The sequence below is a fragment of the Balaenoptera borealis genome (genome assembly GCF_965194805.1).
Source record: "Balaenoptera borealis genome assembly, chromosome: 10".
Classification (NCBI taxonomy): domain Eukaryota; kingdom Metazoa; phylum Chordata; class Mammalia; order Artiodactyla; family Balaenopteridae; genus Balaenoptera; species Balaenoptera borealis.
The window spans coordinates 30428429-30500517 of NC_138874.1; positions in this window are offsets into that span (position 1 = coordinate 30428429).

Consider the following 72089-nt stretch of genomic DNA (forward strand, 5'->3'; position numbering starts at 1 on the left):
GCCAACTGGATGGACCATATCTAGACCCACAGGTGATTGAGACATAAGGGTGGACACTCTTGTGGCTGAGAGGTTTGGTGAGGTTGGGTGAGCAAACGCAGAACCTTTAAAGTAATACTGCGTGGTACCCAACCCATGGGTCCCAAATCTCCAGGTTCAAGGGCATCTTCCTACATCGAAAACATGCATGAGAAACCCACAAGATGGTACACCGTGTGATCGGGAAAGGTGTCTAAAACGCACCTCATTTCTCATCTCCTTGTGCTCCGGTTTGCCATTCCAGCCGCTTTACTAGCAATCTCCCTCCTTGGAGAATCAGCACCTTTATCCTCCTGTTCCGTACAGGTTGCAACTGGTGCTGAGGATGAACGGGAAGAGGGGGAACCAATGAGAGACTAGCTCTAGGTGTTGGGACAGGCACAGGTCACTCTATTTTCCAATCAGGAAGAAGAATTAACCACAGGCTCAGCCTGCCGCCTGGAACCAGAATAGGGCCTGAAACAATCCTGTGCTTTTGCGGCCAGCTCGCAAGAAAGCGAGTTGAAAAATGGAGGTCAGGGGCACTGCAATCCACAAACCTGCAGAGTTATAAATGATAACTCTCGTCCACAAATATATGGAGGGAAGGCAACGAAGAGGATCTGAAAGCAAGGCAGAATTGCAGGAAACAGATTTCAGGAGGTAGATTCGAATCGCCTTTAAAGCACAGGAAAAGCGGCAAAACCTCGACAATGATGCCCTTGGCCAAAAAGGGCGTATGCGTTTTTTCCTGAATATATTCAGGAAAAAACGCATACGCCCTTTTTGGCCAACCAAGCAACCTGGAAAGGCAAATCAGCGCTACAAAGAAGTCTCGCTTCCCATCGGTCAAAAGGGCCATGCTGAATAAAGTGTCAAAACCAGAAATGCAGGACAGGCCATGGAGAAATGGGAGCCTTGCTACGCTGATGGGCGGGCTGTAAATTGCCAACAGTCACTCTGGAGAAGTGTATGGTGTGTCCTGAAACATCTAAAAAAACTCAGCTTAGAGAGCATAGGGCACTTCCACTCATGGGCGTATAAATTGGGAAAACTAAAAATCAGCAAGACACAGGCACCCCAAAATTTAGGGCTGCTCTGTTGACAAGAACCTCCACTTCGTTACACCTGAAATATCCCAGGAAAGAGGAGAATGGATAAAGAAGTTGTGGTCCTCATGTACAATGGAATATCACTCAGCCATGAAATCAACGTCATAAGGCTAGGAGCAGCATGATGAGTGGATTTAGGTACGACGATTCTAAGTGAAATAAGTCACACAGAAAAAGACACTGATCATAAGATATCACGTATAGAGGGAATGTAAAAACCGCTACCCTTGAACTGAATTACAAAACAGAACAGAGTCACACGTTTACAAAACACACTATGGCTGCTTAACGGGAAAGGTGAGGTGGGGTGATGCATAAAACAAGGGTTTCAAATTAGTTCAGATACCGTTCCATAAACCCAATATGTAATAGACAAGACCTACTCCTTGCTACGTGAACTGGACTCAACACCCCCTATTCACCGCCAAAGAATATATCTGACTAGTAAGAATCTTAAAACCTATGTATTGATATCTCTCTGTAAGTGAGTCAAGTGGGTATAAAGCGGCATAAACGCAGCAGTGAAAAGCACCTAAACCCCATTCTAAAAATCAATTACTTTTAAAAACCTGTGAAACAAAGACAGTGAAAGAGAGAGAAATTCTTACAAAATTCGTTCAGGGGCTGTGATGCCACCTGGATTGACCATATCTAGACCCACAGCTGATTGAGACATAAGGGTGGACACTCTTGGGGCTGAGAGGTTTGGTGAAGTTGGGTGAGCAAACGCAGACCCTTTAAAGTAATACGGCGAGGTACCCATCCCATGGGTCCCAAATCTCCAGGTTCAAGGGCATCGTCCTACATTGAAAACATGCATGAGAAACCCCGAAGATGGTACACCGTGTGATCGGGAAAGGTTTCTAAAACGAACCTCATTTCTCATCTCCTTGTGCTCCGGTTCGCCATTCCAGACGCTTTACTAGCAATCTCCCTCCTTGGAGAATCAGCACCTTTATCCTCCTGTTCCGTACCGGTTGCAATTTGTCCTGAGGATGAACGGGAAGAGGGGGAAGAATGAGAGACTAGCTCTAGGTGTTGGGACAGGCACAGGTCACTCTATTTTCCCATCAGGAAGAAGAATTAACCACAGGCTCAGCCTGCCGCCCGGAGCCAGCATAGGTCCTGAAGCAATCCTGCGCTTTTGCGGCCAGCTCCCAAGAAAGCGAGCTGAAAAATGGAGCTCAGGGGCACTGCAATTCACAAACCTGCAGAGTTAGAAATGATAACTCTCGTCCACAAATATATTGAGGGAAGGCAACGAAGAGGATTTGAAAGCAAGGCAGAATTGCAGGAAACAGATTTCAGGAGGTAGATTCGAATCACCTTTAAAGCACAGGAAAAGCGGCAAAACCTCGACAATGATGCCCTTGGCCAAAAAGGGCGTATGCGTTTTTTCCTGAATATATTCAGGAAAAAACGCATACGCCCTTTTTGGCCAACCAAGCAACCTGGAAAGGCAAATCAGCGCTACAAAGAAGTCTCGCTTCCCTTCGGTCAACAGGGTCGTGCTGAATAAGGTGTCAAAACCAGAAAGGCAGGACAGGCCATGGAGAAACGGGAGCCTTGCTACGCTGATGGCCGGGATGTAAATTGCCAACAGCCACTCTGGATAAGAGTACGGTGTGTCCTGAAACATCTACAAAACTCAGCTTAGAGAGCATAGGGCACTTCCACTCATGGGCGTATACATTGGGAAAACTAAAAATCAGCAAGACCCAGGCACCCCAAAGTTTAGGGCTGCTCTGTTGACAAGAACCTCCACTTCGTTACAACTTAAATATCCCGGGAAAGAGAAAAATGGAGAAAGAAGTTGTGGTCCTTATGTACAATGCAATATCACTCAGCCATGAAGTCAACGTCATAAGGCTAGTAGCAGCATGATGAGTGGATTAGGTACGACGATTCTAAGTGAAATAAGTCACACAGCAAAAGACACTTTTCATAAGATATCACTTATAGAGGGAATGTAAAAACCGCTACACTTGAACTGAATTACGAAACAGAACAGAGTCACACGTTTAGAAAACACACTATGGCTGCTTAACGGGAAAGGTGAGGTGGGGTGATGCATAAAGCAAGGGTTTCAAATTAGCTTAGATACCGTTCCATAAACCCAATATGTAATAGAAAAAACCTACTCCTTGCTCAGTGAACTGGACTCAACACCTCCTATTCACTGCCCAAGAATATATCTCACTAGTAAGAATCTTAAAACCTATGTATTGATATCTCTGTGTTACTGTGTCAAGTGGGTGTAAAGCGGCATAAACACAGCAGTGAAAAGCAGCTATACCCCATTATAAAAATCAATTACTTTTAAAAACCTGTGAAACAAAGACAGTGAAAGAGAGAAAAATTCTTACAAAATTTGTTCAGGGGCTGTGATGCCAACTGGATGGACCATATCTAGACCCACAGGTGATTGAGACATAAGGGTGGACACTCTTGTGGCTGAGAGGTTTGGTGAGGTTGGGTGAGCAAACGCAGAACCTTTAAAGTAATACTGCGTGGTACCCAACCCATGGGTCCCAAATCTCCAGGTTCAAGGGCATCTTCCTACATCGAAAACATGCATGAGAAACCCACAAGATGGTACACCGTGTGATCGGGAAAGGTGTCTAAAACGCACCTCATTTCTCATCTCCTTGTGCTCCGGTTTGCCATTCCAGCCGCTTTACTAGCAATCTCCCTCCTTGGAGAATCAGCACCTTTATCCTCCTGTTCCGTACAGGTTGCAACTGGTGCTGAGGATGAACGGGAAGAGGGGGAACCAATGAGAGACTAGCTCTAGGTGTTGGGACAGGCACAGGTCACTCTATTTTCCAATCAGGAAGAAGAATTAACCACAGGCTCAGCCTGCCGCCTGGAACCAGAATAGGGCCTGAAACAATCCTGTGCTTTTGCGGCCAGCTCGCAAGAAAGCGAGTTGAAAAATGGAGGTCAGGGGCACTGCAATTCACAAACCTGCAGAGTTATAAATGATAACTCTCGTCCACAAATATATTGAGGGAAGGCAACGAAGAGGATCTGAAAGCAAGGCAGAATTGCAGGAAACAGATTTCAGGAGGTAGATTCGAATCGCCTTTAAAGCACAGGAAAAGCGGCAAAACCTCGACAATGATGCCCTTGGCCAAAAAGGGCGTATGCGTTTTTTCCTGAATATATTCAGGAAAAAACGCATACGCCCTTTTTGGCCAACCAAGCAACCTGGAAAGGCAAATCAGCGCTACAAAGAAGTCTCGCTTCCCATCGGTCAAAAGGGCCATGCTGAATAAAGTGTCAAAACCAGAAATGCAGGACAGGCCATGGACAAATGGGAGCCTTGCTACGCTGATGGGCGGGCTGTAAATTGCCAACAGTCACTCTGGAGAAGTGTACGGTGTGTCCTGAAACATCTAAAAAAACTCAGCTTAGAGAGCATAGGGCACTTCCACTCATGGGCGTATAAATTGGGAAAACTAAAAATCAGCAAGACACAGGCACCCCAAAATTTAGGGCTGCTCTGTTGACAAGAACCTCCACTTCGTTACACCTGAAATATCCCAGGAAAGAGGAGAATGGATAAAGAAGTTGTGGTCCTCATGTACAATGGAATATCACTCAGCCATGAAATCAACGTCATAAGGCTAGGAGCAGCATGATGAGTGGATTTAGGGACGACGATTCTAAGTGAAATAAGTCACACAGAAAAAGACACTGATCATAAGATATCACGTATAGAGGGAATGTAAAAACCGCTACCCTTGAACTGAATTACAAAACAGAACAGAGTCACACGTTTAGAAAACACACTATGGCTGCTTAACGGGAAAGGTGAGGTGGGGTGATGCATAAAACAAGGGTTTCAAATTAGCTCAGATACCGTTCCATAAACCCAATATGTAATAGAGAAGACCTACTCCTTGCTCAGTGAACTGGACTCAACACACCCTATTCACCGCCCAAGAATATATCTGACTAGTAAGAATCTTAAAACCTATGTATTGATATCTCTCTGGAAGTGAGTCAAGTGGGTGTAAAGCGGCATAAACACAGCAGTGCAAAGCAGCTAAACCCCATTCTAAAAATCAATTACTTTTAAAAACCCGTGAAACAAAGACAGTGAAAGAGAGAGAAATGCTTACAAAATTCGTTCAGGGGCTGCGATGCCACCTGGATTGACCATATCTAGACCCACAGCTGATTGAGACATAAGGGTGGACACTCTTGGGGCTGAGAGGTTTGGTGAGGTTGGGTGAGCTAACGCAGACCCTTTAAAGTAATACGGCGTGGTACCCATCCCATGGGTCCCAAATCTCCAGGTTCAAGGGCATCTTCCTACACCGAAAACATGCATGAGAAAGCCAGAAGATGGTACACCGTGTGACCGGGAAAGGTTTCTAAAACGCACCTCAATTCTCATCTCCTTGTGCTCCGGTTCGCCATTCCAGCCGCTTTACTAGCAATCTACCTCCTTGGAGAATCAGCACCTTTAACCTCCTGTTCCGTACAGGTTGCAATTTGTCCTGAGGATGAACGGGAAGAGGGGGAACCAATGAGAGACTAGCTCTAGGTGTTGGGACAGGCACAGGTCACTCTATTTTCCCATCAGGAAGAAGAATCAACCACAGGCTCAGCCTGCCGCCCGGAGCCAGAATAGGGCCTGAAGCAATCCTGCGCTTTTGCGGCCAGCTCCCAAGAAAGCGAGTTGAAAAATGGAGCTCAGGGGCACTGCAATTCACAAACCTGCAGAGTTAGAAATGATAACTCTCGTCCACAAATATATGGAGGGAAGGCAACGAAGAGGATTTGAAAGCAAGGCAGAATTGCAGGAAACAGATTTCAGGAGGTAGATTCGAATCGCCTTTAAAGCACAGGAAAAGCGGCAAAACCTCGACAATGATGCCCTTGGCCAAAAAGGGCGTATGCGTTTTTTCCTGAATATATTCAGGAAAAAACGCATACGCCCTTTTTGGCCAACCAAGCAACCTGGAAAGGCAAATCAGCGCTACAAAGAAGTCTCGCTTCCCATCGGTCAAAAGGGCCATGCTGAATAAAGTGTCAAAACCAGAAATGCAGGACAGGCCATGGAGAAATGGGAGCCTTGCTACGCTGATGGGCGGGCTGTAAATTGCCAACAGTCACTCTGGAGAAGTTTATGGTGTGTCCTGAAACATCTAAAAAAACTCAGCTTAGAGAGCATAGGGCACTTCCACTCATGGGCGTATAAATTGGGAAAACTAAAAATCAGCAAGACACAGGCACCCCAAAATTTAGGGCTGCTCTGTTGACAAGAACCTCCACTTCGTTACACCTGAAATATCCCAGGAAAGAGGAGAATGGATAAAGAAGTTGTGGTCCTCATGTACAATGGAATATCACTCAGCCATGAAATCAACGTCATAAGGCTAGGAGCAGCATGATGAGTGGATTTAGGGACGACGATTCTAAGTGAAATAAGTCACACAGAAAAAGACACTGATCATAAGATATCACGTATAGAGGGAATGTAAAAACCGCTACCCTTGAACTGAATTACAAAACAGAACAGAGTCGCACGTTTAGAAAACACACTATGACTGCTTAACGGGAAAGGTGAGGTGGGGTGATGCATAAAGCAAGGGTTTCAAATTAGCTTAGATACCGTTCCATAAACCCAATATGTAATAGAAAAAACCTACTCCTTGCTCAGTGAACTGGACTCAACACCTCCTATTCACTGCCCAAGAATATATCTCACTAGTAAGAATCTTAAAACCTATGTATTGATATCTCTGTGTTACTGTGTCAAGTGGGTGTAAAGCGGCATAAACACAGCAGTGAAAAGCAGCTATACCCCATTATAAAAATCAATTACTTTTAAAAACCTGTGAAACAAAGACAGTGAAAGAGAGAAAAATTCTTACAAAATTTGTTCAGGGGCTGTGATGCCAACTGGATGGACCATATCTAGACCCACAGGTGATTGAGACATAAGGGTGGACACTCTTGTGGCTGAGAGGTTTGGTGAGGTTGGGTGAGCAAACGCAGAACCTTTAAAGTAATACTGCGTGGTACCCAACCCATGGGTCCCAAATCTCCAGGTTCAAGGGCATCTTCCTACATCGAAAACATGCATGAGAAACCCACAAGATGGTACACCGTGTGATCGGGAAAGGTGTCTAAAACGCACCTCATTTCTCACCTCCTTGTGCTCCGGTTTGCCATTCCAGCCGCTTTACTAGCAATCTCCCTCCTTGGAGAATCAGCACCTTTATCCTCCTGTTCCGTACAGGTTGCAACTGGTGCTGAGGATGAACGGGAAGAGGGGGAACCAATGAGAGACTAGCTCTAGGTGTTGGGACAGGCACAGGTCACTCTATTTTCCAATCAGGAAGAAGAATTAACCACAGGCTCAGCCTGCCGCCTGGAACCAGAATAGGGCCTGAAACAATCCTGTGCTTTTGCGGCCAGCTCGCAAGAAAGCGAGTTGAAAAATGGAGGTCAGGGGCACTGCAATCCACAAACCTGCAGAGTTATAAATGATAACTCTCGTCCACAAATATATGGAGGGAAGGCAACGAAGAGGATCTGAAAGCAAGGCAGAATTGCAGGAAACAGATTTCAGGAGGTAGATTCGAATCGCCTTTAAAGCACAGGAAAAGCGGCAAAACCTCGACAATGATGCCCTTGGCCAAAAAGGGCGTATGCGTTTTTTCCTGAATATATTCAGGAAAAAACGCATACGCCCTTTTTGGCCAACCAAGCAACCTGGAAAGGCAAATCAGCGCTACAAAGAAGTCTCGCTTCCCATCGGTCAAAAGGGCCATGCTGAATAAAGTGTCAAAACCAGAAATGCAGGACAGGCCATGGAGAAATGGGAGCCTTGCTACGCTGATGGGCGGGCTGTAAATTGCCAACAGTCACTCTGGAGAAGTGTATGGTGTGTCCTGAAACATCTAAAAAAACTCAGCTTAGAGAGCATAGGGCACTTCCACTCATGGGCGTATAAATTGGGAAAACTAAAAATCAGCAAGACACAGGCACCCCAAAATTTAGGGCTGCTCTGTTGACAAGAACCTCCACTTCGTTACACCTGAAATATCCCAGGAAAGAGGAGAATGGATAAAGAAGTTGTGGTCCTCATGTACAATGGAATATCACTCAGCCATGAAATCAACGTCATAAGGCTAGGAGCAGCATGATGAGTGGATTTAGGTACGACGATTCTAAGTGAAATAAGTCACACAGAAAAAGACACTGATCATAAGATATCACGTATAGAGGGAATGTAAAAACCGCTACCCTTGAACTGAATTACAAAACAGAACAGAGTCACACGTTTACAAAACACACTATGGCTGCTTAACGGGAAAGGTGAGGTGGGGTGATGCATAAAACAAGGGTTTCAAATTAGTTCAGATACCGTTCCATAAACCCAATATGTAATAGACAAGACCTACTCCTTGCTACGTGAACTGGACTCAACACCCCCTATTCACCGCCAAAGAATATATCTGACTAGTAAGAATCTTAAAACCTATGTATTGATATCTCTCTGTAAGTGAGTCAAGTGGGTATAAAGCGGCATAAACGCAGCAGTGAAAAGCACCTAAACCCCATTCTAAAATCAATTACTTTTAAAAACCTGTGAAACAAAGACAGTGAAAGAGAGAGAAATTCTTACAAAATTCGTTCAGGGGCTGTGATGCCACCTGGATTGACCATATCTAGACCCACAGCTGATTGAGACATAAGGGTGGACACTCTTGGGGCTGAGAGGTTTGGTGAAGTTGGGTGAGCAAACGCAGACCCTTTAAAGTAATACGGCGAGGTACCCATCCCATGGGTCCCAAATCTCCAGGTTCAAGGGCATCGTCCTACATTGAAAACATGCATGAGAAACCCTGAAGATGGTACACCGTGTGATCGGGAAAGGTTTCTAAAACGAACCTCATTTCTCATCTCCTTGTGCTCCGGTTCGCCATTCCAGCCGCTTTACTAGCAATCTCCCTCCTTGGAGAATCAGCACCTTTATCCTCCTGTTCCGTACCGGTTGCAATTTGTCCTGAGGATGAACGGGAAGAGGGGGAAGAATGAGAGACTAGCTCTAGGTGTTGGGACAGGCACAGGTCACTCTATTTTCCCATCAGGAAGAAGAATTAACCACAGGCTCAGCCTGCCGCCCGGAGCCAGCATAGGTCCTGAAGCAATCCTGCGCTTTTGCGGCCAGCTCCCAAGAAAGCGAGCTGAAAAATGGAGCTCAGGGGCACTGCAATTCACAAACCTGCAGAGTTAGAAATGATAACTCTCGTCCACAAATATATTGAGGGAAGGCAACGAAGAGGATTTGAAAGCAAGGCAGAATTGCAGGAAACAGATTTCAGGAGGTAGATTCGAATCACCTTTAAAGCACAGGAAAAGCGGCAAAACCTCGACAATGATGCCCTTGGCCAAAAAGGGCGTATGCGTTTTTTCCTGAATATATTCAGGAAAAAACGCATACGCCCTTTTTGGCCAACCAAGCAACCTGGAAAGGCAAATCAGCGCTACAAAGAAGTCTCGCTTCCCTTCGGTCAACAGGGTCGTGCTGAATAAGGTGTCAAAACCAGAAAGGCAGGACAGGCCATGGAGAAACGGGAGCCTTGCTACGCTGATGGCCGGGATGTAAATTGCCAACAGCCACTCTGGATAAGAGTACGGTGTGTCCTGAAACATCTACAAAACTCAGCTTAGAGAGCATAGGGCACTTCCACTCATGGGCGTATACATTGGGAAAACTAAAAATCAGCAAGACCCAGGCACCCCAAAGTTTAGGGCTGCTCTGTTGACAAGAACCTCCACTTCGTTACAACTTAAATATCCCGGGAAAGAGAAAAATGGATAAAGAAGTTGTGGTCCTTATGTACAATGCAATATCACTCAGCCATGAAGTCAACGTCATAAGGCTAGTAGCAGCATGATGAGTGGATTAGGTACGACGATTCTAAGTGAAATAAGTCACACAGCAAAAGACACTTTTCATAAGATATCACTTATAGAGGGAATGTAAAAACCGCTACACTTGAACTGAATTACAAAACAGAACAGAGTCACACGTTTAGAAAACACACTATGGCTGCTTAACGGGAAAGGTGAGGTGGGGTGATGCATAAAGCAAGGGTTTCAAATTAGCTTAGATACCGTTCCATAAACCCAATATGTAATAGAAAAAACCTACTCCTTGCTCAGTGAACTGGACTCAACACCTCCTATTCACTGCCCAAGAATATATCTCACTAGTAAGAATCTTAAAACCTATGTATTGATATCTCTGTGTTACTGTGTCAAGTGGGTGTAAAGCGGCATAAACACAGCAGTGAAAAGCAGCTATACCCCATTATAAAAATCAATTACTTTTAAAAACCTGTGAAACAAAGACAGTGAAAGAGAGAAAAATTCTTACAAAATTTGTTCAGGGGCTGTGATGCCAACTGGATGGACCATATCTAGACCCACAGGTGATTGAGACATAAGGGTGGACACTCTTGTGGCTGAGAGGTTTGGTGAGGTTGGGTGAGCAAACGCAGAACCTTTAAAGTAATACTGCGTGGTACCCAACCCATGGGTCCCAAATCTCCAGGTTCAAGGGCATCTTCCTACATCGAAAACATGCATGAGAAACCCACAAGATGGTACACCGTGTGATCGGGAAAGGTGTCTAAAACGCACCTCATTTCTCATCTCCTTGTGCTCCGGTTTGCCATTCCAGCCACTTTACTAGCAATCTCCCTCCTTGGAGAATCAGCACCTTTATCCTCCTGTTCCGTACAGGTTGCAACTGGTGCTGAGGATGAACGGGAAGAGGGGGAACCAATGAGAGACTAGCTCTAGGTGTTGGGACAGGCACAGGTCACTCTATTTTCCCATCAGGAAGAAGAATTAACCACAGGCTCAGCCTGCCGCCTGGAACCAGAATAGGGCCTGAAACAATCCTGGGCTTTTGCGGCCAGCTCGCAAGAAAGCGAGTTGAAAAATGGAGGTCAGGGGCACTGCAATTCACAAACCTGCAGAGTTATAAATGATAACTCTCGTCCACAAATATATTGAGGGAAGGCAACGAAGAGGATCTGAAAGCAAGGCAGAATTGCAGGAAACAGATTTCAGGAGGTAGATTCGAATCGCCTTTAAAGCACAGGAAAAGCGGCAAAACCTCGACAATGATGCCCTTGGCCAAAAAGGGCGTATGCGTTTTTTCCTGAATATATTCAGGAAAAAACGCATACGCCCTTTTTGGCCAACCAAGCAACCTGGAAAGGCAAATCAGCGCTACAAAGAAGTCTCGCTTCCCATCGGTCAAAAGGGCCATGCTGAATAAAGTGTCAAAACCAGAAATGCAGGACAGGCCATGGAGAAATGGGAGCCTTGCTACGCTGATGGGCGGGCTGTAAATTGCCAACAGTCACTCTGGAGAAGTGTACGGTGTGTCCTGAAACATCTAAAAAAACTCAGCTTAGAGAGCATAGGGCACTTCCACTCATGGGCGTATAAATTGGGAAAACTAAAAATCAGCAAGACACAGGCACCCCAAAATTTAGGGCTGCTCTGTTGACAAGAACCTCCACTTCGTTACACCTGAAATATCCCAGGAAAGAGGAGAATGGATAAAGAAGTTGTGGTCCTCATGTACAATGGAATATCACTCAGCCATGAAATCAACGTCATAAGGCTAGGAGCAGCATGATGAGTGGATTTAGGTACGACGATTCTAAGTGAAATAAGTCACACAGAAAAAGACACTGATCATAAGATATCACGTATAGAGGGAATGTAAAAACCGCTACCCTTGAACTGAATTACAAAACAGAACAGAGTCACACGTTTACAAAACACACTATGGCTGCTTAACGGGAAAGGTGAGGTGGGGTGATGCATAAAACAAGGGTTTCAAATTAGTTCAGATACCGTTCCATAAACCCAATATGTAATAGACAAGACCTACTCCTTGCTACGTGAACTGGACTCAACACCCCCTATTCACCGCCAAAGAATATATCTGACTAGTAAGAATCTTAAAACCTATGTATTGATATCTCTCTGTAAGTGAGTCAAGTGGGTATAAAGCGGCATAAACGCAGCAGTGAAAAGCACCTAAACCCCATTCTAAAAATCAATTACTTTTAAAAACCTGTGAAACAAAGACAGTGAAAGAGAGAGAAATTCTTACAAAATTCGTTCAGGGGCTGTGATGCCACCTGGATTGACCATATCTAGACCCACAGCTGATTGAGACATAAGGGTGGACACTCTTGGGGCTGAGAGGTTTGGTGAAGTTGGGTGAGCAAACGCAGACCCTTTAAAGTAATATGGCGAGGTACCCATCCCATGGGTCCCAAATCTCCAGGTTCAAGGGCATCGTCCTACATTGAAAACATGCATGAGAAACCCCGAAGATGGTACACCGTGTGATCGGGAAAGGTTTCTAAAACGAACCTCATTTCTCATCTCCTTGTGCTCCGGTTCGCCATTCCAGCCGCTTTACTAGCAATCTCCCTCCTTGGAGAATCAGCACCTTTATCCTCCTGTTCCGTACCGGTTGCAATTTGTCCTGAGGATGAACGGGAAGAGGGGGAAGAATGAGAGACTAGCTCTAGGTGTTGGGACAGGCACAGGTCACTCTATTTTCCCATCAGGAAGAAGAATTAACCACAGGCTCAGCCTGCCGCCCGGAGCCAGCATAGGTCCTGAAGCAATCCTGCGCTTTTGCGGCCAGCTCCCAAGAAAGCGAGCTGAAAAATGGAGCTCAGGGGCACTGCAATTCACAAACCTGCAGAGTTAGAAATGATAACTCTCGTCCACAAATATATTGAGGGAAGGCAACGAAGAGGATTTGAAAGCAAGGCAGAATTGCAGGAAACAGATTTCAGGAGGTAGATTCGAATCACCTTTAAAGCACAGGAAAAGCGGCAAAACCTCGACAATGATGCCCTTGGCCAAAAAGGGCGTATGCGTTTTTTCCTGAATATATTCAGGAAAAAACGCATACGCCCTTTTTGGCCAACCAAGCAACCTGGAAAGGCAAATCAGCGCTACAAAGAAGTCTCGCTTCCCTTCGGTCAACAGGGTCGTGCTGAATAAGGTGTCAAAACCAGAAAGGCAGGACAGGCCATGGAGAAACGGGAGCCTTGCTACGCTGATGGCCGGGATGTAAATTGCCAACAGCCACTCTGGATAAGAGTACGGTGTGTCCTGAAACATCTAGAAAACTCAGCTTAGAGAGCATAGGGCACTTCCACTCATGGGCGTATACATTGGGAAAACTAAAAATCAGCAAGACCCAGGCACCCCAAAGTTTAGGGCTGCTCTGTTGACAAGAACCTCCACTTCGTTACAACTTAAATATCCCGGGAAAGAGAAAAATGGATAAAGAAGTTGTGGTCCTTATGTACAATGCAATATCACTCAGCCATGAAGTCAACGTCATAAGGCTAGTAGCAGCATGATGAGTGGATTAGGTACGACGATTCTAAGTGAAATAAGTCACACAGCAAAAGACACTTTTCATAAGATATCACTTATAGAGGGAATGTAAAAACCGCTACACTTGAACTGAATTACAAAACAGAACAGAGTCACACGTTTAGAAAACACACTATGGCTGCTTAACGGGAAAGGTGAGGTGGGGTGATGCATAAAGCAAGGGTTTCAAATTAGCTTAGATACCGTTCCATAAACCCAATATGTAATAGAAAAAACCTACTCCTTGCTCAGTGAACTGGACTCAACACCTCCTATTCACTGCCCAAGAATATATCTCACTAGTAAGAATCTTAAAACCTATGTATTGATATCTCTGTGTTACTGTGTCAAGTGGGTGTAAAGCGGCATAAACACAGCAGTGAAAAGCAGCTATACCCCATTATAAAAATCAATTACTTTTAAAAACCTGTGAAACAAAGACAGTGAAAGAGAGAAAAATTCTTACAAAATTTGTTCAGGGGCTGTGATGCCAACTGGATGGACCATATCTAGACCCACAGGTGATTGAGACATAAGGGTGGACACTCTTGTGGCTGAGAGGTTTGGTGACGTTGGGTGAGCAAACGCAGAACCTTTAAAGTAATACTGCGTGGTACCCAACCCATGGGTCCCAAATCTCCAGGTTCAAGGGCATCTTCCTACATCGAAAACATGCATGAGAAACCCACAAGATGGTACACCGTGTGATAGGGAAAGGTGTCTAAAACGCACCTCATTTCTCATCTCCTTGTGCTCTGGTTTGCCATTCCAGCCGCTTTACTAGCAATCTCCCTCCTTGGAGAATCAGCACCTTTATCCTCCTGTTCCGTACAGGTTGCAACTGGTGCTGAGGATGAACGGGAAGAGGGGGAACCAATGAGAGACTAGCTCTAGGTGTTGGGACAGGCACAGGTCACTCTATTTTCCCATCAGGAAGAAGAATTAACCACAGGCTCAGCCTGCCGCCTGGAACCAGAATAGGGCCTGAAACAATCCTGGGCTTTTGCGGCCAGCTCGCAAGAAAGCGAGTTGAAAAATGGAGGTCAGGGGCACTGCAATTCACAAACCTGCAGAGTTATAAATGATAACTCTCGTCCACAAATATATTGAGGGAAGGCAACGAAGAGGATCTGAAAGCAAGGCAGAATTGCAGGAAACAGATTTCAGGAGGTAGATTCGAATCGCCTTTAAAGCACAGGAAAAGCGGCAAAACCTCGACAATGATGCCCTTGGCCAAAAAGGGCGTATGCGTTTTTTCCTGAATATATTCAGGAAAAAACGCATACGCCCTTTTTGGCCAACCAAGCAACCTGGAAAGGCAAATCAGCGCTACAAAGAAGTCTCGCTTCCCATCGGTCAAAAGGGCCATGCTGAATAAAGTGTCAAAACCAGAAATGCAGGACAGGCCATGGACAAATGGGAGCCTTGCTACGCTGATGGGCGGGCTGTAAATTGCCAACAGTCACTCTGGAGAAGTGTACGGTGTGTCCTGAAACATCTAAAAAAACTCAGCTTAGAGAGCATAGGGCACTTCCACTCATGGGCGTATAAATTGGGAAAACTAAAAATCAGCAAGACACAGGCACCCCAAAATTTAGGGCTGCTCTGTTGACAAGAACCTCCACTTCGTTACACCTGAAATATCCCAGGAAAGAGGAGAATGGATAAAGAAGTTGTGGTCCTCATGTACAATGGAATATCACTCAGCCATGAAATCAACGTCATAAGGCTAGGAGCAGCATGATGAGTGGATTTAGGGACGACGATTCTAAGTGAAATAAGTCACACAGAAAAAGACACTGATCATAAGATATCACTTACAGAGGGAATGTAAAAACCGCTACCCTTGAACTGAATTACAAAACAGAACAGAGTCACACGTTTAGAAAACACACTATGGCTGCTTAACGGGAAAGGTGAGGTGGGGTGATGCATAAAACAAGGGTTTCAAATTAGCTCAGATACCGTTCCATAAACCCAATATGTAATAGAGAAGACCTACTCCTTGCTCAGTGAACTGGACTCAACACACCCTATTCACCGCCCAAGAATATATCTGACTAGTAAGAATCTTAAAACCTATGTATTGATATCTCTCTGGAAGTGAGTCAAGTGGGTGTAAAGCGGCATAAACACAGCAGTGCAAAGCAGCTAAACCCCATTCTAAAAATCAATTACTTTTAAAAACCCGTGAAACAAAGACAGTGAAAGAGAGAGAAATGCTTACAAAATTCGTTCAGGGGCTGCGATGCCACCTGGATTGACCATATCTAGACCCACAGCTGATTGAGACATAAGGGTGGACACTCTTGGGGCTGAGAGGTTTGGTGAGGTTGGGTGAGCTAACGCAGACCCTTTAAAGTAATACGGCGTGGTACCCATCCCATGGGTCCCAAATCTCCAGGTTCAAGGGCATCTTCCTACACCGAAAACATGCATGAGAAAGCCAGAAGATGGTACACCGTGTGACCGGGAAAGGTTTCTAAAACGCACCTCAATTCTCATCTCCTTGTGCTCCGGTTCGCCATTCCAGCCGCTTTACTAGCAATCTCCCTCCTTGGAGAATCAGCACCTTTAACCTCCTGTTCCGTACAGGTTGCAATTTGTCCTGAGGATGAACGGGAAGAGGGGGAACCAATGAGAGACTAGCTCTAGGTGTTGGGACAGGCACAGGTCACTCTATTTTCCCATCAGGAAGAAGAATCAACCACAGGCTCAGCCTGCCGCCCGGAGCCAGAATAGGGCCTGAAGCAATCCTGCGCTTTTGCGGCCAGCTCCCAGGAAAGCGAGTTGAAAAATGGAGCTCAGGGGCACTGCAATTCACAAACCTGCAGAGTTAGAAATGATAACTCTCGTCCACAAATATATGGAGGGAAGGCAACGAAGAGGATTTGAAAGCAAGGCAGAATTGCAGGAAACAGATTTCAGGAGGTAGATTCGAATCGCCTTTAAAGCACAGGAAAAGCGGCAAAACCTCGACAATGATGCCCTTGGCCAAAAAGGGCGTATGCGTTTTTTCCTGAATATATTCAGGAAAAAACGCATACGCCCTTTTTGGCCAACCAAGCAACCTGGAAAGGCAAATCAGCGCTACAAAGAAGTCTCGCTTCCCATCGGTCAAAAGGGCCATGCTGAATAAAGTGTCAAAACCAGAAATGCAGGACAGGCCATGGAGAAATGGGAGCCTTGCTACGCTGATGGGCGGGCTGTAAATTGCCAACAGTCACTCTGGAGAAGTGTATGGTGTGTCCTGAAACATCTAAAAAAACTCAGCTTAGAGAGCATAGGGCACTTCCACTCATGGGCGTATAAATTGGGAAAACTAAAAATCAGCAAGACACAGGCACCCCAAAATTTAGGGCTGCTCTGTTGACAAGAACCTCCACTTCGTTACACCTGAAATATCCCAGGAAAGAGGAGAATGGATAAAGAAGTTGTGGTCCTCATGTACAATGGAATATCACTCAGCCATGAAATCAACGTCATAAGGCTAGGAGCAGCATGATGAGTGGATTTAGGGACGACGATTCTAAGTGAAATAAGTCACACAGAAAAAGACACTGATCATAAGATATCACGTATAGAGGGAATGTAAAAACCGCTACCCTTGAACTGAATTACAAAACAGAACAGAGTCGCACGTTTAGAAAACACACTATGGCTGCTTAACGGGAAAGGTGAGGTGGGGTGATGCATAAAACAAGGGTTTCAAATTAGCTCAGATACCGTTCCATAAACCCAATATGTAATAGACAAGACCTACTCCTTGCTACGTGAACTGGACTCAACACCCCCTATTCACCGCCAAAGAATATATCTGACTAGTAAGAATCTTAAAACCTATGTATTGATATCTCTCTGTAAGTGAGTCAAGTGGGTATAAAGCGGCATAAACGCAGCAGTGAAAAGCACCTAAACCCCATTCTAAAAATCAATTACTTTTAAAAACCTGTGAAACAAAGACAGTGAAAGAGAGAGAAATTCTTACAAAATTCGTTCAGGGGCTGTGATGCCACCTGGATTGACCATATCTAGACCCACAGCTGATTGAGACATAAGGGTGGACACTCTTGGGGCTGAGAGGTTTGGTGAAGTTGGGTGAGCAAACGCAGACCCTTTAAAGTAATACGGCGAGGTACCCATCCCATGGGTCCCAAATCTCCAGGTTCAAGGGCATCGTCCTACATTGAAAACATGCATGAGAAACCCCGAAAATGGTACACCGTGTGATCGGGAAAGGTTTCTAAAACGAACCTCATTTCTCATCTCCTTGTGCTCCGGTTCGCCATTCCAGCCGCTTTACTAGCAATCTCCCTCCTTGGAGAATCAGCACCTTTAACCTCCTGTTCCGTACCGGTTGCAATTTGTCCTGAGGATGAACGGGAAGAGGGGGAAGAATGAGAGACTAGCTCTAGGTGTTGGGACAGGCACAGGTCACTCTATTTTCCCATCAGGAAGAAGAATTAACCACAGGCTCAGCCTGCCGCCCGGAGCCAGCATAGGTCCTGAAGCAATCCTGCGCTTTTGCGGCCAGCTCCCAAGAAAGCGAGCTGAAAAATGGAGCTCAGGGGCACTGCAATTCACAAACCTGCAGAGTTAGAAATGATAACTCTCGTCCACAAATATATTGAGGGAAGGCAACGAAGAGGATTTGAAAGCAAGGCAGAATTGCAGGAAACAGATTTCAGGAGGTAGATTCGAATCACCTTTAAAGCACAGGAAAAGCGGCAAAACCTCGACAATGATGCCCTTGGCCAAAAAGGGCGTATGCGTTTTTTCCTGAATATATTCAGGAAAAAACGCATACGCCCTTTTTGGCCAACCAAGCAACCTGGAAAAGCAAATCAGCGCTACAAAGAAGTCTCGCTTCCCTTCGGTCAACAGGGTCGTGCTGAATAAGGTGTCAAAACCAGAAAGGCAGGACAGGCCATGGAGAAACGGGAGCCTTGCTACGCTGATGGCCGGGATGTAAATTGCCAACAGTCACTCTGGATAAGAGTACGGTGTGTCCTGAAACATCTAAAAAACTCAGCTTAGAGAGCATAGGGCACTTCCACTCATGGGCGTATACATTGGGAAAACTAAAAATCAGCAATACCCAGGCACCCCAAAGTTTAGGGCTGCTCTGTTGACAAGAACCTCCACTTCGTTACAACTTAAATATCCCGGGAAAGAGAAAAATGGAGAAAGAAGTTGTGGTCCTTATGTACAATGCAATATCACTCAGCCATGAAGTCAACGTCATAAGGCTAGTAGCAGCATGATGAGTGGATTAGGTACGACGATTCTAAGTGAAATAAGTCACACAGCAAAAGACACTTTTCATAAGATATCACTTATAGAGGGAATGTAAAAACCGCTACACTTGAACTGAATTACAAAACAGAACAGAGTCACACGTTTAGAAAACACACTATGGCTGCTTAACGGGAAAGGTGAGGTGGGGTGATGCATAAAGCAAGGGTTTCAAATTAGCTTAGATACCGTTCCATAAACCCAATATGTAATAGAAAAAACCTACTCCTTGCTCAGTGAACTGGACTCAACACCTCCTATTCACTGCCCAAGAATATATCTCACTAGTAAGAATCTTAAAACCTATGTATTGATATCTCTGTGTTACTGTGTCAAGTGGGTGTAAAGCGGCATAAACACAGCAGTGAAAAGCAGCTATACCCCATTATAAAAATCAATTACTTTTAAAAACCTGTGAAACAAAGACAGTGAAAGAGAGAAAAATTCTTACAAAATTTGTTCAGGGGCTGTGATGCCAACTGGATGGACCATATCTAGACCCACAGGTGATTGAGACATAAGGGTGGACACTCTTGTGGCTGAGAGGTTTGGTGAGGTTGGGTGAGCAAACGCAGAACCTTTAAAGTAATACTGCGTGGTACCCAACCCATGGGTCCCAAATCTCCAGGTTCAAGGGCATCTTCCTACATCGAAAACATGCATGAGAAACCCACAAGATGGTACACCGTGTGATCGGGAAAGGTGTCTAAAACGCACCTCATTTCTCATCTCCTTGTGCTCCGGTTTGCCATTCCAGCCGCTTTACTAGCAATCTCCCTCCTTGGAGAATCAGCACCTTTATCCTCCTGTTCCGTACAGGTTGCAACTGGTGCTGAGGATGAACGGGAAGAGGGGGAACCAATGAGAGACTAGCTCTAGGTGTTGGGACAGGCACAGGTCACTCTATTTTCCAATCAGGAAGAAGAATTAACCACAGGCTCAGCCTGCCGCCTGGAACCAGAATAGGGCCTGAAACAATCCTGTGCTTTTGCGGCCAGCTCGCAAGAAAGCGAGTTGAAAAATGGAGGTCAGGGGCACTGCAATCCACAAACCTGCAGAGTTATAAATGATAACTCTCGTCCACAAATATATGGAGGGAAGGCAACGAAGAGGATCTGAAAGCAAGGCAGAATTGCAGGAAACAGATTTCAGGAGGTAGATTCGAATCGCCTTTAAAGCACAGGAAAAGCGGCAAAACCTCGACAATGATGCCCTTGGCCAAAAAGGGCGTATGCGTTTTTTCCTGAATATATTCAGGAAAAAACGCATACGCCCTTTTTGGCCAACCAAGCAACCTGGAAAGGCAAATCAGCGCTACAAAGAAGTCTCGCTTCCCATCGGTCAAAAGGGCCATGCTGAATAAAGTGTCAAAACCAGAAATGCAGGACAGGCCATGGAGAAATGGGAGCCTTGCTACGCTGATGGGCGGGCTGTAAATTGCCAACAGTCACTCTGGAGAAGTGTATGGTGTGTCCTGAAACATCTAAAAAAACTCAGCTTAGAGAGCATAGGGCACTTCCACTCATGGGCGTATAAATTGGGAAAACTAAAAATCAGCAAGACACAGGCACCCCAAAATTTAGGGCTGCTCTGTTGACAAGAACCTCCACTTCGTTACACCTGAAATATCCCAGGAAAGAGGAGAATGGATAAAGAAGTTGTGGTCCTCATGTACAATGGAATATCACTCAGCCATGAAATCAACGTCATAAGGCTAGGAGCAGCATGATGAGTGGATTTAGGTACGACGATTCTAAGTGAAATAAGTCACACAGAAAAAGACACTGATCATAAGATATCACGTATAGAGGGAATGTAAAAACCGCTACCCTTGAACTGAATTACAAAACAGAACAGAGTCACACGTTTACAAAACACACTATGGCTGCTTAACGGGAAAGGTGAGGTGGGGTGATGCATAAAACAAGGGTTTCAAATTAGTTCAGATACCGTTCCATAAACCCAATATGTAATAGACAAGACCTACTCCTTGCTACGTGAACTGGACTCAACACCCCCTATTCACCGCCAAAGAATATATCTGACTAGTAAGAATCTTAAAACCTATGTATTGATATCTCTCTGTAAGTGAGTCAAGTGGGTATAAAGCGGCATAAACGCAGCAGTGAAAAGCACCTAAACCCCATTCTAAAATCAATTACTTTTAAAAACCTGTGAAACAAAGACAGTGAAAGAGAGAGAAATTCTTACAAAATTCGTTCAGGGGCTGTGATGCCACCTGGATTGACCATATCTAGACCCACAGCTGATTGAGACATAAGGGTGGACACTCTTGGGGCTGAGAGGTTTGGTGAAGTTGGGTGAGCAAACGCAGACCCTTTAAAGTAATACGGCGAGGTACCCATCCCATGGGTCCCAAATCTCCAGGTTCAAGGGCATCGTCCTACATTGAAAACATGCATGAGAAACCCTGAAGATGGTACACCGTGTGATCGGGAAAGGTTTCTAAAACGAACCTCATTTCTCATCTCCTTGTGCTCCGGTTCGCCATTCCAGCCGCTTTACTAGCAATCTCCCTCCTTGGAGAATCAGCACCTTTATCCTCCTGTTCCGTACCGGTTGCAATTTGTCCTGAGGATGAACGGGAAGAGGGGGAAGAATGAGAGACTAGCTCTAGGTGTTGGGACAGGCACAGGTCACTCTATTTTCCCATCAGGAAGAAGAATTAACCACAGGCTCAGCCTGCCGCCCGGAGCCAGCATAGGTCCTGAAGCAATCCTGCGCTTTTGCGGCCAGCTCCCAAGAAAGCGAGCTGAAAAATGGAGCTCAGGGGCACTGCAATTCACAAACCTGCAGAGTTAGAAATGATAACTCTCGTCCACAAATATATTGAGGGAAGGCAACGAAGAGGATTTGAAAGCAAGGCAGAATTGCAGGAAACAGATTTCAGGAGGTAGATTCGAATCACCTTTAAAGCACAGGAAAAGCGGCAAAACCTCGACAATGATGCCCTTGGCCAAAAAGGGCGTATGCGTTTTTTCCTGAATATATTCAGGAAAAAACGCATACGCCCTTTTTGGCCAACCAAGCAACCTGGAAAGGCAAATCAGCGCTACAAAGAAGTCTCGCTTCCCTTCGGTCAACAGGGTCGTGCTGAATAAGGTGTCAAAACCAGAAAGGCAGGACAGGCCATGGAGAAACGGGAGCCTTGCTACGCTGATGGCCGGGATGTAAATTGCCAACAGCCACTCTGGATAAGAGTACGGTGTGTCCTGAAACATCTACAAAACTCAGCTTAGAGAGCATAGGGCACTTCCACTCATGGGCGTATACATTGGGAAAACTAAAAATCAGCAAGACCCAGGCACCCCAAAGTTTAGGGCTGCTCTGTTGACAAGAACCTCCACTTCGTTACAACTTAAATATCCCGGGAAAGAGAAAAATGGATAAAGAAGTTGTGGTCCTTATGTACAATGCAATATCACTCAGCCATGAAATCAACGTCATAAGGCTAGTAGCAGCATGATGAGTGGATTAGGTACGACGATTCTAAGTGAAATAAGTCACACAGCAAAAGACACTTTTCATAAGATATCACTTATAGAGGGAATGTAAAAACCGCTACACTTGAACTGAATTACAAAACAGAACAGAGTCACACGTTTAGAAAACACACTATGGCTGCTTAACGGGAAAGGTGAGGTGGGGTGATGCATAAAGCAAGGGTTTCAAATTAGCTTAGATACCGTTCCATAAACCCAATATGTAATAGAAAAAACCTACTCCTTGCTCAGTGAACTGGACTCAACACCTCCTATTCACTGCCCAAGAATATATCTCACTAGTAAGAATCTTAAAACCTATGTATTGATATCTCTGTGTTACTGTGTCAAGTGGGTGTAAAGCGGCATAAACACAGCAGTGAAAAGCAGCTATACCCCATTATAAAAATCAATTACTTTTAAAAACCTGTGAAACAAAGACAGTGAAAGAGAGAAAAATTCTTACAAAATTTGTTCAGGGGCTGTGATGCCAACTGGATGGACCATATCTAGACCCACAGGTGATTGAGACATAAGGGTGGACACTCTTGTGGCTGAGAGGTTTGGTGAGGTTGGGTGAGCAAACGCAGAACCTTTAAAGTAATACTGCGTGGTACCCAACCCATGGGTCCCAAATCTCCAGGTTCAAGGGCATCTTCCTACATCGAAAACATGCATGAGAAACCCACAAGATGGTACACCGTGTGATCGGGAAAGGTGTCTAAAACGCACCTCATTTCTCATCTCCTTGTGCTCCGGTTTGCCATTCCAGCCACTTTACTAGCAATCTCCCTCCTTGGAGAATCAGCACCTTTATCCTCCTGTTCCGTACAGGTTGCAACTGGTGCTGAGGATGAACGGGAAGAGGGGGAACCAATGAGAGACTAGCTCTAGGTGTTGGGACAGGCACAGGTCACTCTATTTTCCCATCAGGAAGAAGAATTAACCACAGGCTCAGCCTGCCGCCTGGAACCAGAATAGGGCCTGAAACAATCCTGTGCTTTTGCGGCCAGCTCGCAAGAAAGCGAGTTGAAAAATGGAGGTCAGGGGCACTGCAATTCACAAACCTGCAGAGTTATAAATGATAACTCTCGTCCACAAATATATTGAGGGAAGGCAACGAAGAGGATCTGAAAGCAAGGCAGAATTGCAGGAAACAGATTTCAGGAGGTAGATTCGAATCGCCTTTAAAGCACAGGAAAAGCGGCAAAACCTCGACAATGATGCCCTTGGCCAAAAAGGGCGTATGCGTTTTTTCCTGAATATATTCAGGAAAAAACGCATACGCCCTTTTTGGCCAACCAAGCAACCTGGAAAGGCAAATCAGCGCTACAAAGAAGTCTCGCTTCCCATCGGTCAAAAGGGCCATGCTGAATAAAGTGTCAAAACCAGAAATGCAGGACAGGCCATGGAGAAATGGGAGCCTTGCTACGCTGATGGGCGGGCTGTAAATTGCCAACAGTCACTCTGGAGAAGTGTACGGTGTGTCCTGAAACATCTAAAAAAACTCAGCTTAGAGAGCATAGGGCACTTCCACTCATGGGCGTATAAATTGGGAAAACTAAAAATCAGCAAGACACAGGCACCCCAAAATTTAGGGCTGCTCTGTTGACAAGAACCTCCACTTCGTTACACCTGAAATATCCCAGGAAAGAGGAGAATGGATAAAGAAGTTGTGGTCCTCATGTACAATGGAATATCACTCAGCCATGAAATCAACGTCATAAGGCTAGGAGCAGCATGATGAGTGGATTTAGGTACGACGATTCTAAGTGAAATAAGTCACACAGAAAAAGACACTGATCATAAGATATCACGTATAGAGGGAATGTAAAAACCGCTACCCTTGAACTGAATTACAAAACAGAACAGAGTCACACGTTTACAAAACACACTATGGCTGCTTAACGGGAAAGGTGAGGTGGGGTGATGCATAAAACAAGGGTTTCAAATTAGTTCAGATACCGTTCCATAAACCCAATATGTAATAGACAAGACCTACTCCTTGCTACGTGAACTGGACTCAACACCCCCTATTCACCGCCAAAGAATATATCTGACTAGTAAGAATCTTAAAACCTATGTATTGATATCTCTCTGTAAGTGAGTCAAGTGGGTATAAAGCGGCATAAACGCAGCAGTGAAAAGCACCTAAACCCCATTCTAAAAATCAATTACTTTTAAAAACCTGTGAAACAAAGACAGTGAAAGAGAGAGAAATTCTTACAAAATTCGTTCAGGGGCTGTGATGCCACCTGGATTGACCATATCTAGACCCACAGCTGATTGAGACATAAGGGTGGACACTCTTGGGGCTGAGAGGTTTGGTGAAGTTGGGTGAGCAAACGCAGACCCTTTAAAGTAATACGGCGAGGTACCCATCCCATGGGTCCCAAATCTCCAGGTTCAAGGGCATCGTCCTACATTGAAAACATGCATGAGAAACCCCGAAGATGGTACACCGTGTGATCGGGAAAGGTTTCTAAAACGAACCTCATTTCTCATCTCCTTGTGCTCCGGTTCGCCATTCCAGACGCTTTACTAGCAATCTCCCTCCTTGGAGAATCAGCACCTTTATCCTCCTGTTCCGTACCGGTTGCAATTTGTCCTGAGGATGAACGGGAAGAGGGGGAAGAATGAGAGACTAGCTCTAGGTGTTGGGACAGGCACAGGTCACTCTATTTTCCCATCAGGAAGAAGAATTAACCACAGGCTCAGCCTGCCGCCCGGAGCCAGCATAGGTCCTGAAGCAATCCTGCGCTTTTGCGGCCAGCTCCCAAGAAAGCGAGCTGAAAAATGGAGCTCAGGGGCACTGCAATTCACAAACCTGCAGAGTTAGAAATGATAACTCTCGTCCACAAATATATTGAGGGAAGGCAACGAAGAGGATTTGAAAGCAAGGCAGAATTGCAGGAAACAGATTTCAGGAGGTAGATTCGAATCACCTTTAAAGCACAGGAAAAGCGGCAAAACCTCGACAATGATGCCCTTGGCCAAAAAGGGCGTATGCGTTTTTTCCTGAATATATTCAGGAAAAAACGCATACGCCCTTTTTGGCCAACCAAGCAACCTGGAAAGGCAAATCAGCGCTACAAAGAAGTCTCGCTTCCCTTCGGTCAACAGGGTCGTGCTGAATAAGGTGTCAAAACCAGAAAGGCAGGACAGGCCATGGAGAAACGGGAGCCTTGCTACGCTGATGGCCGGGATGTAAATTGCCAACAGCCACTCTGGATAAGAGTACGGTGTGTCCTGAAACATCTACAAAACTCAGCTTAGAGAGCATAGGGCACTTCCACTCATGGGCGTATACATTGGGAAAACTAAAAATCAGCAAGACCCAGGCACCCCAAAGTTTAGGGCTGCTCTGTTGACAAGAACCTCCACTTCGTTACAACTTAAATATCCCGGGAAAGAGAAAAATGGATAAAGAAGTTGTGGTCCTTATGTACAATGCAATATCACTCAGCCATGAAGTCAACGTCATAAGGCTAGTAGCAGCATGATGAGTGGATTAGGTACGACGATTCTAAGTGAAATAAGTCACACAGCAAAAGACACTTTTCATAAGATATCACTTATAGAGGGAATGTAAAAACCGCTACACTTGAACTGAATTACAAAACAGAACAGAGTCACACGTTTAGAAAACACACTATGGCTGCTTAACGGGAAAGGTGAGGTGGGGTGATGCATAAAGCAAGGGTTTCAAATTAGCTTAGATACCGTTCCATAAACCCAATATGTAATAGAAAAAACCTACTCCTTGCTCAGTGAACTGGACTCAACACCTCCTATTCACTGCCCAAGAATATATCTCACTAGTAAGAATCTTAAAACCTATGTATTGATATCTCTGTGTTACTGTGTCAAGTGGGTGTAAAGCGGCATAAACACAGCAGTGAAAAGCAGCTATACCCCATTATAAAAATCAATTACTTTTAAAAACCTGTGAAACAAAGACAGTGAAAGAGAGAAAAATTCTTACAAAATTTGTTCAGGGGCTGTGATGCCAACTGGATGGACCATATCTAGACCCACAGGTGATTGAGACATAAGGGTGGACACTCTTGTGGCTGAGAGGTTTGGTGAGGTTGGGTGAGCAAACGCAGAACCTTTAAAGTAATACTGCGTGGTACCCAACCCATGGGTCCCAAATCTCCAGGTTCAAGGGCATCTTCCTACATCGAAAACATGCATGAGAAACCCACAAGATGGTACACCGTGTGATCGGGAAAGGTGTCTAAAACGCACCTCATTTCTCATCTCCTTGTGCTCCGGTTTGCCATTCCAGCCGCTTTACTAGCAATCTCCCTCCTTGGAGAATCAGCACCTTTATCCTCCTGTTCCGTACAGGTTGCAACTGGTGCTGAGGATGAACGGGAAGAGGGGGAACCAATGAGAGACTAGCTCTAGGTGTTGGGACAGGCACAGGTCACTCTATTTTCCAATCAGGAAGAAGAATTAACCACAGGCTCAGCCTGCCGCCTGGAACCAGAATAGGGCCTGAAACAATCCTGGGCTTTTGCGGCCAGCTCGCAAGAAAGCGAGTTGAAAAATGGAGGTCAGGGGCACTGCAATCCACAAACCTGCAGAGTTATAAATGATAACTCTCGTCCACAAATATATTGAGGGAAGGCAACGAAGAGGATCTGAAAGCAAGGCAGAATTGCAGGAAACAGATTTCAGGAGGTAGATTCGAATCGCCTTTAAAGCACAGGAAAAGCGGCAAAACCTCGACAATGATGCCCTTGGCCAAAAAGGGCGTATGCGTTTTTTCCTGAATATATTCAGGAAAAAACGCATACGCCCTTTTTGGCCAACCAAGCAACCTGGAAAGGCAAATCAGCGCTACAAAGAAGTCTCGCTTCCCATCGGTCAAAAGGGCCATGCTGAATAAAGTGTCAAAACCAGAAATGCAGGACAGGCCATGGAGAAATGGGAGCCTTGCTACGCTGATGGGCGGGCTGTAAATTGCCAACAGTCACTCTGGAGAAGTGTACGGTGTGTCCTGAAACATCTAAAAAAACTCAGCTTAGAGAGCATAGGGCACTTCCACTCATGGGCGTATAAATTGGGAAAACTAAAAATCAGCAAGACACAGGCACCCCAAAATTTAGGGCTGCTCTGTTGACAAGAACCTCCACTTCGTTACACCTGAAATATCCCAGGAAAGAGGAGAATGGATAAAGAAGTTGTGGTCCTCATGTACAATGGAATATCACTCAGCCATGAAATCAACGTCATAAGGCTAGGAGCAGCATGATGAGTGGATTTAGGTACGACGATTCTAAGTGAAATAAGTCACACAGAAAAAGACACTGATCATAAGATATCACGTATAGAGGGAATGTAAAAACCGCTACCCTTGAACTGAATTACAAAACAGAACAGAGTCACACGTTTACAAAACACACTATGGCTGCTTAACGGGAAAGGTGAGGTGGGGTGATGCATAAAACAAGGGTTTCAAATTAGTTCAGATACCGTTCCATAAACCCAATATGTAATAGACAAGACCTACTCCTTGCTACGTGAACTGGACTCAACACCCCCTATTCACCGCCAAAGAATATATCTGACTAGTAAGAATCTTAAAACCTATGTATTGATATCTCTCTGTAAGTGAGTCAAGTGGGTATAAAGCGGCATAAACGCAGCAGTGAAAAGCACCTAAACCCCATTCTAAAAATCAATTACTTTTAAAAACCTGTGAAACAAAGACAGTGAAAGAGAGAGAAATTCTTACAAAATTCGTTCAGGGGCTGTGATGCCACCTGGATTGACCATATCTAGACCCACAGCTGATTGAGACATAAGGGTGGACACTCTTGGGGCTGAGAGGTTTGGTGAAGTTGGGTGAGCAAACGCAGACCCTTTAAAGTAATACGGCGAGGTACCCATCCCATGGGTCCCAAATCTCCAGGTTCAAGGGCATCGTCCTACATTGAAAACATGCATGAGAAACCCCGAAGATGGTACACCGTGTGATCGGGAAAGGTTTCTAAAACGAACCTCATTTCTCATCTCCTTGTGCTCCGGTTCGCCATTCCAGCCGCTTTACTAGCAATCTCCCTCCTTGGAGAATCAGCACCTTTATCCTCCTGTTCCGTACCGGTTGCAATTTGTCCTGAGGATGAACGGGAAGAGGGGGAAGAATGAGAGACTAGCTCTAGGTGTTGGGACAGGCACAGGTCACTCTATTTTCCCATCAGGAAGAAGAATTAACCACAGGCTCAGCCTGCCGCCCGGAGCCAGCATAGGTCCTGAAGCAATCCTGCGCTTTTGCGGCCAGCTCCCAAGAAAGCGAGCTGAAAAATGGAGCTCAGGGGCACTGCAATTCACAAACCTGCAGAGTTAGAAATGATAACTCTCGTCCACAAATATATTGAGGGAAGGCAACGAAGAGGATTTGAAAGCAAGGCAGAATTGCAGGAAACAGATTTCAGGAGGTAGATTCGAATCACCTTTAAAGCACAGGAAAAGCGGCAAAACCTCGACAATGATGCCCTTGGCCAAAAAGGGCGTATGCGTTTTTTCCTGAATATATTCAGGAAAAAACGCATACGCCCTTTTTGGCCAACCAAGCAACCTGGAAAGGCAAATCAGCGCTACAAAGAAGTCTCGCTTCCCTTCGGTCAACAGGGTCGTGCTGAATAAGGTGTCAAAACCAGAAAGGCAGGACAGGCCATGGAGAAACGGGAGCCTTGCTACGCTGATGGCCGGGATGTAAATTGCCAACAGCCACTCTGGATAAGAGTACGGTGTGTCCTGAAACATCTACAAAACTCAGCTTAGAGAGCATAGGGCACTTCCACTCATGGGCGTATACATTGGGAAAACTAAAAATCAGCAAGACCCAGGCACCCCAAAGTTTAGGGCTGCTCTGTTGACAAGAACCTCCACTTCGTTACAACTTAAATATCCCGGGAAAGAGAAAAATGGATAAAGAAGTTGTGGTCCTTATGTACAATGCAATATCACTCAGCCATGAAGTCAACGTCATAAGGCTAGTAGCAGCATGATGAGTGGATTAGGTACGACGATTCTAAGTGAAATAAGTCACACAGCAAAAGACACTTTTCATAAGATATCACTTATAGAGGGAATGTAAAAACCGCTACACTTGAACTGAATTACAAAACAGAACAGAGTCACACGTTTAGAAAACACACTATGGCTGCTTAACGGGAAAGGTGAGGTGGGGTGATGCATAAAGCAAGGGTTTCAAATTAGCTTAGATACCGTTCCATAAACCCAATATGTAATAGAAAAAACCTACTCCTTGCTCAGTGAACTGGACTCAACACCTCCTATTCACTGCCCAAGAATATATCTCACTAGTAAGAATCTTAAAACCTATGTATTGATATCTCTGTGTTACTGTGTCAAGTGGGTGTAAAGCGGCATAAACACAGCAGTGAAAAGCAGCTATACCCCATTATAAAAATCAATTACTTTTAAAAACCTGTGAAACAAAGACAGTGAAAGAGAGAAAAATTCTTACAAAATTTGTTCAGGGGCTGTGATGCCAACTGGATGGACCATATCTAGACCCACAGGTGATTGAGACATAAGGGTGGACACTCTTGTGGCTGAGAGGTTTGGTGAGGTTGGGTGAGCAAACGCAGAACCTTTAAAGTAATACTGCGTGGTACCCAACCCATGGGTCCCAAATCTCCAGGTTCAAGGGCATCTTCCTACATCGAAAACATGCATGAGAAACCCACAAGATGGTACACCGTGTGATCGGGAAAGGTGTCTAAAACGCACCTCATTTCTCATCTCCTTGTGCTCCGGTTTGCCATTCCAGCCGCTTTACTAGCAATCTCCCTCCTTGGAGAATCAGCACCTTTATCCTCCTGTTCCGTACAGGTTGCAACTGGTGCTGAGGATGAACGGGAAGAGGGGGAACCAATGAGAGACTAGCTCTAGGTGTTGGGACAGGCACAGGTCACTCTATTTTCCCATCAGGAAGAAGAATTAACCACAGGCTCAGCCTGCCGCCTGGAACCAGAATAGGGCCTGAAACAATCCTGTGCTTTTGCGGCCAGCTCGCAAGAAAGCGAGTTGAAAAATGGAGGTCAGGGGCACTGCAATTCACAAACCTGCAGAGTTATAAATGATAACTCTCGTCCACAAATATATTGAGGGAAGGCAACGAAGAGGATCTGAAAGCAAGGCAGAATTGCAGGAAACAGATTTCAGGAGGTAGATTCGAATCGCCTTTAAAGCACAGGAAAAGCGGCAAAACCTCGACAATGATGCCCTTGGCCAAAAAGGGCGTATGCGTTTTTTCCTGAATATATTCAGGAAAAAACGCATACGCCCTTTTTGGCCAACCAAGCAACCTGGAAAGGCAAATCAGCGCTACAAAGAAGTCTCGCTTCCCATCGGTCAAAAGGGCCATGCTGAATAAAGTGTCAAAACCAGAAATGCAGGACAGGCCATGGAGAAATGGGAGCCTTGCTACGCTGATGGGCGGGCTGTAAATTGCCAACAGTCACTCTGGAGAAGTGTACGGTGTGTCCTGAAACATCTAAAAAAACTCAGCTTAGAGAGCATAGGGCACTTCCACTCATGGGCGTATAAATTGGGAAAACTAAAAATCAGCAAGACACAGGCACCCCAAAATTTAGGGCTGCTCTGTTGACAAGAACCTCCACTTCGTTACACCTGAAATATCCCAGGAAAGAGGAGAATGGATAAAGAAGTTGTGGTCCTCATGTACAATGGAATATCACTCAGCCATGAAATCAACGTCATAAGGCTAGGAGCAGCATGATGAGTGGATTTAGGTACGACGATTCTAAGTGAAATAAGTCACACAGAAAAAGACACTGATCATAAGATATCACGTATAGAGGGAATGTAAAAACCGCTACCCTTGAACTGAATTACAAAACAGAACAGAGTCACACGTTTACAAAACACACTATGGCTGCTTAACGGGAAAGGTGAGGTGGGGTGATGCATAAAACAAGGGTTTCAAATTAGTTCAGATACCGTTCCATAAACCCAATATGTAATAGACAAGACCTACTCCTTGCTACGTGAACTGGACTCAACACCCCCTATTCACCGCCAAAGAATATATCTGACTAGTAAGAATCTTAAAACCTATGTATTGATATCTCTCTGTAAGTGAGTCAAGTGGGTATAAAGCGGCATAAACGCAGCAGTGAAAAGCACCTAAACCCCATTCTAAAAATCAATTACTTTTAAAAACCTGTGAAACAAAGACAGTGAAAGAGAGAGAAATTCTTACAAAATTCGTTCAGGGGCTGTGATGCCACCTGGATTGACCATATCTAGACCCACAGCTGATTGAGACATAAGGGTGGACACTCTTGGGGCTGAGAGGTTTGGTGAAGTTGGGTGAGCAAACGCAGACCCTTTAAAGTAATATGGCGAGGTACCCATCCCATGGGTCCCAAATCTCCAGGTTCAAGGGCATCGTCCTACATTGAAAACATGCATGAGAAACCCCGAAGATGGTACACCGTGTGATCGGGAAAGGTTTCTAAAACGAACCTCATTTCTCATCTCCTTGTGCTCCGGTTCGCCATTCCAGCCGCTTTACTAGCAATCTCCCTCCTTGGAGAATCAGCACCTTTATCCTCCTGTTCCGTACCGGTTGCAATTTGTCCTGAGGATGAACGGGAAGAGGGGGAAGAATGAGAGACTAGCTCTAGGTGTTGGGACAGGCACAGGTCACTCTATTTTCCCATCAGGAAGAAGAATTAACCACAGGCTCAGCCTGCCGCCCGGAGCCAGCATAGGTCCTGAAGCAATCCTGCGCTTTTGCGGCCAGCTCCCAAGAAAGCGAGCTGAAAAATGGAGCTCAGGGGCACTGCAATTCACAAACCTGCAGAGTTAGAAATGATAACTCTCGTCCACAAATATATTGAGGGAAGGCAACGAAGAGGATTTGAAAGCAAGGCAGAATTGCAGGAAACAGATTTCAGGAGGTAGATTCGAATCACCTTTAAAGCACAGGAAAAGCGGCAAAACCTCGACAATGATGCCCTTGGCCAAAAAGGGCGTATGCGTTTTTTCCTGAATATATTCAGGAAAAAACGCATACGCCCTTTTTGGCCAACCAAGCAACCTGGAAAGGCAAATCAGCGCTACAAAGAAGTCTCGCTTCCCTTCGGTCAACAGGGTCGTGCTGAATAAGGTGTCAAAACCAGAAAGGCAGGACAGGCCATGGAGAAACGGGAGCCTTGCTACGCTGATGGCCGGGATGTAAATTGCCAACAGCCACTCTGGATAAGAGTACGGTGTGTCCTGAAACATCTACAAAACTCAGCTTAGAGAGCATAGGGCACTTCCACTCATGGGCGTATACATTGGGAAAACTAAAAATCAGCAAGACCCAGGCACCCCAAAGTTTAGGGCTGCTCTGTTGACAAGAACCTCCACTTCGTTACAACTTAAATATCCCGGGAAAGAGAAAAATGGATAAAGAAGTTGTGGTCCTTATGTACAATGCAATATCACTCAGCCATGAAGTCAACGTCATAAGGCTAGTAGCAGCATGATGAGTGGATTAGGTACGACGATTCTAAGTGAAATAAGTCACACAGCAAAAGACACTTTTCATAAGATATCACTTATAGAGGGAATGTAAAAACCGCTACACTTGAACTGAATTACAAAACAGAACAGAGTCACACGTTTAGAAAACACACTATGGCTGCTTAACGGGAAAGGTGAGGTGGGGTGATGCATAAAGCAAGGGTTTCAAATTAGCTTAGATACCGTTCCATAAACCCAATATGTAATAGAAAAAACCTACTCCTTGCTCAGTGAACTGGACTCAACACCTCCTATTCACTGCCCAAGAATATATCTCACTAGTAAGAATCTTAAAACCTATGTATTGATATCTCTGTGTTACTGTGTCAAGTGGGTGTAAAGCGGCATAAACACAGCAGTGAAAAGCAGCTATACCCCATTATAAAAATCAATTACTTTTAAAAACCTGTGAAACAAAGACAGTGAAAGAGAGAAAAATTCTTACAAAATTTGTTCAGGGGCTGTGATGCCAACTGGATGGACCATATCTAGACCCACAGGTGATTGAGACATAAGGGTGGACACTCTTGTGGCTGAGAGGTTTGGTGAGGTTGGGTGAGCAAACGCAGAACCTTTAAAGTAATACTGCGTGGTACCCAACCCATGGGTCCCAAATCTCCAGGTTCAAGGGCATCTTCCTACATCGAAAACATGCATGAGAAACCCACAAGATGGTACACCGTGTGATCGGGAAAGGTGTCTAAAACGCACCTCATTTCTCATCTCCTTGTGCTCCGGTTTGCCATTCCAGCCGCTTTACTAGCAATCTCCCTCCTTGGAGAATCAGCACCTTTATCCTCCTGTTCCGTACAGGTTGCAACTGGTGCTGAGGATGAACGGGAAGAGGGGGAACCAATGAGAGACTAGCTCTAGGTGTTGGGACAGGCACAGGTCACTCTATTTTCCCATCAGGAAGAAGAATTAACCACAGGCTCAGCCTGCCGCCTGGAACCAGAATAGGGCCTGAAACAATCCTGTGCTTTTGCGGCCAGCTCGCAAGAAAGCGAGTTGAAAAATGGAGGTCAGGGGCACTGCAATTCACAAACCTGCAGAGTTATAAATGATAACTCTCGTCCACAAATATATTGAGGGAAGGCAACGAAGAGGATCTGAAAGCAAGGCAGAATTGCAGGAAACAGATTTCAGGAGGTAGATTCGAATCGCCTTTAAAGCACAGGAAAAGCGGCAAAACCTCGACAATGATGCCCTTGGCCAAAAAGGGCGTATGCGTTTTTTCCTGAATATATTCAGGAAAAAACGCATACGCCCTTTTTGGCCAACCAAGCAACCTGGAAAGGCCAATCAGCGCTACAAAGAAGTCTCGCTTCCCATCGGTCAAAAGGGCCATGCTGAATAAAGTGTCAAAACCAGAAATGCAGGACAGGCCATGGAGAAATGGGAGCCTTGCTACGCTGATGGGCGGGCTGTAAATTGCCAACAGTCACTCTGGAGAAGTGTACGGTGTGTCCTGAAACATCTAAAAAAACTCAGCTTAGAGAGCATAGGGCACTTCCACTCATGGGCGTATAAATTGGGAAAACTAAAAATCAGCAAGACACAGGCACCCCAAAATTTAGGGCTGCTCTGTTGACAAGAACCTCCACTTCGTTACACCTGAAATATCCCAGGAAAGAGGAGAATGGATAAAGAAGTTGTGGTCCTCATGTACAATGGAATATCACTCAGCCATGAAATCAACGTCATAAGGCTAGGAGCAGCATGATGAGTGGATTTAGGTACGACGATTCTAAGTGAAATAAGTCACACAGAAAAAGACACTGATCATAAGATATCACGTATAGAGGGAATGTAAAAACCGCTACCCTTGAACTGAATTACAAAACAGAACAGAGTCACACGTTTACAAAACACACTATGGCTGCTTAACGGGAAAGGTGAGGTGGGGTGATGCATAAAACAAGGGTTTCAAATTAGCTCAGATACCGTTCCATAAACCCAATATGTAATAGACAAGACCTACTCCTTGCTCAGTGAACTGGACTCAACACACCCTATTCACCGCCCAAGAATATATCTGACTAGTAAGAATCTTAAAACCTATGTATTGATATCTCTCTGTAAGTGAGTCAAGTGGGTGTAAAGCGGCATAAACACAGCAGTGCAAAGCAGCTAAACCCCATATTAAAAATCAATTACTTTTAAAAACCCGTGAAACAAAGACAGTGAAAGAGAGAGAAATGCTTACAAAATTCGTTCACGGGCTGCGATGCCACCTGGATTGACCATATCTAGACCCACAGCTGATTGAGACATAAGGGTGGACACTCTTGGGGCTGAGAGGTTTGGTGAGGTTGGGTGAGCTAACGCAGACCCTTTAAAGTAATACGGCGTGGTACCCATCCCATGGGTCCCAAATCTCCAGGTTCAAGGGCATCTTCCTACATCGAAAACATGCATGAGAAACCCAGAAGATGGTACACCGTGTGACCGGGAAAGGTTTCTAAAACGCACCTCAATTCTCATCTCCTTGTGCTCCGGTTCGCCATTCCAGCCGCTTTACTAGCAATCTCCCTCCTTGGAGAATCAGCACCTTTAACCTCCTGTTCCGTACAGGTTGCAATTTGTCCTGAGGATGAACGGGAAGAGGGGGAACCAATGAGAGACTAGCTCTAGGTGTTGGGACAGGCACAGGTCACTCTATTTTCCCATCAGGAAGAAGAATCAACCACAGGCTCAGCCTGCCGCCCGGAGCCAGAATAGGGCCTGAAGCAATCCTGCGCTTTTGCGGCCAGCTCCCAAGAAAGCGAGTTGAAAAATGGAGCTCAGGGGCACTGCAATTCACAAACCTGCAGAGTTAGAAATGATAACTCTCGTCCACAAATATATGCAGGGAAGGCAACGAAGAGGATTTGAAAGCAAGGCAGAATTGCAGGAAACAGATTTCAGGAGGTAGATTCGAATCGCCTTTAAAGCACAGGAAAAGCGGCAAAACCTCGACAATGATGCCCTTGGCCAAAAAGGGCGTATGCGTTTTTTCCTGAATATATTCAGGAAAAAACGCATACGCCCTTTTTGGCCAACCAAGCAACCTGGAAAGGCAAATCAGCGCTACAAAGAAGTCTCGCTTCCCATCGGTCAAAAGGGCCATGCTGAATAAAGTGTCAAAACCAGAAATGCAGGACAGGCCATGGAGAAATGGGAGCCTTGCTACGCTGATGGGCGGGCTGTAAATTGCCAACAGTCACTCTGGAGAAGTGTACGGTGTGTCCTGAAACATCTAAAAAAACTCAGCTTAGAGAGCATAGGGCACTTCCACTCATGGGCGTATAAATTGGGAAAACTAAAAATCAGCAAGACACAGGCACCCGAAAATTTAGGGCTGCTCTGTTGACAAGAACCTCCACTTCGTTACACCTGAAATATCCCAGGAAAGAGGAGAATGGATAAAGAAGTTGTGGTCCTCATGTACAATGGAATATCACTCAGCCATGAAATCAACGTCATAAGGCTAGGAGCAGCATGATGAGTGGATTTAGGTACGACGATTCTAAGTGAAATAAGTCACACAGAAAAAGACACTGATCATAAGATATCACTTATAGAGGGAATGTAAAAACCGCTACCTTGAACTGAATTACAAAACAGAACAGAGTCACACGTTTACAAAACACACTATGGCTGCTTAACGGGAAAGGTGAGGTGGGGTGATGCATAAAACAAGGGTTTCAAATTAGCTCAGATACCGTTCCATAAACCCAATATGTAATAGAGAAGACCTACTCCTTGCTCAGTGAACTGGACTCAACACACCCTATTCACCGCCCAAGAATATATCTGACTAGTAAGAATCTTAAAACCTATGTATTGATATCTCTCTGTAAGTGAGTCAAGTGGGTGTAAAGCGGCATAAACACAGCAGTGCAAAGCAGCTAAACCCCATTCTAAAAATCAATTACTTTTAAAAACCCGTGAAACAAAGACAGTGAAAGAGAGAGAAATGCTTACAAAATTCGTTCACGGGCTGCGATGCCACCTGGATTGACCATATCTAGACCCACAGCTGATTGAGACATAAGGGTGGACACTCTTGGGGCTGAGAGGTTTGGTGAGGTTGGGTGAGCTAACGCAGACCCTTTAAAGTAATACGGCGTGGTACCCATCCCATGGGTCCCAAATCTCCAGGTTCAAGGGCATCGTCCTACATCGAAAACATGCATGAGAAACCCAGAAGATGGTACACCGTGTGACCGGGAAAGGTTTCTAAAACGCACCTCAATTCTCATCTCCTTGTGCTCCGGTTCGCCATTCCAGCCGCTTTACTAGCAATCTCCCTCCTTGGAGAATCAGCACCTTTAACCTCCTGTTCCGTACAGGTTGCAATTTGTCCTGAGGATGAACGGGAAGAGGGGGAACCAATGAGAGACTAGCTCTAGGTGTTGGGACAGGCACAGGTCACTCTATTTTCCCATCAGGAAGAAGAATCAACCACAGGCTCAGCCTGCCGCCCGGAGCCAGAATAGGGCCTGAAGCAATCCTGCGCTTTTGCGGCCAGCTCCCAAGAAAGCGAGTTGAAAAATGGAGCTCAGGGGCACTGCAATTCACAAACCTGCAGAGTTAGAAATGATAACTCTCGTCCACAAATATGTGGAGGGAAGGCAACGAAGAGGATTTGAAAGCAAGGCAGAATTGCAGGAAACAGATTTCAGGAGGTAGATTCGAATCGCCTTTAAAGCACAGGAAAAGCGGCAAAACCTCGACAATGATGCCCTTGGCCAAAAAGGGCGTATGCGTTTTTTCCTGAATATATTCAGGAAAAAACGCATACGCCCTTTTTGGCCAACCAAGCAACCTGGAAAGGCAAATCAGCGCTACAGAGAAGTCTCGCTTCCCATCGGTCAAAAGGGCCATGCTGAATAAAGTGTCAAAACCAGAAATGCAGGACAGGCCATGGAGAAATGGGAGCCTTGCTACGCTGATGGGCGGGCTGTAAATTGCCAACAGTCACTCTGGAGAAGTGTATGGTGTGTCCTGAAACATCTAAAAAAACTCAGCTTAGAGAGCATAGGGCACTTCCACTCATGGGCGTATACATTGGGAAAACTAAAAATCAGCAAGACACAGGCACCCCAAAATTTAGGGCTGCTCTGTTGACAAGAAACTCCACTTCGTTACACCTGAAATATCCCAGGAAAGAGGAGAATGGATAAAGAAGTTGTGGTCCTCATGTACAATGGAATATCACTCAGCCATGAAATCAACGTCATAAGGCTAGGAGCAGCATGATGAGTGGATTTAGGGACGACGATTCTAAGTGAAATAAGTCACACAGAAAAAGACACTGATCGTAAGATATCACGTATAGAGGGAATGTAAAAACCGCTACCCTTGAACTGAATTACAAAACAGAACAGAGTCACACGTTTACAAAACACACTATGGCTGCTTAACGGGAAAGGTGAGGTGGGGTGATGCATAAAACAAGGGTTTCAAATTAGCTCAGATACCGTTCCATAAACCCAATATGTAATAGAGAAGACCTACTCCTTGCTCAGTGAACTGGACTCAACACACCCTATTCACCGCCCAAGAATATATCTGACTAATAAGAATCTTAAAACCTATGTATTGATATCTCTCTGTAAGTGAGTCAAGTGGGTGTAAAGCGGCATAAACACAGCAGTGCAAAGCAGCTAAACCCCATTCTAAAAATCAATTACTTTTAAAAACCCGTGAAACAAAGACAGTGAAAGAGAGAGAAATGCTTACAAAATTAGTTCAGGGGCTGCGATGCCACCTGGATTGACCATATCTAGACCCACAGCTGATTGAGACATCAGGGTGGACACTCTTGGGGCTGAGAGGTTTGGTGAGGTTGGGTGAGCTAACGCAGACCCTTTAAAGTAATACGGCGTGGTACCCATCCCATGGGTCCCAAATCTCCAGGTTCAAGGGCATCTTCCTACATCGAAAACATGCATGAGAAACCCAGAAGATGGTACACCGTGTGACCGGGAAAGGTTTCTAAAACGCACCTCAATTCTCATCTCCTTGTGCTCCGGTTCGCCATTCCAGCCGCTTTACTAGCAATCTCCCTCCTTGGAGAATCAGCACCTTTAACCTCCTGTTCCGTACAGGTTGCAATTTGTCCTGAGGATGAACGGGAAGAGGGGGAACCAATGAGAGACTAGCTCTAGGTGTTGGGACAGGCACAGGTCACGCTATTTTCCCATCAGGAAGAAGAATCAACCACAGGCTCAGCCTGCCGCCCGGAGCCAGAATAGGGTCTGAAGCAATCCTGCGCATTTGCGGCCAGCTCCCAAGAAAGCGAGTTGAAAAATGGAGCTCAGGGGCACTGCAATTCACAAACCTGCAGAGTTAGAAATGATAACTCTCGTCCACAAATATATGGAGGGAAGGCAACGAAGAGGATTTGAAAGCAAGGCAGAATTGCAGGAAACAGATTTCAGGAGGTAGATTCGAATCACCTTTAAAGCACAGGAAAAGCGGCAAAACCTCGACAATGATGCCCTTGGCCAAAAAGGGCGTATGCGTTTTTTCCTGAATATATTCAGGAAAAAACGCATACGCCCTTTTTGGCCAACCAAGCAACCTGGAAAGGCAAATCAGCGCTACAAAGAAGTCTCGCTTCCCTTCGGTCAACAGGGTCGTGCTGAATAAGGTGTCAAAACCAGAAAGGCAGGACAGGCCATGGAGAAACGGGAGCCTTGCTACGCTGATGGCCGGGATGTAAATTGCCAACAGCCACTCTGGATAAGAGTACGGTGTGTCCTGAAACATCTACAAAACTCAGCTTAGAGAGCATAGGGCACTTCCACTCATGGGCGTATACATTGGGAAAACTAAAAATCAGCAAGACCCAGGCACCCCAAAGTTTAGGGCTGCTCTGTTGACAAGAACCTCCACTTCGTTACAACTTAAATATCCCGGGAAAGAGAAAAATGGATAAAGAAGTTGTGGTCCTTATGTACAATGCAATATCACTCAGCCATGAAGTCAACGTCATAAGGCTAGTAGCAGCATGATGAGTGGATTAGGTACGACGATTCTAAGTGAAATAAGTCACACAGCAAAAGACACTTTTCATAAGATATCACTTATAGAGGGAATGTAAAAACCGCTACACTTGAACTGAATTACAAAACAGAACAGAGTCACACGTTTAGAAAACACACTATGGCTGCTTAACGGGAAAGGTGAGGTGGGGTGATGCATAAAGCAAGGGTTTCAAATTAGCTTAGATACCGTTCCATAAACCCAATATGTAATAGAAAAAACCTACTCCTTGCTCAGTGAACTGGACTCAACACCTCCTATTCACTGCCCAAGAATATATCTCACTAGTAAGAATCTTAAAACCTATGTATTGATATCTCTGTGTTACTGTGTCAAGTGGGTGTAAAGCGGCATAAACACAGCAGTGAAAAGCAGCTATACCCCATTATAAAAATCAATTACTTTTAAAAACCTGTGAAACAAAGACAGTGAAAGAGAGAAAAATTCTTACAAAATTTGTTCAGGGGCTGTGATGCCAACTGGATGGACCATATCTAGACCCACAGGTGATTGAGACATAAGGGTGGACACTCTTGTGGCTGAGAGGTTTGGTGAGGTTGGGTGAGCAAACGCAGAACCTTTAAAGTAATACTGCGTGGTACCCAACCCATGGGTCCCAAATCTCCAGGTTCAAGGGCATCTTCCTACATCGAAAACATGCATGAGAAACCCACAAGATGGTACACCGTGTGATCGGGAAAGGTGTCTAAAACGCACCTCATTTCTCATCTCCTTGTGCTCCGGTTTGCCATTCCAGCCGCTTTACTAGCAATCTCCCTCCTTGGAGAATCAGCACCTTTATCCTCCTGTTCCGTACAGGTTGCAACTGGTGCTGAGGATGAACGGGAAGAGGGGGAACCAATGAGAGACTAGCTCTAGGTGTTGGGACAGGCACAGGTCACTCTATTTTCCAATCAGGAAGAAGAATTAACCACAGGCTCAGCCTGCCGCCTGGAACCAGAATAGGGCCTGAAACAATCCTGGGCTTTTGCGGCCAGCTCGCAAGAAAGCGAGTTGAAAAATGGAGGTCAGGGGCACTGCAATCCACAAACCTGCAGAGTTATAAATGATAACTCTCGTCCACAAATATATTGAGGGAAGGCAACGAAGAGGATCTGAAAGCAAGGCAGAATTGCAGGAAACAGATTTCAGGAGGTAGATTCGAATCGCCTTTAAAGCACAGGAAAAGCGGCAAAACCTCGACAATGATGCCCTTGGCCAAAAAGGGCGTATGCGTTTTTTCCTGAATATATTCAGGAAAAAACGCATACGCCCTTTTTGGCCAACCAAGCAACCTGGAAAGGCAAATCAGCGCTACAAAGAAGTCTCGCTTCCCATCGGTCAAAAGGGCCATGCTGAATAAAGTGTCAAAACCAGAAATGCAGGACAGGCCATGGAGAAATGGGAGCCTTGCTACGCTGATGGGCGGGCTGTAAATTGCCAACAGTCACTCTGGAGAAGTGTACGGTGTGTCCTGAAACATCTAAAAAAACTCAGCTTAGAGAGCATAGGGCACTTCCACTCATGGGCGTATAAATTGGGAAAACTAAAAATCAGCAAGACACAGGCACCCCAAAATTTAGGGCTGCTCTGTTGACAAGAACCTCCACTTCGTTACACCTGAAATATCCCAGGAAAGAGGAGAATGGATAAAGAAGTTGTGGTCCTCATGTACAATGGAATATCACTCAGCCATGAAATCAACGTCATAAGGCTAGGAGCAGCATGATGAGTGGATTTAGGTACGACGATTCTAAGTGAAATAAGTCACACAGAAAAAGACACTGATCATAAGATATCACGTATAGAGGGAATGTAAAAACCGCTACCCTTGAACTGAATTACAAAACAGAACAGAGTCACACGTTTACAAAACACACTATGGCTGCTTAACGGGAAAGGTGAGGTGGGGTGATGCATAAAACAAGGGTTTCAAATTAGTTCAGATACCGTTCCATAAACCCAATATGTAATAGACAAGACCTACTCCTTGCTACGTGAACTGGACTCAACACCCCCTATTCACCGCCAAAGAATATATCTGACTAGTAAGAATCTTAAAACCTATGTATTGATATCTCTCTGTAAGTGAGTCAAGTGGGTATAAAGCGGCATAAACGCAGCAGTGAAAAGCACCTAAACCCCATTCTAAAAATCAATTACTTTTAAAAACCTGTGAAACAAAGACAGTGAAAGAGAGAGAAATTCTTACAAAATTCGTTCAGGGGCTGTGATGCCACCTGGATTGACCATATCTAGACCCACAGCTGATTGAGACATAAGGGTGGACACTCTTGGGGCTGAGAGGTTTGGTGAAGTTGGGTGAGCAAACGCAGACCCTTTAAAGTAATACGGCGAGGTACCCATCCCATGGGTCCCAAATCTCCAGGTTCAAGGGCATCGTCCTACATTGAAAACATGCATGAGAAACCCCGAAGATGGTACACCGTGTGATCGGGAAAGGTTTCTAAAACGAACCTCATTTCTCATCTCCTTGTGCTCCGGTTCGCCATTCCAGCCGCTTTACTAGCAATCTCCCTCCTTGGAGAATCAGCACCTTTATCCTCCTGTTCCGTACCGGTTGCAATTTGTCCTGAGGATGAACGGGAAGAGGGGGAAGAATGAGAGACTAGCTCTAGGTGTTGGGACAGGCACAGGTCACTCTATTTTCCCATCAGGAAGAAGAATTAACCACAGGCTCAGCCTGCCGCCCGGAGCCAGCATAGGTCCTGAAGCAATCCTGCGCTTTTGCGGCCAGCTCCCAAGAAAGCGAGCTGAAAAATGGAGCTCAGGGGCACTGCAATTCACAAACCTGCAGAGTTAGAAATGATAACTCTCGTCCACAAATATATTGAGGGAAGGCAACGAAGAGGATTTGAAAGCAAGGCAGAATTGCAGGAAACAGATTTCAGGAGGTAGATTCGAATCACCTTTAAAGCACAGGAAAAGCGGCAAAACCTCGACAATGATGCCCTTGGCCAAAAAGGGCGTATGCGTTTTTTCCTGAATATATTCAGGAAAAAACGCATACGCCCTTTTTGGCCAACCAAGCAACCTGGAAAGGCAAATCAGCGCTACAAAGAAGTCTCGCTTCCCTTCGGTCAACAGGGTCGTGCTGAATAAGGTGTCAAAACCAGAAAGGCAGGACAGGCCATGGAGAAACGGGAGCCTTGCTACGCTGATGGCCGGGATGTAAATTGCCAACAGCCACTCTGGATAAGAGTACGGTGTGTCCTGAAACATCTACAAAACTCAGCTTAGAGAGCATAGGGCACTTCCACTCATGGGCGTATACATTGGGAAAACTAAAAATCAGCAAGACCCAGGCACCCCAAAGTTTAGGGCTGCTCTGTTGACAAGAACCTCCACTTCGTTACAACTTAAATATCCCGGGAAAGAGAAAAATGGATAAAGAAGTTGTGGTCCTTATGTACAATGCAATATCACTCAGCCATGAAGTCAACGTCATAAGGCTAGTAGCAGCATGATGAGTGGATTAGGTACGACGATTCTAAGTGAAATAAGTCACACAGCAAAAGACACTTTTCATAAGATATCACTTATAGAGGGAATGTAAAAACCGCTACACTTGAACTGAATTACAAAACAGAACAGAGTCACACGTTTAGAAAACACACTATGGCTGCTTAACGGGAAAGGTGAGGTGGGGTGATGCATAAAGCAAGGGTTTCAAATTAGCTTAGATACCGTTCCATAAACCCAATATGTAATAGAAAAAACCTACTCCTTGCTCAGTGAACTGGACTCAACACCTCCTATTCACTGCCCAAGAATATATCTCACTAGTAAGAATCTTAAAACCTATGTATTGATATCTCTGTGTTACTGTGTCAAGTGGGTGTAAAGCGGCATAAACACAGCAGTGAAAAGCAGCTATACCCCATTATAAAAATCAATTACTTTTAAAAACCTGTGAAACAAAGACAGTGAAAGAGAGAAAAATTCTTACAAAATTTGTTCAGGGGCTGTGATGCCAACTGGATGGACCATATCTAGACCCACAGGTGATTGAGACATAAGGGTGGACACTCTTGTGGCTGAGAGGTTTGGTGAGGTTGGGTGAGCAAACGCAGAACCTTTAAAGTAATACTGCGTGGTACCCAACCCATGGGTCCCAAATCTCCAGGTTCAAGGGCATCTTCCTACATCGAAAACATGCATGAGAAACCCACAAGATGGTACACCGTGTGATCGGGAAAGGTGTCTAAAACGCACCTCATTTCTCATCTCCTTGTGCTCCGGTTTGCCATTCCAGCCGCTTTACTAGCAATCTCCCTCCTTGGAGAATCAGCACCTTTATCCTCCTGTTCCGTACAGGTTGCAACTGGTGCTGAGGATGAACGGGAAGAGGGGGAACCAATGAGAGACTAGCTCTAGGTGTTGGGACAGGCACAGGTCACTCTATTTTCCCATCAGGAAGAAGAATTAACCACAGGCTCAGCCTGCCGCCTGGAACCAGAATAGGGCCTGAAACAATCCTGTGCTTTTGCGGCCAGCTCGCAAGAAAGCGAGTTGAAAAATGGAGGTCAGGGGCACTGCAATTCACAAACCTGCAGAGTTATAAATGATAACTCTCGTCCACAAATATATTGAGGGAAGGCAACGAAGAGGATCTGAAAGCAAGGCAGAATTGCAGGAAACAGATTTCAGGAGGTAGATTCGAATCGCCTTTAAAGCACAGGAAAAGCGGCAAAACCTCGACAATGATGCCCTTGGCCAAAAAGGGCGTATGCGTTTTTTCCTGAATATATTCAGGAAAAAACGCATACGCCCTTTTTGGCCAACCAAGCAACCTGGAAAGGCAAATCAGCGCTACAAAGAAGTCTCGCTTCCCATCGGTCAAAAGGGCCATGCTGAATAAAGTGTCAAAACCAGAAATGCAGGACAGGCCATGGAGAAATGGGAGCCTTGCTACGCTGATGGGCGGGCTGTAAATTGCCAACAGTCACTCTGGAGAAGTGTACGGTGTGTCCTGAAACATCTAAAAAAACTCAGCTTAGAGAGCATAGGGCACTTCCACTCATGGGCGTATAAATTGGGAAAACTAAAAATCAGCAAGACACAGGCACCCCAAAATTTAGGGCTGCTCTGTTGACAAGAACCTCCACTTCGTTACACCTGAAATATCCCAGGAAAGAGGAGAATGGATAAAGAAGTTGTGGTCCTCATGTACAATGGAATATCACTCAGCCATGAAATCAACGTCATAAGGCTAGGAGCAGCATGATGAGTGGATTTAGGTACGACGATTCTAAGTGAAATAAGTCACACAGAAAAAGACACTGATCATAAGATATCACGTATAGAGGGAATGTAAAAACCGCTACCCTTGAACTGAATTACAAAACAGAACAGAGTCACACGTTTACAAAACACACTATGGCTGCTTAACGGGAAAGGTGAGGTGGGGTGATGCATAAAACAAGGGTTTCAAATTAGTTCAGATACCGTTCCATAAACCCAATATGTAATAGACAAGACCTACTCCTTGCTACGTGAACTGGACTCAACACCCCCTATTCACCGCCAAAGAATATATCTGACTAGTAAGAATCTTAAAACCTATGTATTGATATCTCTCTGTAAGTGAGTCAAGTGGGTATAAAGCGGCATAAACGCAGCAGTGAAAAGCACCTAAACCCCATTCTAAAAATCAATTACTTTTAAAAACCTGTGAAACAAAGACAGTGAAAGAGAGAGAAATTCTTACAAAATTCGTTCAGGGGCTGTGATGCCACCTGGATTGACCATATCTAGACCCACAGCTGATTGAGACATAAGGGTGGACACTCTTGGGGCTGAGAGGTTTGGTGAAGTTGGGTGAGCAAACGCAGACCCTTTAAAGTAATATGGCGAGGTACCCATCCCATGGGTCCCAAATCTCCAGGTTCAAGGGCATCGTCCTACATTGAAAACATGCATGAGAAACCCCGAAGATGGTACACCGTGTGATCGGGAAAGGTTTCTAAAACGAACCTCATTTCTCATCTCCTTGTGCTCCGGTTCGCCATTCCAGCCGCTTTACTAGCAATCTCCCTCCTTGGAGAATCAGCACCTTTATCCTCCTGTTCCGTACCGGTTGCAATTTGTCCTGAGGATGAACGGGAAGAGGGGGAAGAATGAGAGACTAGCTCTAGGTGTTGGGACAGGCACAGGTCACTCTATTTTCCCATCAGGAAGAAGAATTAACCACAGGCTCAGCCTGCCGCCCGGAGCCAGCATAGGTCCTGAAGCAATCCTGCGCTTTTGCGGCCAGCTCCCAAGAAAGCGAGCTGAAAAATGGAGCTCAGGGGCACTGCAATTCACAAACCTGCAGAGTTAGAAATGATAACTCTCGTCCACAAATATATTGAGGGAAGGCAACGAAGAGGATTTGAAAGCAAGGCAGAATTGCAGGAAACAGATTTCAGGAGGTAGATTCGAATCACCTTTAAAGCACAGGAAAAGCGGCAAAACCTCGACAATGATGCCCTTGGCCAAAAAGGGCGTATGCGTTTTTTCCTGAATATATTCAGGAAAAAACGCATACGCCCTTTTTGGCCAACCAAGCAACCTGGAAAGGCAAATCAGCGCTACAAAGAAGTCTCGCTTCCCTTCGGTCAACAGGGTCGTGCTGAATAAGGTGTCAAAACCAGAAAGGCAGGACAGGCCATGGAGAAACGGGAGCCTTGCTACGCTGATGGCCGGGATGTAAATTGCCAACAGCCACTCTGGATAAGAGTACGGTGTGTCCTGAAACATCTACAAAACTCAGCTTAGAGAGCATAGGGCACTTCCACTCATGGGCGTATACATTGGGAAAACTAAAAATCAGCAAGACCCAGGCACCCCAAAGTTTAGGGCTGCTCTGTTGACAAGAACCTCCACTTCGTTACAACTTAAATATCCCGGGAAAGAGAAAAATGGATAAAGAAGTTGTGGTCCTTATGTACAATGCAATATCACTCAGCCATGAAGTCAACGTCATAAGGCTAGTAGCAGCATGATGAGTGGATTAGGTACGACGATTCTAAGTGAAATAAGTCACACAGCAAAAGACACTTTTCATAAGATATCACTTATAGAGGGAATGTAAAAACCGCTACACTTGAACTGAATTACAAAACAGAACAGAGTCACACGTTTAGAAAACACACTATGGCTGCTTAACGGGAAAGGTGAGGTGGGGTGATGCATAAAGCAAGGGTTTCAAATTAGCTTAGATACCGTTCCATAAACCCAATATGTAATAGAAAAAACCTACTCCTTGCTCAGTGAACTGGACTCAACACCTCCTATTCACTGCCCAAGAATATATCTCACTAGTAAGAATCTTAAAACCTATGTATTGATATCTCTGTGTTACTGTGTCAAGTGGGTGTAAAGCGGCATAAACACAGCAGTGAAAAGCAGCTATACCCCATTATAAAAATCAATTACTTTTAAAAACCTGTGAAACAAAGACAGTGAAAGAGAGAAAAATTCTTACAAAATTTGTTCAGGGGCTGTGATGCCAACTGGATGGACCATATCTAGACCCACAGGTGATTGAGACATAAGGGTGGACACTCTTGTGGCTGAGAGGTTTGGTGAGGTTGGGTGAGCAAACGCAGAACCTTTAAAGTAATACTGCGTGGTACCCAACCCATGGGTCCCAAATCTCCAGGTTCAAGGGCATCTTCCTACATCGAAAACATGCATGAGAAACCCACAAGATGGTACACCGTGTGATCGGGAAAGGTGTCTAAAACGCACCTCATTTCTCATCTCCTTGTGCTCCGGTTTGCCATTCCAGCCGCTTTACTAGCAATCTCCCTCCTTGGAGAATCAGCACCTTTATCCTCCTGTTCCGTACAGGTTGCAACTGGTGCTGAGGATGAACGGGAAGAGGGGGAACCAATGAGAGACTAGCTCTAGGTGTTGGGACAGGCACAGGTCACTCTATTTTCCCATCAGGAAGAAGAATTAACCACAGGCTCAGCCTGCCGCCTGGAACCAGAATAGGGCCTGAAACAATCCTGTGCTTTTGCGGCCAGCTCGCAAGAAAGCGAGTTGAAAAATGGAGGTCAGGGGCACTGCAATTCACAAACCTGCAGAGTTATAAATGATAACTCTCGTCCACAAATATATTGAGGGAAGGCAACGAAGAGGATCTGAAAGCAAGGCAGAATTGCAGGAAACAGATTTCAGGAGGTAGATTCGAATCGCCTTTAAAGCACAGGAAAAGCGGCAAAACCTCGACAATGATGCCCTTGGCCAAAAAGGGCGTATGCGTTTTTTCCTGAATATATTCAGGAAAAAACGCATACGCCCTTTTTGGCCAACCAAGCAACCTGGAAAGGCCAATCAGCGCTACAAAGAAGTCTCGCTTCCCATCGGTCAAAAGGGCCATGCTGAATAAAGTGTCAAAACCAGAAATGCAGGACAGGCCATGGAGAAATGGGAGCCTTGCTACGCTGATGGGCGGGCTGTAAATTGCCAACAGTCACTCTGGAGAAGTGTACGGTGTGTCCTGAAACATCTAAAAAAACTCAGCTTAGAGAGCATAGGGCACTTCCACTCATGGGCGTATAAATTGGGAAAACTAAAAATCAGCAAGACACAGGCACCCCAAAATTTAGGGCTGCTCTGTTGACAAGAACCTCCACTTCGTTACACCTGAAATATCCCAGGAAAGAGGAGAATGGATAAAGAAGTTGTGGTCCTCATGTACAATGGAATATCACTCAGCCATGAAATCAACGTCATAAGGCTAGGAGCAGCATGATGAGTGGATTTAGGTACGACGATTCTAAGTGAAATAAGTCACACAGAAAAAGACACTGATCATAAGATATCACGTATAGAGGGAATGTAAAAACCGCTACCCTTGAACTGAATTACAAAACAGAACAGAGTCACACGTTTACAAAACACACTATGGCTGCTTAACGGGAAAGGTGAGGTGGGGTGATGCATAAAACAAGGGTTTCAAATTAGCTCAGATACCGTTCCATAAACCCAATATGTAATAGACAAGACCTACTCCTTGCTCAGTGAACTGGACTCAACACACCCTATTCACCGCCCAAGAATATATCTGACTAGTAAGAATCTTAAAACCTATGTATTGATATCTCTCTGTAAGTGAGTCAAGTGGGTGTAAAGCGGCATAAACACAGCAGTGCAAAGCAGCTAAACCCCATATTAAAAATCAATTACTTTTAAAAACCCGTGAAACAAAGACAGTGAAAGAGAGAGAAATGCTTACAAAATTCGTTCACGGGCTGCGATGCCACCTGGATTGACCATATCTAGACCCACAGCTGATTGAGACATAAGGGTGGACACTCTTGGGGCTGAGAGGTTTGGTGAGGTTGGGTGAGCTAACGCAGACCCTTTAAAGTAATACGGCGTGGTACCCATCCCATGGGTCCCAAATCTCCAGGTTCAAGGGCATCTTCCTACATCGAAAACATGCATGAGAAACCCAGAAGATGGTACACCGTGTGACCGGGAAAGGTTTCTAAAACGCACCTCAATTCTCATCTCCTTGTGCTCCGGTTCGCCATTCCAGCCGCTTTACTAGCAATCTCCCTCCTTGGAGAATCAGCACCTTTAACCTCCTGTTCCGTACAGGTTGCAATTTGTCCTGAGGATGAACGGGAAGAGGGGGAACCAATGAGAGACTAGCTCTAGGTGTTGGGACAGGCACAGGTCACTCTATTTTCCCATCAGGAAGAAGAATCAACCACAGGCTCAGCCTGCCGCCCGGAGCCAGAATAGGGCCTGAAGCAATCCTGCGCTTTTGCGGCCAGCTCCCAAGAAAGCGAGTTGAAAAATGGAGCTCAGGGGCACTGCAATTCACAAACCTGCAGAGTTAGAAATGATAACTCTCGTCCACAAATATATGCAGGGAAGGCAACGAAGAGGATTTGAAAGCAAGGCAGAATTGCAGGAAACAGATTTCAGGAGGTAGATTCGAATCGCCTTTAAAGCACAGGAAAAGCGGCAAAACCTCGACAATGATGCCCTTGGCCAAAAAGGGCGTATGCGTTTTTTCCTGAATATATTCAGGAAAAAACGCATACGCCCTTTTTGGCCAACCAAGCAACCTGGAAAGGCAAATCAGCGCTACAAAGAAGTCTCGCTTCCCATCGGTCAAAAGGGCCATGCTGAATAAAGTGTCAAAACCAGAAATGCAGGACAGGCCATGGAGAAATGGGAGCCTTGCTACGCTGATGGGCGGGCTGTAAATTGCCAACAGTCACTCTGGAGAAGTGTACGGTGTGTCCTGAAACATCTAAAAAAACTCAGCTTAGAGAGCATAGGGCACTTCCACTCATGGGCGTATAAATTGGGAAAACTAAAAATCAGCAAGACACAGGCACCCGAAAATTTAGGGCTGCTCTGTTGACAAGAACCTCCACTTCGTTACACCTGAAATATCCCAGGAAAGAGGAGAATGGATAAAGAAGTTGTGGTCCTCATGTACAATGGAATATCACTCAGCCATGAAATCAACGTCATAAGGCTAGGAGCAGCATGATGAGTGGATTTAGGTACGACGATTCTAAGTGAAATAAGTCACACAGAAAAAGACACTGATCATAAGATATCACTTATAGAGGGAATGTAAAAACCGCTACCTTGAACTGAATTACAAAACAGAACAGAGTCACACGTTTACAAAACACACTATGGCTGCTTAACGGGAAAGGTGAGGTGGGGTGATGCATAAAACAAGGGTTTCAAATTAGCTCAGATACCGTTCCATAAACCCAATATGTAATAGAGAAGACCTACTCCTTGCTCAGTGAACTGGACTCAACACACCCTATTCACCGCCCAAGAATATATCTGACTAGTAAGAATCTTAAAACCTATGTATTGATATCTCTCTGTAAGTGAGTCAAGTGGGTGTAAAGCGGCATAAACACAGCAGTGCAAAGCAGCTAAACCCCATTCTAAAAATCAATTACTTTTAAAAACCCGTGAAACAAAGACAGTGAAAGAGAGAGAAATGCTTACAAAATTCGTTCACGGGCTGCGATGCCACCTGGATTGACCATATCTAGACCCACAGCTGATTGAGACATAAGGGTGGACACTCTTGGGGCTGAGAGGTTTGGTGAGGTTGGGTGAGCTAACGCAGACCCTTTAAAGTAATACGGCGTGGTACCCATCCCATGGGTCCCAAATCTCCAGGTTCAAGGGCATCGTCCTACATCGAAAACATGCATGAGAAACCCAGAAGATGGTACACCGTGTGACCGGGAAAGGTTTCTAAAACGCACCTCAATTCTCATCTCCTTGTGCTCCGGTTCGCCATTCCAGCCGCTTTACTAGCAATCTCCCTCCTTGGAGAATCAGCACCTTTAACCTCCTGTTCCGTACAGGTTGCAATTTGTCCTGAGGATGAACGGGAAGAGGGGGAACCAATGAGAGACTAGCTCTAGGTGTTGGGACAGGCACAGGTCACTCTATTTTCCCATCAGGAAGAAGAATCAACCACAGGCTCAGCCTGCCGCCCGGAGCCAGAATAGGGCCTGAAGCAATCCTGCGCTTTTGCGGCCAGCTCCCAAGAAAGCGAGTTGAAAAATGGAGCTCAGGGGCACTGCAATTCACAAACCTGCAGAGTTAGAAATGATAACTCTCGTCCACAAATATGTGGAGGGAAGGCAACGAAGAGGATTTGAAAGCAAGGCAGAATTGCAGGAAACAGATTTCAGGAGGTAGATTCGAATCGCCTTTAAAGCACAGGAAAAGCGGCAAAACCTCGACAATGATGCCCTTGGCCAAAAAGGGCGTATGCGTTTTTTCCTGAATATATTCAGGAAAAAACGCATACGCCCTTTTTGGCCAACCAAGCAACCTGGAAAGGCAAATCAGCGCTACAGAGAAGTCTCGCTTCCCATCGGTCAAAAGGGCCATGCTGAATAAAGTGTCAAAACCAGAAATGCAGGACAGGCCATGGAGAAATGGGAGCCTTGCTACGCTGATGGGCGGGCTGTAAATTGCCAACAGTCACTCTGGAGAAGTGTATGGTGTGTCCTGAAACATCTAAAAAAACTCAGCTTAGAGAGCATAGGGCACTTCCACTCATGGGCGTATACATTGGGAAAACTAAAAATCAGCAAGACACAGGCACCCCAAAATTTAGGGCTGCTCTGTTGACAAGAAACTCCACTTCGTTACACCTGAAATATCCCAGGAAAGAGGAGAATGGATAAAGAAGTTGTGGTCCTCATGTACAATGGAATATCACTCAGCCATGAAATCAACGTCATAAGGCTAGGAGCAGCATGATGAGTGGATTTAGGGACGACGATTCTAAGTGAAATAAGTCACACAGAAAAAGACACTGATCGTAAGATATCACGTATAGAGGGAATGTAAAAACCGCTACCCTTGAACTGAATTACAAAACAGAACAGAGTCACACGTTTACAAAACACACTATGGCTGCTTAACGGGAAAGGTGAGGTGGGGTGATGCATAAAACAAGGGTTTCAAATTAGCTCAGATACCGTTCCATAAACCCAATATGTAATAGAGAAGACCTACTCCTTGCTCAGTGAACTGGACTCAACACACCCTATTCACCGCCCAAGAATATATCTGACTAATAAGAATCTTAAAACCTATGTATTGATATCTCTCTGTAAGTGAGTCAAGTGGGTGTAAAGCGGCATAAACACAGCAGTGCAAAGCAGCTAAACCCCATTCTAAAAATCAATTACTTTTAAAAACCCGTGAAACAAAGACAGTGAAAGAGAGAGAAATGCTTACAAAATTAGTTCAGGGGCTGCGATGCCACCTGGATTGACCATATCTAGACCCACAGCTGATTGAGACATCAGGGTGGACACTCTTGGGGCTGAGAGGTTTGGTGAGGTTGGGTGAGCTAACGCAGACCCTTTAAAGTAATACGGCGTGGTACCCATCCCATGGGTCCCAAATCTCCAGGTTCAAGGGCATCTTCCTACATCGAAAACATGCATGAGAAACCCAGAAGATGGTACACCGTGTGACCGGGAAAGGTTTCTAAAACGCACCTCAATTCTCATCTCCTTGTGCTCCGGTTCGCCATTCCAGCCGCTTTACTAGCAATCTCCCTCCTTGGAGAATCAGCACCTTTAACCTCCTGTTCCGTACAGGTTGCAATTTGTCCTGAGGATGAACGGGAAGAGGGGGAACCAATGAGAGACTAGCTCTAGGTGTTGGGACAGGCACAGGTCACGCTATTTTCCCATCAGGAAGAAGAATCAACCACAGGCTCAGCCTGCCGCCCGGAGCCAGAATAGGGTCTGAAGCAATCCTGCGCATTTGCGGCCAGCTCCCAAGAAAGCGAGTTGAAAAATGGAGCTCAGGGGCACTGCAATTCACAAACCTGCAGAGTTAGAAATGATAACTCTCGTCCACAAATATATGGAGGGAAGGCAACGAAGAGGATTTGAAAGCAAGGCAGAATTGCAGGAAACAGATTTCAGGAGGTAGATTCGAATCGCCTTTAAAGCACAGGAAAAGCGGCAAAACCTCGACAATGATGCCCTTGGCCAAAAAGGGCGTATGCGTTTTTTCCTGAATATATTCAGGAAAAAACGCATACGCCCTTTTTGGCCAACCAAGCAACCTGGAAAGGCAAATCAGCGCTACAAAGAAGTCTCGCTTCCCATCGGTCAAAAGGGCCATGCTGAATAAAGTGTCAAAACCAGAAATGCAGGACAGGCCATGGAGAAATGGGAGCCTTGCTACGCTGATGGGCGGGCTGTAAATTGCCAACAGTCACTCTGGAGAAGTGTATGGTGTGTCCTGAAACATCTAAAAAAACTCAGCTTAGAGAGCATAGGGCACTTCCACTCATGGGCGTATAAATTGGGAAAACTAAAAATCAGCAAGACACAGGCACCCCAAAATTTAGGGCTGCTCTGTTGACAAGAACCTCCACTTCGTTACACCTGAAATATCCCAGGAAAGAGGAGAATGGATAAAGAAGTTGTGGTCCTCATGTACAATGGAATATCACTCAGCCATGAAATCAACGTCATAAGGCTAGGAGCAGCATGATGAGTGGATTTAGGTACGACGATTCTAAGTGAAATAAGTCACACAGAAAAAGACACTGATCATAAGATATCACGTATAGAGGGAATGTAAAAACCGCTACCCTTGAACTGAATTACAAAACAGAACAGAGTCACACGTTTACAAAACACACTATGGCTGCTTAACGGGAAAGGTGAGGTGGGGTGATGCATAAAACAAGGGTTTCAAATTAGTTCAGATACCGTTCCATAAACCCAATATGTAATAGACAAGACCTACTCCTTGCTACGTGAACTGGACTCAACACCCCCTATTCACCGCCAAAGAATATATCTGACTAGTAAGAATCTTAAAACCTATGTATTGATATCTCTCTGTAAGTGAGTCAAGTGGGTATAAAGCGGCATAAACGCAGCAGTGAAAAGCACCTAAACCCCATTCTAAAAATCAATTACTTTTAAAAACCTGTGAAACAAAGACAGTGAAAGAGAGAGAAATTCTTACAAAATTCGTTCAGGGGCTGTGATGCCACCTGGATTGACCATATCTAGACCCACAGCTGATTGAGACATAAGGGTGGACACTCTTGGGGCTGAGAGGTTTGGTGAAGTTGGGTGAGCAAACGCAGACCCTTTAAAGTAATACGGCGAGGTACCCATCCCATGGGTCCCAAATCTCCAGGTTCAAGGGCATCGTCCTACATTGAAAACATGCATGAGAAACCCCGAAGATGGTACACCGTGTGATCGGGAAAGGTTTCTAAAACGAACCTCATTTCTCATCTCCTTGTGCTCCGGTTCGCCATTCCAGCCGCTTTACTAGCAATCTCCCTCCTTGGAGAATCAGCACCTTTATCCTCCTGTTCCGTACCGGTTGCAATTTGTCCTGAGGATGAACGGGAAGAGGGGGAAGAATGAGAGACTAGCTCTAGGTGTTGGGACAGGCACAGGTCACTCTATTTTCCCATCAGGAAGAAGAATTAACCACAGGCTCAGCCTGCCGCCCGGAGCCAGCATAGGTCCTGAAGCAATCCTGCGCTTTTGCGGCCAGCTCCCAAGAAAGCGAGCTGAAAAATGGAGCTCAGGGGCACTGCAATTCACAAACCTGCAGAGTTAGAAATGATAACTCTCGTCCACAAATATATTGAGGGAAGGCAACGAAGAGGATTTGAAAGCAAGGCAGAATTGCAGGAAACAGATTTCAGGAGGTAGATTCGAATCACCTTTAAAGCACAGGAAAAGCGGCAAAACCTCGACAATGATGCCCTTGGCCAAAAAGGGCGTATGCGTTTTTTCCTGAATATATTCAGGAAAAAACGCATACGCCCTTTTTGGCCAACCAAGCAACCTGGAAAGGCAAATCAGCGCTACAAAGAAGTCTCGCTTCCCTTCGGTCAACAGGGTCGTGCTGAATAAGGTGTCAAAACCAGAAAGGCAGGACAGGCCATGGAGAAACGGGAGCCTTGCTATGCTGATGGCCGGGATGTAAATTGCCAACAGCCACTCTGGATAAGAGTACGGTGTGTCCTGAAACATCTACAAAACTCAGCTTAGAGAGCATAGGGCACTTCCACTCATGGGCGTATACATTGGGAAAACTAAAAATCAGCAAGACCCAGGCACCCCAAAGTTTAGGGCTGCTCTGTTGACAAGAACCTCCACTTCATTACAACTTAAATATCCCGGGAAAGAGAAAAATGGATAAAGAAGTTGTGGTCCTTATGTACAATGCAATATCACTCAGCCACGAAGTCAACGTCATAAGGCTAGTAGCAGCATGATGAGTGGATTAGGTACGACGATTCTAAGTGAAATAAGTCACACAGCAAAAGACACTTTTCATAAGATATCACTTATAGAGGGAATGTAAAAACCGCTACACTTGAACTGAATTACAAAACAGAACAGAGTCACACGTTTAGAAAACACACTATGGCTGCTTAACGGGAAAGGTGAGGTGGGGTGATGTATAAAGCAAGGGTTTCAAATTAGCTTAGATACCGTTCCATAAACCCAATATGTAATAGAAAAAACCTACTCCTTGCTCAGTGAACTGGACTCAACACCTCCTATTCACTGCCCAAGAATATATCTCACTAGTAAGAATCTTAAAACCTATGTATTGATATCTCTGTGTTACTGTGTCAAGTGGGTGTAAAGCAGCATAAACACAGCAGTGAAAAGCAGCTATACCCCATTATAAAAATCAATTACTTTTAAAAACCTGTGAAACAAAGACAGTGAAAGAGAGAAAAATTCTTACAAAATTTGTTCAGGGGCTGTGATGCCAACTGGATGGACCATATCTAGACCCACAGGTGATTGAGACATAAGGGTGGACACTCTTGTGGCTGAGAGGTTTGGTGAGGTTGGGTGAGCAAACGCAGAACCTTTAAAGTAATACTGCGTGGTACCCAACCCATGGGTCCCAAATCTCCAGGTTCAAGGGCATCTTCCTACATCGAAAACATGCATGAGAAACCCACAAGATGGTACACCGTGTGATCGGGAAAGGTGTCTAAAACGCACCTCATTTCTCATCTCCTTGTGCTCCGGTTTGCCATTCCAGCCGCTTTACTAGCAATCTCCCTCCTTGGAGAATCAGCACCTTTATCCTCCTGTTCCGTACAGGTTGCAACTGGTGCTGAGGATGAACGGGAAGAGGGGGAACCAATGAGAGACTAGCTCTAGGTGTTGGGACAGGCACAGGTCACTCTATTTTCCAATCAGGAAGAAGAATTAACCACAGGCTCAGCCTGCCGCCTGGAACCAGAATAGGGCCTGAAACAATCCGGTGCTTTTGCGGCCAGCTCGCAAGAAAGCGAGTTGAAAAATGGAGGTCAGGGGCACTGCAATTCACAAACCTGCAGAGTTATAAATGATAACTCTCGTCCACAAATATATTGAGGGAAGGCAACGAAGAGGATCTGAAAGCAAGGCAGAATTGCAGGAAACAGATTTCAGGAGGTAGATTCGAATCGCCTTTAAAGCACAGGAAAAGCGGCAAAACCTCGACAATGATGCCCTTGGCCAAAAAGGGCGTATGCGTTTTTTCCTGAATATATTCAGGAAAAAACGCATACGCCCTTTTTGGCCAACCAAGCAACCTGGAAAGGCCAATCAGCGCTACAAAGAAGTCTCGCTTCCCATCGGTCAAAAGGGCCATGCTGAATAAAGTGTCAAAACCAGAAATGCAGGACAGGCCATGGAGAAATGGGAGCCTTGCTACGCTGATGGGCGGGCTGTAAATTGCCAACAGTCACTCTGGAGAAGTGTACGGTGTGTCCTGAAACATCTAAAAAAACTCAGCTTAGAGAGCATAGGGCACTTCCACTCATGGGCGTATAAATTGGGAAAACTAAAAATCAGCAAGACACAGGCACCCCAAAATTTAGGGCTGCTCTGTTGACAAGAAACTCCACTTCGTTACACCTGAAATATCCCAGGAAAGAGGAGAATGGATAAAGAAGTTGTGGTCCTCATGTACAATGGAATATCACTCAGCCATGAAATCAACGTCATAAGGCTAGGAGCAGCATGATGAGTGGATTTAGGTACGACGATTCTAAGTGAAATAAGTCACACAGAAAAAGACACTGATCATAAGATATCACGTATAGAGGGAATGTAAAAACCGCTACCCTTGAACTGAATTACAAAACAGAACAGAGTCACACGTTTACAAAACACACTATGGCTGCTTAACGGGAAAGGTGAGGTGGGGTGATGCATAAAACAAGGGTTTCAAATTAGCTCAGATACCGTTCCATAAACCCAATATGTAATAGAGAAGACCTACTCCTTGCTCAGTGAACTGGACTCAACACACCCTATTCACCGCCCAAGAATATATCTGACTAGTAAGAATCTTAAAACCTATGTATTGATATCTCTCTGTAAGTGAGTCAAGTGGGTGTAAAGCGGCATAAACACAGCAGTGCAAAGCAGCTAAACCCCATTCTAAAAATCAATTACTTTTAAAAACCCGTGAAACAAAGACAGTGAAAGAGAGAGAAATGCTTACAAAATTCGTTCACGGGCTGCGATGCCACCTGGATTGACCATATCTAGACCCACAGCTGATTGAGACATAAGGGTGGACACTCTTGGGGCTGAGAGGTTTGGTGAGGTTGGGTGAGCTAACGCAGACCCTTTAAAGTAATACGGCGTGGTACCCATCCCATGGGTCCCAAATCTCCAGGTTCAAGGGCATCTTCCTACATCGAAAAGATGCATGAGAAACCCAGAAAATGGTACACCGTGTGACCGGGAAAGGTTTCTAAAACGCACCTCAATTCTCATCTCCTTGTGCTCCGGTTCGCCATTCCAGCCGCTTTACTAGCAATCTCCCTCCTTGGAGAATCAGCACCTTTAACCTCTTGTTCCGTACAGGTTGCAATTTGTCCTGAGGATGAACGGGAAGAGGGGGAACCAATGAGAGACTAGCTCTAGGTGTTGGGACAGGCACAGGTCACTCTATTTTCCCATCAGGAAGAAGAATTAACCACAGGCTCAGCCTGCCGCCTGGAACCAGAATAGGGCCTGAAACAATCCTGTGCTTTTGCGGCCAGCTCGCAAGAAAGCGAGTTGAAAAATGGAGGTCAGGGGCACTGCAATTCACAAACCTGCAGAGTTATAAATGATAACTCTCGTCCACAAATATATTGAGGGAAGGCAACGAAGAGGATCTGAAAGCAAGGCAGAATTGCAGGAAACAGATTTCAGGAGGTAGATTCGAATCGCCTTTAAAGCACAGGAAAAGCGGCAAAACCTCGACAATGATGCCCTTGGCCAAAAAGGGCGTATGCGTTTTTTCCTGAATATATTCAGGAAAAAACGCATACGCCCTTTTTGGCCAACCAAGCAACCTGGAAAGGCCAATCAGCGCTACAAAGAAGTCTCGCTTCCCATCGGTCAAAAGGGCCATGCTGAATAAAGTGTCAAAACCAGAAATGCAGGACAGGCCATGGAGAAATGGGAGCCTTGCTACGCTGATGGGCGGGCTGTAAATTGCCAACAGTCACTCTGGAGAAGTGTACGGTGTGTCCTGAAACATCTAAAAAAACTCAGCTTAGAGAGCATAGGGCACTTCCACTCATGGGCGTATAAATTGGGAAAACTAAAAATCAGCAAGACACAGGCACCCCAAAATTTAGGGCTGCTCTGTTGACAAGAACCTCCACTTCGTTACACCTGAAATATCCCAGGAAAGAGGAGAATGGATAAAGAAGTTGTGGTCCTCATGTACAATGGAATATCACTCAGCCATGAAATCAACGTCATAAGGCTAGGAGCAGCATGATGAGTGGATTTAGGTACGACGATTCTAAGTGAAATAAGTCACACAGAAAAAGACACTGATCATAAGATATCACGTATAGAGGGAATGTAAAAACCGCTACCCTTGAACTGAATTACAAAACAGAACAGAGTCACACGTTTACAAAACACACTATGGCTGCTTAACGGGAAAGGTGAGGTGGGGTGATGCATAAAACAAGGGTTTCAAATTAGCTCAGATACCGTTCCATAAACCCAATATGTAATAGAGAAGACCTACTCCTTGCTCAGTGAACTGGACTCAACACACCCTATTCACCGCCCAAGAATATATCTGGCTAGTAAGAATCTTAAAACCTATGTATTGATATCTCTCTGTAAGTGAGTCAAGTGGGTGTAAAGCGGCATAAACACAGCAGTGCAAAGCAGCTAAACCCCATATTAAAAATCAATTACTTTTAAAAACCCGTGAAACAAAGACAGTGAAAGAGAGAGAAATGCTTACAAAATTCGTTCACGGGCTGCGATGCCACCTGGATTGACCATATCTAGACCCACAGCTGATTGAGACATAAGGGTGGACACTCTTGGGGCTGAGAGGTTTGGTGAGGTTGGGTGAGCTAACGCAGACCCTTTAAAGTAATACGGCGTGGTACCCATCCCATGGGTCCCAAATCTCCAGGTTCAAGGGCATCTTCCTACATCGAAAACATGCATGAGAAACCCAGAAGATGGTACACCGTGTGACCGGGAAAGGTTTCTAAAACGCACCTCAATTCTCATCTCCTTGTGCTCCGGTTCGCCATTCCAGCCGCTTTACTAGCAATCTCCCTCCTTGGAGAATCAGCACCTTTAACCTCCTGTTCCGTACAGGTTGCAATTTGTCCTGAGGATGAACGGGAAGAGGGGGAACCAATGAGAGACTAGCTCTAGGTGTTGGGACAGGCACAGGTCACTCTATTTTCCCATCAGGAAGAAGAATCAACCACAGGCTCAGCCTGCCGCCCGGAGCCAGAATAGGGCCTGAAGCAATCCTGCGCTTTTGCGGCCAGCTCCCAAGAAAGCGAGTTGAAAAATGGAGCTCAGGGGCACTGCAATTCACAAACCTGCAGAGTTAGAAATGATAACTCTCGTCCACAAATATATGGAGGGAAGGCAACGAAGAGGATTTGAAAGCAAGGCAGAATTGCAGGAAACAGATTTCAGGAGGTAGATTCGAATCGCCTTTAAAGCACAGGAAAAGCGGCAAAACCTCGACAATGATGCCCTTGGCCAAAAAGGGCGTATGCGTTTTTTCCTGAATATATTCAGGAAAAAACGCATACGCCCTTTTTGGCCAACCAAGCAACCTGGAAAGGCAAATCAGCGCTACAAAGAAGTCTCGCTTCCCATCGGTCAAAAGGGCCATGCTGAATAAAGTGTCAAAACCAGAAATGCAGGACAGGCCATGGAGAAATGGGAGCCTTGCTACGCTGATGGGCGGGCTGTAAATTGCCAACAGTCACTCTGGAGAAGTGTATGGTGTGTCCTGAAACATCTAAAAAAACTCAGCTTAGAGAGCATAGGGCACTTCCACTCATGGGCTTATAAATTGGGAAAACTAAAAATCAGCAAGACACAGGCACCCCAAAATTTAGGGCTGCTCTGTTGACAAGAACCTCCACTTCGTTACACCTGAAATATCCCAGGAAAGAGGAGAATGGATAAAGAAGTTGTGGTCCTCATGTACAATGGAATATCACTCAGCCATGAAATCAACGTCATAAGGCTAGGAGCAGCATGATGAGTGGATTTAGGTACGACGATTCTAAGTGAAATAAGTCACACAGAAAAAGACACTGATCATAAGATATCACTTATAGAGGGAATGTAAAAACCGCTACCTTGAACTGAATTACAAAACAGAACAGAGTCACACGTTTAGAAAACACACTATGGCTGCTTAACGGGAAAGGTGAGGTGGGGTGATGCATAAAACAAGGGTTTCAAATTAGCTCAGATACCGTTCCATAAACCCAATATGTAATAGAGAAGACCTACTCCTTGCTCAGTGAACTGGACTCAACACACCCTATTCACCGCCCAAGAATATATCTGACTAGTAAGAATCTTAAAACCTATGTATTGATATCTCTCTGTAAGTGAGTCAAGTGGGTGTAAAGCGGCATAAACACAGCAGTGCAAAGCAGCTAAACCCCATTCTAAAAATCAATTACTTTTAAAAACCCGTGAAACAAAGACAGTGAAAGAGAGAGAAATGCTTACAAAATTCGTTCACGGGCTGCGATGCCACCTGGATTGACCATATCTAGACCCACAGCTGATTGAGACATAAGGGTGGACACTCTTGGGGCTGAGAGGTTTGGTGAGGTTGGGTGAGCTAACGCAGACCCTTTAAAGTAATACGGCGTGGTACCCATCCCATGGGTCCCAAATCTCCAGGTTCAAGGGCATCTTCCTACATCGAAAACATGCATGAGAAACCCAGAAGATGGTACACCGTGTGACCGGGAAAGGTTTCTAAAACGCACCTCAATTCTCATCTCCTTGTGCTCCGGTTCGCCATTCCAGCCACTTTACTAGCAATCTCCCTCCTTGGAGAATCAGCACCTTTAACCTCCTGTTCCGTACAGGTTGCAATTTGTCCTGAGGATGAACGGGAAGAGGGGGAACCAATGAGAGACTAGCTCTAGGTGTTGGGACAGGCACAGGTCACTCTATTTTCCCATCAGGAAGAAGAATCAACCACAGGCTCAGCCTGCCGCCCGGAGCCAGAAAAGGGCCTGAAGCAATCCTGCGCTTTTGCGGCCAGCTCCCAAGAAAGCGAGTTGAAAAATGGAGCTCAGGGGCACTGCAATTCACAAACCTGCAGAGTTAGAAATGATAACTCTCGTCCACAAATATATGGAGGGAAGGCAACGAAGAGGATTTGAAAGCAAGGCAGAATTGCAGGAAACAGATTTCAGGAGGTAGATTCGAATCGCCTTTAAAGCACAGGAAAAGCGGCAAAACCTCGACAATGATGCCCTTGGCCAAAAAGGGCGTATGCGTTTTTTCCTGAATATATTCAGGAAAAAACGCATACGCCCTTTTTGGCCAACCAAGCAACCTGGAAAGGCAAATCAGCGCTACAGAGAAGTCTCGCTTCCCATCGGTCAAAAGGGCCATGCTGAATAAAGTGTCAAAACCAGAAATGCAGGACAGGCCATGGAGAAATGGGAGCCTTGCTACGCTGATGGGCGGGCTGTAAATTGCCAACAGTCACTCTGGAGAAGTGTATGGTGTGTCCTGAAACATCTAAAAAAACTCAGCTTAGAGAGCATAGGGCACTTCCACTCATGGGCGTATACATTGGGAAAACTAAAAATCAGCAAGACACAGGCACCCCAAAATTTAGGGCTGCTCTGTTGACAAGAAACTCCACTTCGTTACACCTGAAATATCCCAGGAAAGAGGAGAATGGATAAAGAAGTTGTGGTCCTCATGTACAATGGAATATCACTCAGCCATGAAATCAACGTCATAAGGCTAGGAGCAGCATGATGAGTGGATTTAGGTACGACGATTCTAAGTGAAATAAGTCACACAGAAAAAGACACTGATCATAAGATATCACGTATAGAGGGAATGTAAAAACCGCTACCCTTGAACTGAATTACAAAACAGAACAGAGTCACACGTTTACAAAACACACTATGGCTGCTTAACGGGAAAGGTGAGGTGGGGTGATGCATAAAACAAGGGTTTCAAATTAGTTCAGATACCGTTCCATAAACCCAATATGTAATAGACAAGACCTACTCCTTGCTACGTGAACTGGACTCAACACCCCCTATTCACCGCCAAAGAATATATCTGACTAGTAAGAATCTTAAAACCTATGTATTGATATCTCTCTGTAAGTGAGTCAAGTGGGTATAAAGCGGCATAAACGCAGCAGTGAAAAGCACCTAAACCCCATTCTAAAAATCAATTACTTTTAAAAACCTGTGAAACAAAGACAGTGAAAGAGAGAGAAATTCTTACAAAATTCGTTCAGGGGCTGCGATGCCAACTGGATTGACCATATCTAGACCCACAGCTGATTGAGACATAAGGGTGGACACTCTTGGGGCTGAGAGGTTTGGTGAAGTTGGGTGAGCAAACGCAGACCCTTTAAAGTAATACGGCGAGGTACCCATCCCATGGGTCCCAAATCTCCAGGTTCAAGGGCATCGTCCTACATTGAAAACATGCATGAGAAACCCCGAAGATGGTACACCGTGTGATCGGGAAAGGTTTCTAAAACGAACCTCATTTCTCATCTCCTTGTGCTCCGGTTCGCCATTCCAGCCGCTTTACTAGCAATCTCCCTCCTTGGAGAATCAGCACCTTTATCCTCCTGTTCCGTACCGGTTGCAATTTGTCCTGAGGATGAACGGGAAGAGGGGGAAGAATGAGAGACTAGCTCTAGGTGTTGGGACAGGCACAGGTCACTCTATTTTCCCATCAGGAAGAAGAATTAACCACAGGCTCAGCCTGCCGCCCGGAGCCAGCATAGGTCCTGAAGCAATCCTGCGCTTTTGCGGCCAGCTCCCAAGAAAGCGAGCTGAAAAATGGAGCTCAGGGGCACTGCAATTCACAAACCTGCAGAGTTAGAAATGATAACTCTCGTCCACAAATATATTGAGGGAAGGCAACGAAGAGGATTTGAAAGCAAGGCAGAATTGCAGGAAACAGATTTCAGGAGGTAGATTCGAATCACCTTTAAAGCACAGGAAAAGCGGCAAAACCTCGACAATGATGCCCTTGGCCAAAAAGGGCGTATGCGTTTTTTCCTGAATATATTCAGGAAAAAACGCATACGCCCTTTTTGGCCAACCAAGCAACCTGGAAAGGCAAATCAGCGCTACAAAGAAGTCTCGCTTCCCTTCGGTCAACAGGGTCGTGCTGAATAAGGTGTCAAAACCAGAAAGGCAGGACAGGCCATGGAGAAACGGGAGCCTTGCTAGGCTGATGGCCGGGATGTAAATTGCCAACAGCCACTCTGGATAAGAGTACGGTGTGTCCTGAAACATCTACAAAACTCAGCTTAGAGAGCATAGGGCACTTCCACTCATGGGCGTATACATTGGGAAAACTAAAAATCAGCAAGACCCAGGCACCCCAAAGTTTAGGGCTGCTCTGTTGACAAGAACCTCCACTTCATTACAACTTAAATATCCCGGGAAAGAGAAAAATGGATAAAGAAGTTGTGGTCCTTATGTACAATGCAATATCACTCAGCCATGAAGTCAACGTCATAAGGCTAGTAGCAGCATGATGAGTGGATTAGGTACGACGATTCTAAGTGAAATAAGTCACACAGCAAAAGACACTTTTCATAAGATATCACTTATAGAGGGAATGTAAAAACCGCTACACTTGAACTGAATTACAAAACAGAACAGAGTCACACGTTTAGAAAACACACTATGGCTGCTTAACGGGAAAGGTGAGGTGGGGTGATGCATAAAGCAAGGGTTTCAAATTAGCTTAGATACCGTTCCATAAACCCAATATGTAATAGAAAAAACCTACTCCTTGCTCAGTGAACTGGACTCAACACCTCCTATTCACTGCCCAAGAATATATCTCACTAGTAAGAATCTTAAAACCTATGTATTGATATCTCTGTGTTACTGTGTCAAGTGGGTGTAAAGCAGCATAAACACAGCAGTGAAAAGCAGCTATACCCCATTATAAAAATCAATTACTTTTAAAAACCTGTGAAACAAAGACAGTGAAAGAGAGAAAAATTCTTACAAAATTTGTTCAGGGGCTGTGATGCCAACTGGATGGACCATATCTAGACCCACAGGTGATTGAGACATAAGGGTGGACACTCTTGTGGCTGAGAGGTTTGGTGAGGTTGGGTGAGCAAACGCAGAACCTTTAAAGTAATACTGCGTGGTACCCAACCCATGGGTCCCAAATCTCCAGGTTCAAGGGCATCTTCCTACATCGAAAACATGCATGAGAAACCCACAAGATGGTACACCGTGTGATCGGGAAAGGTGTCTAAAACGCACCTCATTTCTCATCTCCTTCTGCTCCGGTTTGCCATTCCAGCCGCTTTACTAGCAATCTCCCTCCTTGGAGAATCAGCACCTTTATCCTCCTGTTCCGTACAGGTTGCAACTGGTGCTGAGGATGAACGGGAAGAGGGGGAACCAATGAGAGACTAACTCTAGGTGTTGGGACAGGCACAGGTCACTCTATTTTCCAATCAGGAAGAAGAATTAACCACAGGCTCAGCCTGCCGCCTGGAACCAGAATAGGGCCTGAAACAATCCGGTGCTTTTGCGGCCAGCTCGCAAGAAAGCGAGTTGAAAAATGGAGGTCAGGGGCACTGCAATTCACAAACCTGCAGAGTTATAAATGATAACTCTCGTCCACAAATATATTGAGGGAAGGCAACGAAGAGGATCTGAAAGCAAGGCAGAATTGCAGGAAACAGATTTCAGGAGGTAGATTCGAATCGCCTTTAAAGCACAGGAAAAGCGGCAAAACCTCGACAATGATGCCCTTGGCCAAAAAGGGCGTATGCGTTTTTTCCTGAATATATTCAGGAAAAAACGCATACGCCCTTTTTGGCCAACCAAGCAACCTGGAAAGGCCAATCAGCGCTACAAAGAAGTCTCGCTTCCCATCGGTCAAAAGGGCCATGCTGAATAAAGTGTCAAAACCAGAAATGCAGGACAGGCCATGGAGAAATGGGAGCCTTGCTACGCTGATGGGCGGGCTGTAAATTGCCAACAGTCACTCTGGAGAAGTGTACGGTGTGTCCTGAAACATCTAAAAAAACTCAGCTTAGAGAGCATAGGGCACTTCCACTCATGGGCGTATAAATTGGGAAAACTAAAAATCAGCAAGACACAGGCACCCCAAAATTTAGGGCTGCTCTGTTGACAAGAAACTCCACTTCGTTACACCTGAAATATCCCAGGAAAGAGGAGAATGGATAAAGAGGTTGTGGTCCTCATGTACAATGGAATATCACTCAGCCATGAAATCAACGTCATAAGGCTAGGAGCAGCATGATGAGTGGATTTAGGTACGACGATTCTAAGTGAAATAAGTCACACAGAAAAAGACACTGATCATAAGATATCACGTATAGAGGGAATGTAAAAACCGCTACCCTTGAACTGAATTACAAAACAGAACAGAGTCACACGTTTACAAAACACACTATGGCTGCTTAACGGGAAAGGTGAGGTGGGGTGATGCATAAAACAAGGGTTTCAAATTAGCTCAGATACCGTTCCATAAACCCAATATGTAATAGAGAAGACCTACTCCTTGCTCAGTGAACTGGACTCAACACCCCCTATTCACCGCCCAAGAATATATCTGACTAGTAAGAATCTTAAAACCTATGTATTGATATCTCTCTGTAAGTGAGTCAAGTGGGTATAAAGCGGCATAAACACAGCAGTGCAAAGCAGCTAAACCCCATTCTAAAAATCAATTACTTTTAAAAACCCGTGAAACAAAGACAGTGAAAGAGAGAGAAATGCTTACAAAATTCGTTCACGGGCTGCGATGCCACCTGGATTGACCATATCTAGACCCACAGCTGATTGAGACATAAGGGTGGACACTCTTGGGGCTGAGAGGTTTGGTGAGGTTGGGTGAGCTAACGCAGACCCTTTAAAGTAATACGGCGTGGTACCCATCCCATGGGTCCCAAATCTCCAGGTTCAAGGGCATCTTCCTACATCGAAAACATGCATGAGAAACCCAGAAGATGGTACACCGTGTGACCGGGAAAGGTTTCTAAAACGCACCTCAATTCTCATCTCCTTGTGCTCCGGTTCGCCATTCCAGCCGCTTTACTAGCAATCTCCCTCCTTGGAGAATCAGCACCTTTAACCTCCTGTTCCGTACAGGTTGCAATTTGTCCTGAGGATGAACGGGAAGAGGGGGAACCAATGAGAGACTAGCTCTAGGTGTTGGGACAGGCACAGGTCACACTATTTTCCCATCAGGAAGAAGAATCAACCACAGGCTCAGCCTGCCGCCCGGAGCCAGAAAAGGGCCTGAAGCAATCCTGCGCTTTTGCGGCCAGCTCCCAAGAAAGCGAGTTGAAAAATGGAGCTCAGGGGCACTGCAATTCACAAACCTGCAGAGTTAGAAATGATAACTCTCGTCCACAAATATATGGAGGGAAGGCAACGAAGAGGATTTGAAAGCAAGGCAGAATTGCAGGAAACAGATTTCAGGAGGTAGATTCGAATCGCCTTTAAAGCACAGGAAAAGCGGCAAAACCTCGACAATGATGCCCTTGGCCAAAAAGGGCGTATGCGTTTTTTCCTGAATATATTCAGGAAAAAACGCATACGCCCTTTTTGGCCAACCAAGCAACCTGGAAAGGCCAATCAGCGCTACAAAGAAGTCTCGCTTCCCATCGGTCAAAAGGGCCATGCTGAATAAAGTGTCAAAACCAGAAATGCAGGACAGGCCATGGAGAAATGGGAGCCTTGCTACGCTGATGGGCGGGCTGTAAATTGCCAACAGTCACTCTGGAGAAGTGTATGGTGTGTCCTGAAACATCTAAAAAAACTCAGCTTAGAGAGCATAGGGCACTTCCACTCATGGGCGTATAAATTGGGAAAACTAAAAATCAGCAAGACACAGGCACCCCAAAATTTAGGGCTGCTCTGTTGACAAGAACCTCCACTTCGTTACACCTGAAATATCCCAGGAAAGAGGAGAATGGATAAAGAAGTTGTGGTCCTCATGTACAATGGAATATCACTCAGCCATGAAATCAACGTCATAAGGCTAGGAGCAGCATGATGAGTGGATTTAGGTACGACGATTCTAAGTGAAATAAGTCACACAGAAAAAGACACTGATCATAAGATATCACGTATAGAGGGAATGTAAAAACCGCTACCCTTGAACTGAATTACAAAACAGAACAGAGTCACACGTTTACAAAACACACTATGGCTGCTTAACGGGAAAGGTGAGGTGGGGTGATGCATAAAACAAGGGTTTCAAATTAGCTCAGATACCGTTCCATAAACCCAATATGTAATAGAGAAGACCTACTCCTTGCTCAGTGAACTGGACTCAACACCCCCTATTCACCGCCCAAGAATATATCTGACTAGTAAGAATCTTAAAACCTATGTATTGATATCTCTCTGTAAGTGAGTCAAGTGGGTATAAAGCGGCATAAACACAGCAGTGCAAAGCAGCTAAACCCCATTCTAAAAATCAATTACTTTTAAAAACCCGTGAAACAAAGACAGTGAAAGAGAGAGAAATGCTTACAAAATTCGTTCACGGGCTGCGATGCCACCTGGATTGACCATATCTAGACCCACAGCTGATTGAGACATAAGGGTGGACACTCTTGGGGCTGAGAGGTTTGGTGAGGTTGGGTGAGCTAACGCAGACCCTTTAAAGTAATACGGCGTGGTACCCATCCCATGGGTCCCAAATCTCCAGGTTCAAGGGCATCTTCCTACATCGAAAACATGCATGAGAAACCCAGAAGATGGTACACCGTGTGACCGGGAAAGGTTTCTAAAACGCACCTCAATTCTCATCTCCTTGTGCTCCGGTTCGCCATTCCAGCCGCTTTACTAGCAATCTCCCTCCTTGGAGAATCAGCACCTTTAACCTCCTGTTCCGTACAGGTTGCAATTTGTCCTGAGGATGAACGGGAAGAGGGGGAACCAATGAGAGACTAGCTCTAGGTGTTGGGACAGGCACAGGTCACTCTATTTTCCCATCAGGAAGAAGAATCAACCACAGGCTCAGCCTGCCGCCCGGAGCCAGAATAGGGCCTGAAGCAATCCTGCGCTTTTGCGGCCAGCTCCCAAGAAAGCGAGTTGAAAAATGGAGCTCAGGGGCACTGCAATTCACAAACCTGCAGAGTTAGAAATGATAACTCTCGTCCACAAATATATGGAGGGAAGGCAACGAAGAGGATTTGAAAGCAAGGCAGAATTGCAGGAAACAGATTTCAGGAGGTAGATTCGAATCGCCTTTAAAGCACAGGAAAAGCGGCAAAACCTCGACAATGATGCCCTTGGCCAAAAAGGGCGTATGCGTTTTTTCCTGAATATATTCAGGAAAAAACGCATACGCCCTTTTTGGCCAACCAAGCAACCTGGAAAGGCAAATCAGCGCTACAAAGAAGTCTCGCTTCCCATCGGTCAAAAGGGCCATGCTGAATAAAGTGTCAAAACCAGAAATGCAGGACAGGCCATGGAGAAATGGGAGCCTTGCTACGCTGATGGGCGGGCTGTAAATTGCCAACAGTCACTCTGGAGAAGTGTATGGTGTGTCCTGAAACATCTAAAAAAACTCAGCTTAGAGAGCATAGGGCACTTCCACTCATGGGCGTATAAATTGGGAAAACTAAAAATCAGCAAGACACAGGCACCCCAAAATTTAGGGCTGCTCTGTTGACAAGAACCTCCACTTCGTTACACCTGAAATATCCCAGGAAAGAGGAGAATGGATAAAGAAGTTGTGGTCCTCATGTACAATGGAATATCACTCAGCCATGAAATCAACGTCATAAGGCTAGGAGCAGCATGATGAGTGGATTTAGGTACGACGATTCTAAGTGAAATAAGTCACACAGAAAAAGACACTGATCATAAGATATCACTTATAGAGGGAATGTAAAAACCGCTACCTTGAACTGAATTACAAAACAGAACAGAGTCACACGTTTAGAAAACACACTATGGCTGCTTAACGGGAAAGGTGAGGTGGGGTGATGCATAAAACAAGGGTTTCAAATTAGCTCAGATACCGTTCCATAAACCCAATATGTAATAGAGAAGACCTACTCCTTGCTCAGTGAACTGGACTCAACACACCCTATTCACCGCCCAAGAATATATCTGACTAGTAAGAATCTTAAAACCTATGTATTGATATCTCTCTGTAAGTGAGTCAAGTGGGTGTAAAGCGGCATAAACACAGCAGTGCAAAGCAGCTAAACCCCATTCTAAAAATCAATTACTTTTAAAAACCCGTGAAACAAAGACAGTGAAAGAGAGAGAAATGCTTACAAAATTCGTTCACGGGCTGCGATGCCACCTGGATTGACCATATCTAGACCCACAGCTGATTGAGACATAAGGGTGGACACTCTTGGGGCTGAGAGGTTTGGTGAGGTTGGGTGAGCTAACGCAGACCCTTTAAAGTAATACGGCGTGGTACCCATCCCATGGGTCCCAAATCTCCAGGTTCAAGGGCATCTTCCTACATCGAAAACATGCATGAGAAACCCAGAAGATGGTACACCGTGTGACCGGGAAAGGTTTCTAAAACGCACCTCAATTCTCATCTCCTTGTGCTCCGGTTCGCCATTCCAGCCGCTTTACTAGCAATCTCCCTCCTTGGAGAATCAGCACCTTTAACCTCCTGTTCCGTACAGGTTGCAATTTGTCCTGAGGATGAACGGGAAGAGGGGGAACCAATGAGAGACTAGCTCTAGGTGTTGGGACAGGCACAGGTCACTCTATTTTCCCATCAGGAAGAAGAATCAACCACAGGCTCAGCCTGCCGCCCGGAGCCAGAATAGGGCCTGAAGCAATCCTGCGCTTTTGCGGCCAGCTCCCAAGAAAGCGAGTTGAAAAATGGAGCTCAGGGGCACTGCAATTCACAAACCTGCAGAGTTAGAAATGATAACTCTCGTCCACAAATATATGGAGGGAAGGCAACGAAGAGGATTTGAAAGCAAGGCAGAATTGCAGGAAACAGATTTCAGGAGGTAGATTCGAATCGCCTTTAAAGCACAGGAAAAGCGGCAAAACCTCGACAATGATGCCCTTGGCCAAAAAGGGCGTATGCGTTTTTTCCTGAATATATTCAGGAAAAAACGCATACGCCCTTTTTGGCCAACCAAGCAACCTGGAAAGGCAAATCAGCGCTACAAAGAAGTCTCGCTTCCCATCGGTCAAAAGGGCCATGCTGAATAAAGTGTCAAAACCAGAAATGCAGGACAGGCCATGGAGAAATGGGAGCCTTGCTACGCTGATGGGCGGGCTGTAAATTGCCAACAGTCACTCTGGAGAAGTGTATGGTGTGTCCTGAAACATCTAAAAAAACTCAGCTTAGAGAGCATAGGGCACTTCCACTCATGGGCGTATAAATTGGGAAAACTAAAAATCAGCAAGACACAGGCACCCCAAAATTTAGGGCTGCTCTGTTGACAAGAACCTCCACTTCGTTACACCTGAAATATCCCAGGAAAGAGGAGAATGGATAAAGAAGTTGTGGTCCTCATGTACAATGGAATATCACTCAGCCATGAAATCAACGTCATAAGGCTAGGAGCAGCATGATGAGTGGATTTAGGTACGACGATTCTAAGTGAAATAAGTCACACAGAAAAAGACACTGATCATAAGATATCACTTATAGAGGGAATGTAAAAACCGCTACCTTGAACTGAATTACAAAACAGAACAGAGTCACACGTTTAGAAAACACACTATGGCTGCTTAACGGGAAAGGTGAGGTGGGGTGATGCATAAAACAAGGGTTTCAAATTAGCTCAGATACCGTTCCATAAACCCAATATGTAATAGAGAAGACCTACTCCTTGCTCAGTGAACTGGACTCAACACACCCTATTCACCGCCCAAGAATATATCTGACTAGTAAGAATCTTAAAACCTATGTATTGATATCTCTCTGTAAGTGAGTCAAGTGGGTGTAAAGCGGCATAAACACAGCAGTGCAAAGCAGCTAAACCCCATTCTAAAAATCAATTACTTTTA